The sequence below is a fragment of the Hibiscus syriacus genome, unplaced genomic scaffold (genome assembly GCF_006381635.1).
Source record: "Hibiscus syriacus cultivar Baekdansim isolate YM2019G1 unplaced genomic scaffold, ASM638163v2 tig00111366_pilon, whole genome shotgun sequence".
Classification (NCBI taxonomy): domain Eukaryota; kingdom Viridiplantae; phylum Streptophyta; class Magnoliopsida; order Malvales; family Malvaceae; genus Hibiscus; species Hibiscus syriacus.
Genome location: NW_024063071.1, coordinates 1,858,415 through 1,930,503, shown reverse-complemented (window position 1 = coordinate 1,930,503; position 72,089 = coordinate 1,858,415). Strand labels below are relative to the sequence as shown.

The 72,089-nt window shown below is 34.8% G+C and overlaps 5 protein-coding genes across 7 annotated transcripts; 4 read left to right on the top strand and 1 right to left on the bottom strand.

The window, feature by feature from the left end:
• Nucleotides 1-6,355: 6,355 nt before the first annotated feature.
• LOC120159485 (monodehydroascorbate reductase 4, peroxisomal-like) lies at nt 6,356-11,034 on the bottom strand. Its single transcript, XM_039170082.1, has 7 exons — nt 10,819-11,034; nt 9,290-9,341; nt 8,634-8,714; nt 8,114-8,232; nt 7,605-7,824; nt 7,381-7,499; nt 6,356-7,243 (listed from the first exon to the last, which is right to left on the bottom strand). Exons 1-7 carry the CDS (start codon nt 10,936-10,938, stop codon nt 6,509-6,511), a joined length of 1,446 nt encoding a protein of 481 aa, XP_039026013.1. The 5' UTR covers nt 10,939-11,034; the 3' UTR covers nt 6,356-6,508.
• Nucleotides 11,035-19,016: 7,982 nt separating this feature from the next.
• Nucleotides 19,017-22,602, top strand: LOC120159487 (peptide deformylase 1B, chloroplastic/mitochondrial-like). Of its 3 annotated transcripts, none has more exons than XM_039170085.1 (7): nt 19,017-19,274; nt 19,351-19,489; nt 19,702-19,894; nt 20,517-20,627; nt 21,749-21,811; nt 22,101-22,221; nt 22,504-22,572. In XM_039170085.1, exons 1-6 carry the CDS (start codon nt 19,046-19,048, stop codon nt 22,200-22,202), a joined length of 837 nt encoding a protein of 278 aa, XP_039026016.1. In that variant the 5' UTR covers nt 19,017-19,045; the 3' UTR covers nt 22,203-22,221; nt 22,504-22,572. The 3 variants fall into 3 exon arrangements, with proteins under 3 accessions (XP_039026016.1, XP_039026014.1, XP_039026015.1); XM_039170083.1 differs by having other exon boundaries at nt 19,018-19,274; nt 22,488-22,602; XM_039170084.1 differs by lacking the exon at nt 22,504-22,572 and having other exon boundaries at nt 19,018-19,274; nt 22,101-22,229.
• A 9,014-nt stretch (nt 22,603-31,616) lies between these two features.
• LOC120159410 (cysteine-rich receptor-like protein kinase 42) lies at nt 31,617-35,924 on the top strand. The gene is made up of 6 exons (XM_039169996.1): nt 31,617-32,543; nt 33,872-33,982; nt 34,103-34,453; nt 34,930-35,167; nt 35,297-35,438; nt 35,546-35,924. The coding sequence occupies exons 1-6, from the start codon at nt 31,766-31,768 to the stop codon at nt 35,840-35,842; spliced, it is 1,917 nt and encodes a 638-aa protein (XP_039025927.1). The 5' UTR covers nt 31,617-31,765; the 3' UTR covers nt 35,843-35,924.
• A 13,758-nt stretch (nt 35,925-49,682) lies between these two features.
• On the top strand, nt 49,683-53,921 carry LOC120159478 (cysteine-rich receptor-like protein kinase 42). The gene is made up of 6 exons (XM_039170072.1): nt 49,683-50,466; nt 51,814-51,924; nt 52,046-52,396; nt 52,875-53,112; nt 53,242-53,383; nt 53,493-53,921. The coding sequence occupies exons 1-6, from the start codon at nt 49,689-49,691 to the stop codon at nt 53,787-53,789; spliced, it is 1,917 nt and encodes a 638-aa protein (XP_039026003.1). The 5' UTR covers nt 49,683-49,688; the 3' UTR covers nt 53,790-53,921.
• A 5,456-nt stretch (nt 53,922-59,377) lies between these two features.
• Nucleotides 59,378-63,390, top strand: LOC120159477 (cysteine-rich receptor-like protein kinase 42). The gene is made up of 6 exons (XM_039170071.1): nt 59,378-60,294; nt 60,958-61,068; nt 61,184-61,534; nt 62,002-62,239; nt 62,365-62,506; nt 62,762-63,390. Exons 1-6 carry the CDS (start codon nt 59,517-59,519, stop codon nt 63,095-63,097), a joined length of 1,956 nt encoding a protein of 651 aa, XP_039026002.1. The 5' UTR covers nt 59,378-59,516; the 3' UTR covers nt 63,098-63,390.
• The last annotated feature ends 8,699 nt before the right edge of the window (nt 63,391-72,089 follow it).

The following is a 72,089-nucleotide window of genomic DNA, read 5'->3' as shown; positions in this document are numbered from 1 at the left end:
AACTGTGCTTTGACCTAACCACATGGCTGTCTACTATTTATTTTTATTTCTTTTGCAAGTGTCGTAATCTATAATTATCACCTGCCTGGCTCCCTAATTTGTTATTATATCGCCAAGCTGAATTAATAGTTTTTTCTTTATAACAAAAGCAACAGTTCTTGATGATGGCTTCGCTTAAAATTTAATAAATTAGATTCATCTTATAGAATATTTTAAGCTTTAATAGATATCGGTTTCTAGCATTAAATTAACGATCATGAACATTTGGAAAAATAATCCTAGTCCCTCCGGTACGGCAAATATGACCGCCGTTTATGTCCTTCCTTTAACGCCTTATTTCTCAGGTTAAAATCTTCGTGCGCCGACGCTTTCTCAACTCTCTTCATCTTCGTCGCCGTTACTTCTCTATCGCATTGCTTCTTCGCCGCCGTCGCGGTTGTTTTCTCATTTGCCTTTTCTTCTTGCCTTTTCTCTATCGTACTCTTATTATGATCAAAATTCAAAAACAAAGACGATGAAACAGAGAATTTGCTGTCGATGTTGATTCTCTTAAGCAAATCTTTTATTAATCGCCACCGTCTCGAAGATGATGATCCCGTGGATTTGCTCTTAGTACACCTGTTCGGAGATTACATCGGTGATTGTTTGGGTTTCCAAACACAGTACGTTTCAGCTGGAAGTCCTTCGAGTTCGTCCGCCTCTGACGACGACGATGAAGACGGAAGATCTCCATCACCGATGAACAGGTTCCTCAACGGAATCGGAACAACCTCTTTCACCTCATCATCTTTACCTTCCTCCCCGCCGTTCGACAAGAGATCGCGATTGAAGATCGGAAACGACGACGTTTCGGGACTCTCCTCGAGGCACTCGAATTCTTCACCATCCAAAGCGCCGGCGCTTTCTCGGCTAACCGTGGCGGCGATATTGAACGAGTTTGTTACCGGAGGAATAGCTGTTAAAGCTAGGACAAAACGACAAATCGGAGCTATCGTTCTGCATTTTAATTCGCCGAAAAATAAAGGAAACCAAATTGAGAATTCAAGATTTGAAGTGTTTGTGAGCAGCTTGTGAATATATTTACACTCTCCAATAACAAGCAAAGGTAACTTCATTTTTTTTATTTTTAAAGTAGAAAAGTAGAAAAACATTTTTGACCCTTAACTTTATCAGTTTGACCATTTTAACCCTTAAATTTTTATTATATTTTTTACCTTCAAACTTTTTCTTTTTATCAAATTGATCCCAACCATTTGAAATCACTATTGCAGTCATTGATACTCGAACTCATAACCTCTAATAACTATAACATTTCTTTTAATTACTAAACTAAGTGAATTCGTGCAATACATTAAGCACTAAACCTTTTAAAATTTACACCTTTAAACTTAAGTATTTTCTATTTTATTCATGAGATCGGATATTAATAGAGTCTTTATTCAGAATATTGTCAAATGAAAATTGTAATTCACCAATCATTGTAAAATAATCAGATTGAAGAGTTTATAAATAACTTTTTAAATAATTAATGTCAACCAAAGTCCAGCTTCTCAAATCTTAAGAAAAATATATATTATTTCAAATATGATTAGCAGTCGTTAAAAAAACAGGAAATCAGGTTTTTGTCAATTATAGAAGGAAAATATTAAAATTTTCTTAATTAATTGATGACACATAAATTTTACTGGCACAATTACTTCAACTCAAGACCTATAGGAAGAACAATATTTCTTTTACTGAAGTTGCTTAATAGGTTTCAAATAAATGCTCTTTAAATTATAACAATAAGTGAATGAATCAGGAAGAAACTATGGTTGACTGTATAATATTTGTGAATAAATTCCATCCTATTATCCTATTGTAGACCCTAAAAGCTATACTAGTAATAAAAGTTCGTTGATATTAGATTACTCAAGCGTAGGCCTGTAAACGAACCGAACGCACTCGAACTGAGGTATGTTTATGTTCGTTCATTAAGGAATATAGCTTGTTCATGTTCGTTCATTTAAATGATAAACGAACATAAATGAACGTAAACGAACACAAACGAACGAACATAAACAAACATAATAAATGAACATAAACGAACACAATAAACAAATATAAACGAACAACACAAACACAAAAAACAAACTTATTCAAACACAACGAATGAATGTAAAAAAAAGTAAACAACAAGAATAACAACTTAAAATTCATTAATATAACCTGCAACTTTAGAGTTAATTTGTTTGAATACGACAAAAACATACATAAATCATAAATAAGCTATATGAACATAATATAATCTTAAAGTTAATTTGTTCAACAAAACAATCTTCTTGAAATCCTAACAACTTCAATAATCTTCGTAACATATTCAACTTGCCCTCTGTTTGAACATAAATGAACATAAATGAACGGACATAAATGAACGAACATATAATCGAACGTTCACGAACGTAAATGAACGAACAAGATCTTTGTTCGTGTTCGTTCATTTAATTAAACGAACACAAAATCTTGTTCATGTTCGTTCATTTAATAAATAAACGAACATAAACGAACTTCCCGCAGCACGGTTCATGAACGGTTCGCTGAACATTCAGTTCATTTACAGGCCTACTCAAGCGGGTTTAGAAGTCAATTAAGTTATCGATATTGCTAATCGGATGAAACCCCAATGATCAAAACACCTTACTTATGCCATCAACGCCGCCAAGGATAATGGAATTGGGGGCAGGGTTTCAAATATCAGACCGAAAATGTTATAGTGGTCGCTATTTCGTGGTAGCGTTGTCGTCCGAAACCGGTATTGATGATTTTAGCGGTGGGTAACGGATTCACATCAATAGTGGTCTATCACGCCCGCAATTTAACAAGTACCGGTGGGAAGCGCAGATAACGGACGCTATAAGCGTTATTCCAAAACAAAAATAAAAATCAATCAAAAAGGCCAGAAATTTCTACGGTTGAAAGAAACTAGATTTAGGTTTAGAAATTAGAAGAAAAAAATTTGAGTTCTTCTCTTCCCATGACGGCCTGAAATTTCTACGATTGAAAGAGGAAGAAGAAAGTAAAAGGAATAAAGGGGTTATACTCGGGGAAATGAAGCAGTATCAAGAGGAATCTTCGTGGTCATCTGACTAGAACTTGCAGGAAATGAAAGCAGGGGAGCAGGGAAGCTTAGTTATGGGTTTGTGAGTGAATGTGAAACAGTGAAAACGTTTGGTTTGTGAAACCGTAAAAAAAGTTTGATGAGAATATGAAGATGAAGGCTGAGACTTGGGTATTTTTTAAGGCCACTCGGCTGGCTCACTCCCACCTCATTTTTTTAAAATAAATTTTATAATATCCTAATTATAATTTTAACATCTCTCACCTTTTAAAATTCTATAATTTAATTCTTAATTTAGATTGTAAAGTTTAATTTTCATTTAATTTAGCCATATTTTGAGTAATCAAAATTTCTAATATTTAAATTTTACACTTTTATTTTAATTATATTTGATTTAATCATTTTATGTTCTTTAAATATATGTCACTTTCGCTTAGAAAACATTCTAAACATCATTAAAAATGATTTTTTATAATCATAATTATTTTTATTATGTTTTAAGATAAGTTGTGCGAAATTTAAAAAAATTCACGATCGCGACACCCGCAGTGACCGCGATGGCATCCGTAATATCCGCAACCGCGATAAATGCGACGTGATCGAAAACGTGACCACTAACGCTATTTAAATCCCTAATTGAGAGTGTGATGATTTCTCCCACCCATGTGTGTCAAGGGTGCAATGGAATCGAGTTCGATGAAATGGCCAATGACAAGGGCAATGATGATAACGATGACAAAAACAATGACCTACGATGACAAATGGATTTGGAATTAGGAATCTCTAGAGTTTTTGGAGTGTTTTTAGGTTTAAGAAAAATTTCAAGTTTTTTTTTTAAATTTTAATTTTAATTTTTTAAAAATAAAATTTTAAAATTTTATAAATGTGACATGCCTCATGATTTTAGTGGTTGATATTTTTTTAATTGTCGTGACACACCATCCACCTAAAATGGTAGCACTAAAAATGTTACACCTACCTTAAGTGAAAAATACTTTAGATATCTAAAATGAACAAAGACGGTAGTTTGAACACTTATTTTTTTTAATTAAACTAAAATATTTTTTTGAAAAAAAATATGAAAATAATTATTCAAAAACTGTTTTTTACATTATATTTTATTTAAATTACAAATTAAATTGAACGAGGGACGCTATGGGACTGGCAGGGCGTGGTCTCTTTCAAATACTAAAATTCTTAGTTTAGTCAATTTAAATTTCAATTTAATCATTTTAAAATTTAAAAACCATAAACTAAAGTAGTAATAAAAGTATCTTTCAACCCTTGAAAAAATTATAATTTTCTTTTGGCTCCCTCAAAATATTTTATGACTTTTCCCATGCTCACATTTTACTTTTTCTAAGGTATTTTACAAGATAATTTATTAACTTTATCCGGGCTTAAAACTTGTACTTATTTAAGAAATTACTTCTCTTATATTTAATAATAATAATTAAAGAAAACTAATATCGTCAACCTTGTAGGAGAAGCAAAATAAAAGACAATGTCCTTGAAAATCATATGCAAAATTTTCTTTTAAAAAATTAAAACATATTTTATTAAAGAGAAAACAAGATAACTACTCTTTGTATGCATGTTTTGGTATGATTCCTCGTTTCTTGTCATTTTCATGCTTCTTAATAATTTCTTTCAGGAAAAATAAATAATAAATAATTCCTTAATCGAATTAAGATCTTACATAATCATAAAAAATTGACATTACATTAAATATAAAAAAAAATTGAATTAGTGTCACGAGTCAATAAAATAAAGTTATTCAAAAAATAAAAATTAACTTTATTTTCTATTCGAGAATTGAACTCGGGACCTCTCACACCCAAAACAAGAATCCTACCACTAGACCAGATGCACAAATATCATTATATGTTTTTTTTGTAAAGATAGATTATAAATTTACTTATTGAACTTTAATTTTTTAAAATTTAATCAGTAAAATTTATACACTTTAGGTTTTTTTTTATCATTCAGCTGTTAACTTTTCTAACGGTGTTATGATGTAACAATCAATACCAAAACGACGTAGTTTTAGATCTCGTAGAAAATCAAATTTACACCAAAATGATGTCGTTTTAGTCTAAATAAAACCCTTCATTTTTTGCTCTTTCCTTCTCTCTTCTTCTCCCCCTTCTATCTCCATTTCTCTCCTAAACCTCAATGAACCCATATTACGACCACCACGCTGGCCACTATTCTGACCATCACGTCAGACACTATTCTGACCATTATCGCCCACTTTCGTCGGAGACCAATGACAAAGTATGGACTTCACCTCGATATCAACCATTATAGATGAGTGATAACAAAAGGAGAATCTTAAATTTCCTGATTTTTTTTCTTGTTTCTTGCTCTACTTCAATTTACTTCTCCCGTGACTTTCTCTTCAAAACAACTTTCATGGTCTATTGAATGATTAGGTTTCCACTCGTAAGATATCTTTCTTTATTTTTCCAGGGAACTGATTTTCTTGGAATCAATTAAGAGTTAATAATTTTAAGATATTGTCATGGTCCATGCCTTCCATGGCAGATGCTGAAATCAAGCCTGAAGTGCACAAACTTTTTCATGAGTTAGTTTTGCACATTTACAAAAATGAGCCCTATATTGAAAAGAGCATTTTGGTTTATCTTTCCACGTACTATGCCCTTGAGCAGCAATGGTACCTTTTGAAGCCATTTAGTTCATCCTTTAACGTTCACATTTTATATCGTAGTGTTGACACTGAACAGGCTCTCATGACTGAAAATCTGAAAATCTCATCGTAGGGTATACCTTTTAACCCTCATTATGAGCTGAGCCCACAAGACATTGATTATGCATATGCATCTTTTAGCATGCAAAATGTATCCTTCAATTGCTTTTTCAATAAACTGGGAAGATTGTCCAAAAGATATGATCATTTACAGTTATTCATTAAAGTTAATTTGATGGTTTGATGTTGCTTGTTCGTGAAGTTTAGATTTTTGCTTCCATCAATAGCATCTACCTTGGTGACTTTCGTCAAGTTTAGATTTGTTGGTTGTGTTGTTTTGGTGATTTACCCTTTTTGTATTAGAAATTTATTTTAGAAAGTAAATGCTTATGATTATATATCTTCCAATGATATTCATGAAAGTCCAAGTCCACAGATCAGGCCATGATAACGGTGTTTGTCCTTTGGCTTCCCTCAGCCGGTAAAGATTAGATAAATGAAAACATAAGAGTTCTTTTCTCGAGATTTATATGAATAGATGGTGTTTCGATGAGGAAATTATTCAAGCATTTCGAGGAAAAATATGATGTTGTATTGAGTAATAATTTTGAGCTATCGACTAAGCAGCCTTTATTGAGTATTTCAACAGCAGCCTTTATGTATCAGTACTACAACAATGGTGTTACAAGGAAGATGATTTCTCACCACCTTCTACGTCTCCTCCCATACCAATACGCGAATCCAGCTATCGATGCTGCCAGAACAACTCCGATGGTCGCATGCCAAGCGTAGGCGGGCTTTTCCAGGACGCCAAGGCTGGAAGTTGAACGGCCGACTTCAACAGGCGGTGCCGGCTGTGGTTTCGTGCTAACTGTGAGTGCGAAGTTTAGACCCTGCCTTTCCAACTCAGCTAGATCCTCAACCTGCGGTTTGAGCTTTGTGGCAGCGGCTATGGCTTCGTATTCCTCTTTGGTTCCCCCTTCAAGGAAAGACCCCACGAGATGACCCTTGCTTATCCAGTAAGCTCCGAAGGTAGTACCCGATAAATCCCCAAAATGCACTGCCTCTCCTGCATTGTCCCCGTAAAACTGCCAAGACAATCCAAAGACTCTGGAATAGAAGAATGGCAGGTAGTCAAACTCGCCTGATTTCTCGGGTTCCATGATTGCAGCAACAGCATGTTTCGCAGATTTTCGGGCTGAATCAACATGCTCGAGTCTGCGAGTTTCACCGCATAGTTTGACTGGAAATGTTGCAACATCTCCAACTGCGTAAACCGAATCCATGCTCGTTTGCAACTTCCCATTCACCTTGATCCCACCTTTTTCAAGTGTTAGTTGGCCTTCAAAAAGGCTTGTGTTTGGGCGTATTCCAATTCCCACCACGACCAAATCTGCAGGTAGTTGATTTCCATCTCTAAGATTAACGGCGGTAACCTGAAGAGCAATAAATATCAGGCTCCGGCTCCGGCTCCACTCCAAAATGTAATGCAATTTTTATTCATTATCCAGCTACTAAGATATTCTATGGAAAAATATATTTGACTCTAAAACAGCATATTAAAATAATTTACCTTCCCATTGGGATCAAATTCGAACGATGATAACACAGTTCCTTTAACGAACTTAATTCCTTTAGATTGATAATATTCCTCATAATAGCTTGCAATCTTTGGAGTAAACAAGCGTGCCACTGCCACATAGGAAATAATTTCATTTACTTAAATCTACTCCTTACAGTCAAGAAGCTTGAAATCGAGAAAGAGATCAATAAATAAAGAACACTATGGATACTCACTACAATGTACTTCGGGGAAAACCATGGTTACGTTGATTTTATTGATCGCCAAAGATGCTGCACACTCCATTCCAATGTACCCACCACCAATTACTACCGCGTTTCCACCAGCACAAGATTGCATCACATTAACAAGACCATTTGCATCTGCTAAATCTCGTAAATAGCATACATTTTCAGCTTCAGATCCATTCAGTCCAAATTCTTCAAGCTTCAAAGCCTACATTTAACAGGCAAAAACAAAATTAAGCCAGAAAAGCAGACATATTATCCATGAGAAAAATATCAGCACTCTACCACTCAGAGTCGTAGATTGTGCCAATAACAAGATAAGCTCTGATTTTGGCCATTGTATTAACTCCTCCAGTTGAGTCTGATGCAAATATCATCCTTGATAGAAACATATTTTTCTTGTTTCAAGTGAAGTTCTCATTTTTCCAAGAGATGTAACAAACTGATTATACAATGAGAGAGGAAGTCGTAGATGCTTAAAAAGATAATTTCAATACCCTAGCTCCTGTGGCAATGAGAAGGATCTTGTAACTTATAGTCTCCCCAGTTGCTGTCAATAGCTTCTTACGTCTCACATCAACAGATTTAACTCGAGTTCCAAGGACTAATTCAATCCCTAAAATTGTAAAATTGATTACTTTAGAAGAGAGAAAGTTCTAGTAGAATTTAAAAGGTTTGCTTTTCTTTCTTTGACTGTATATACGAACAGAAGGAATCTGTGCTACTAATAAGTTCATATGCACTTTCAATCGATGTTACTCAAACTCAGGGGGTGAATGCCAGAGATGATTTTCTACAGATTTCTAAATATTTGGAGAACTGTACCTCCCATACATATATCCAAATATGTATTGGAGCAATAGCTTTCAATGATAATTTATATGTAAAACCAGAAAGTTAGTGACCGACAAACTTGTAATGAAGCATCTAATTATCATTGGAGGTAAATATTTTAGAAGTGTGTTTTTTTCTACAATCTCAGTAAGGCAAAGGATTATTTTATGACAAGATATTTACCATGTTCCTTGTACCATTTTGGAGTTAATCTTTCCTCGTTAGCACCAACACAGGTGTGAAATGATGGAAGGCGTGCCGGAGCTGCATATTAATGCAAAATGTATCAACAAAACCATAGAATATCAGGATAAATGAAGACTGAAAACATGTCTTTCTGCTAGGATTCAACTTATCAAATCAATTTGGCAAAAATGGGTTAGAAAATATAAGGGCAAGAAACCAATGCCCACCCAAACTAAGACCCTTCAGCCTTTCACACTATATCTATATATATATATATATATGTGAGTGTGAGTGTGAGTGTGAGTGTGAGTGTGTGCATATATATTGAATCTCTCTTAATACCGGAAAGCTACAAGTTGTTTATCAGCCATTTTATAAGGTATTTTAATGCTATCATTTATAAACATTTTATAATTACAACTAGAACTCCATGTACATGACAAAGAGATACAGAACAGCTCTAAGGTATAAACAAGATATCGCGTACAATTATCAGCGGTTACCAAACAAATGGGCAGTTCAACCAACATGTCGTATTACATTCCCTTTACTACTTTTCTTGTTTCTTCAGAAAAAGAATGGAGGAAAAAAATCAAACAAAAAGGAAGTAAGAAACAACATAGATCGATTATACAATTGAAAATGTTTCTTACATTCGGGAAGTAAAAAGCCTTTGCTTAAAGCAGGCCTCTCATATGGGGCAACCTGAAAACAAAAAGATGTCTGTAATCCGTTGCTGAAATTGGCATATAAAGGAATAAAATATGAAGTAGTATGAATATCAGATAACCACAAATCTGAGAGATAATTAGGTATTTGTAGTGAAACATGAATGAAGAAAGAAAATCAAAACAAGAAGAAAATTTATTGCATATTGTACACAGAGGGTCGATACTTCTAGGACATGATCTGGTATTGAGCCCTGATATCTTGGCTCTTTCAATAAATATATTTTTCCAGACATGAAATGCATACCCTTAAGATTTCCCAAATTTACACATAAGTTCATTAAATGTGTTACCACCAGAGTCGTGAAGTATTGGAAAACTTCGGATGTGAAACATATACCAGAAAAATGCTTGGACAGGAAAGTGAACTTTCAATCCATCTATCAACTAATCTAACATTTGAAAAAAATGAAAAGATACTCTTTTTCTTAATTTACGTTCCTTTTTATTTTCGCTTTCCTTGTTTCCTCTCATTTACTGATTCCCCACTCTCACCATGTTTTATGGTGGTTATAAGGGTTGAGCTAGCATAATAAACTGACAGAAAGTTCAGATGCTTGATTAAACATTTCTGTAGCATAGACCATATTGCTCGGACCATTCATTTTCCTTAATGTCTAGGTTTGACATCCATATTCGACATACACCCCGACATACATACAGGGGTTCAGATGCATGATTGCACATTTCCGTAGAACAGACCATGTCGCTTGGACTCTTCATTTTCCCTATCGTATCCAGGTTTGACATCCACATTCGACATATACCCCAACATACATATAGGGGTTCAATCCTCCAAATATATGAGAAGATTCTTTAAAAAAGTTGAGCATGCCCATCTCGGACACATATCAGTATGATATCTAATACTCAACCACAAGTCGGAGTAACATACAGTAAAAGGCAGCACATTATGATACTATCCGTAGTATGCGCTAAAAATAATTTGGAGCATAAACCTCTCTTAACTACACAATTGACTGCCAAAATTCCATACATGTTCCAACTTCCAATACATCAATCTAATGTGATTTGGTAAAAATAACAGCCTCCTAATTCAATTCAACACTATATTCTCCAAAATTTGAAACATATACAATATTCAAACAATACAAGCTCTTTCCGTTTTCACCAAATCATAAAAATTAAAAAAAATACAGCAAGAAATTGTGTTTTAAAGCAAATAAAAAAAAACCCAAATCAGAAAAGAAGAAGAAGAAGCAAGCAAGCAAGCAGCTCTTATAGTATCCCAAAAACAATTTTGAATCAGAGCTCAATACAAAACCAGAAAGACTTAAAGAAAAGAGAAGAACATAGATAAAAAAAAGAGGCACAGAATTCAAAAACCAGAAAATACCCATTACAGATAAAAAGGAAATGAGGTGAAATCAATAAACTTGAAAAAGAAAAACAAGTTACCAAAATTAGATTGAATCATTGATTAAAAAACTCACAGGTTCTTCAGAAATAATGCAAAGTTCGCCAGGAGAGACCCCTATTCTCGTAAATTCAAGAGCTGCATAGCCAGCTGCTACACCTCCTCCAAGAATTACATATACAAACGCTCTTCCCATTTATTTTCCGGAGAAAATACGCCTTCTTTTTCCTACTCTATCAAATAAAATTTTCAATTTCCTCGAAGGTGTTCGGCTTTTCCTGGCAAAACTCCAACGAGAAAACTGAAAAAAAAAAGGAAATTCTATTAAAAAAGCGAATTAAATAATAAAATAAAATGGTACGATTTTACGGTTCTGTCCTTATCGAACCTTGTGGGGCATGTAAAGATTTGTCATTAGTGACCTCACGAAACAAGATCAGGACCGTTGACAGACGTCAGCATGTGGGACCCTTTTAGTTTGATGAAACGCGGACCATTCGGTACTCGTGCCCTTAAGGATTTGTTGTGGGACCTTGCTAATGGGTTGTTGCCACGTGTGTGGGTTATGAATGGTAGTTGCGTGGGAAATTGTGAAAAGATAATTAAAATAAATAAAAAAGTTGGTTCTTTTTTAATAATGTTAGAAGATAAATAAGCAAATTGTGGGACGTGGACGAGGCTATTCCTATCCTCTCAACCGCAAAAGGATTACTTCCAAGATGAATAATAAATAATTTTAAATGTTCCTCACAATAATAATAATAATAATAATAACAATAAAATGTTTACTGGATTCAAATATGTCAAGATAATGTAACAATTGGATTGTACTTTTATAATATATTTTGTGATAATTTAATTCATATAATTGTTGTATGTTGCATCTCTCGTAAATTGCACTTACTTTTTTGTACGACAAGTTTTAATACTTTTGAAGCTGTCTGTAAAATATATCACTACTCATTTCAAAGTACGTCTCTAGTTATAATTTGTCTATATAAATATTATTAACTTTATCCTAAGTTAAATTTATTATCCAATAATTAAATCTATTCATCTATCAACTTATTAATAATTATCAATTTCAGAATTAATACTAATTATCATACTTGTTTTGTGTTAAATATATATATACCCGCACAATTAAAATCGAAAGAAGGATGATTTTGACGTTGGATTAAAATTTATAATTATGAGTATATATTTTTAATGTATATTGTTATCATAAAATATGATATAAATTAAGTTATCATTTATGTTATAAAGTCATCATAAGGGATTAGAAGTATCATGAAAATAAAAGTATATATACTATTAAAGTTTTATTTATAATTTAATGAGAGATGTGGTTATAAATACAAACAATAAATAATTCTTAAATCAGCTATATAATGGGATTATGGCCCCAAAAAATAGATCACCTTGTATTATTCTTATCTCGTCAAAGGATTTATACTTAAGATAATTATGTCTTCTTGGAAGATCACAACTAAATAAAGATTCAAGGATTTTAATTTATCGATTAATTCAGGTATGCTTCCACAAATTTAATTCATTTTATTCTTGATGGTTTTGCATGAGTAGATCCTGGTTAGTTTTTATATTTTTATTATGATTTGATTCTAACGCTTGAACCTCACATTGACTGTTCATCATATTTTTCTCTATTTTATTCCGATAATCATTCATTACGATTTTTATCCAATCTAACAAAAATCGTTTAAAACTACTCAAATCATTAATAATGATAGACGTAGAATTAAAATATTTATGATAAAATTTGAATAGAACCTTGGTAAATAGATATATTATACTCTCACTTGAACGATTTTGTTGACCATTAATGTTTTTATTATTTTGTAGATCATGAATGAAGAAAATCTTTGATAAGATGTGTTTTGTTTTTAATTTTTTAGATAAATTGTGAAAATTACCCAAAGAAGGCTATAGATCACAAACAAAACAACCGACTAAAATGGATCCTCGCCAGGGAAGATAAAGTGAATCCTAAATTAATAAGCAACAAAAGAATTTAAAAAATATTCAAATACAAACATATATTTTGTTTTTTTTAATTGAATAAATTATTTAAAACACTATTTTAAAAAGGTCATTTGATGGACATTTTATCTTGTGAAAAAAAATAGACCTTAAGAAATAAGAAATATATTGGTTTAGAAGAACAATATGATCTGAAATATTTTTCTTGGGTGCCCCACCGATTACTTCTCTTGTCTGTTGTATTGTTATTGGGAAATAAAATAAAAAATTGCAAAAGTAGATTTCTGCTACTAAATCATAAAATATATAAAATAATTATTTAAATTACCTCTACCCATTTTGTAAGGAGGAGGAGTATTGAGTTACTACTTCTTAACATAATACAAGTATATTCATTACTGGAAGTCATATGTCAAGTTGTACATTTGCAGGCTCTTTATACAAGGTTTAACAATCAGTTACTGCTAACGTATACATGCTAACAACCTAACTAACAGCTAACAAACTCCTAACAGCTGCTGACTCAACTAACTGTTGTTAACTAAGCTTGCATGCACACGTGAGTTGCATATACCTCTAATATTCCCCTACATCTTCACATTTCTTCCTTCATCGCAGCACAACACACACTTTATCGCGAAATTCCTTAAATGCTTCTTTTGACAATGGTTTGGTGAATCCATCAGCCACTTGATGTGGAGTTGGAACATAATTAACACAAATATGCCCAGCAGCCACCATTTCCCTTACAAAATGTACATCCAATTCAACATGATTAGATTGTGCATGATATATCGAATTGGCACTCATAGCCACCACACTCGTATTGTCACTCCAACTCATTGATTTCCCTTGCTGCTGAACACCAAGATCAGTTAACAATGTGCTAATCCACGTGACTTAAGCTGCAGCATCAACAACGCTTTTGTATTCAGTTTCCATGGTTAACCTGGACACCGACCGTTGCTTCTTCGAACTCCATGCAAAAAGGCATTTTCCTATGAATACTCCATAGTCTGATATTGACCTTCGATCATCCAGGTTGGCGCCCTAGTTTGCATCTGCAAAGGCTGAGACCAACGTTCTGTTATCAGTTGGTGAGAATAGCAGCCCATAGTTTACAGTACCTGATAGGTACCTAAGAATTCTTTTCAAAGCAGCAAAGTGTGTCACTCAGGGTGCATGCATGACCTGAGAAACTTTGCCTACACTCAATGATAAATCAGGTCGAGTGTGACAAAGGTAAATGAGTTAACCAATAATGCTCCTATATTCACTTGCATCCTCCAACATTTCTCCTTCCTCGCGAGACAGCTTGCAAGCCAATGTCATAGGCATGGAACATACAACAGTTGTTTTCATACCAGTCTTTTCTAGTAATTATAATGCAAACTTCTTTTGACTAAGCACAAGTGACATGCTACTCCTTAACACTTCAATCCCTATGAAATAACTCAATGCTCCCAAATCCTTGAGAGAAAATTTCCCTTGTAGAATATCAACCACTGCTTTAATCTCATGCGAGGACCCTTCCGTGATCATTATGGCATCCACATATACTAATAAGTATACTCGACCACTGCCACTATCTTTAAAGAATAAGGATGAGTATGCTCGTGAAACTTGAAACCCTATTTCCAATAAGACTTCCTTTAGCTTGGAGTGCTTGTTTTAATCCATATAGTGCATTCTATAACTTGCACACCAAGGGAGAGCCATCATCAGACACCTACTCGAAACCTGGTGGTTGTTGCATGAATACATCATCTTTAAGGTCACCATTGAGGAAGGCATTGTTTATGTCTATATGTCTCAACTCTCATGCATTAGAAACTGCCAAGGTAAGTATAACATTTACTGTGGAGAATTTAGCCACTGGACTTGAGTGAACCCCTTAGCCACTAATCGGGCCTTGTACCAATGAATGAAGCCATCATATTTATGTTTTAGTTTAAACAGCCATTTGCAGCCAACTGCCGTTTGTCCAGGTGGAAGTTTAACCAACGACCATGTCTCATTCCTCTTTAAACCATCAATTTCAGCCTGAACTGCATTCTTTCATTTTGAAGACATCATTGCTTCTTGTATACTCGTAGGGAATGTATTATCAAAGTGACTTAAGAATGCTTTTGGTTTAAAAATATCGCATTTACTCATCGTCAACATTGGATGGATATTTTGTAGCTGTCGTGTTCCAGTGTGTTCACTAAGCTCTTGTATTATTACTTGACCACAACTATTGGTATCACCATGTACTTCCAGGGTTTCAGCAGTGTCTGTCTCATCAGAATGCTCTTCCTCATTGTTTGGTTGTCCCGACTGCTGATCAATGTGGCTATTGCTACTACCCTACAAATCAAGATATTTTTCCATGTGTAAGGCAAGCCCTTTATGTATATTGATATTCCCTTCATAGGTTTGTGACTCACCCCTCAAAGATTCATGCATGTCCTGATTACTGCCACCTTGCATGTTTATAAGCTGTTTGATATTTGAGATGATTTCAAGCTCATGAGGGCAGTACATGTTTTTTTCAGGACAAGCTGAGATGATGCATCTCTTTTTAAAAGAAAACTCCCATTCATTGGATACCACGTGCCTCGACACATAGACTCGACCATCACGAGCTAAGCATTAATATCTTTTGTGTTGTGGGCTAACACCCAAATATGTGTAGGACTGAGATCGAAAATCTAGCTTGTGCTTCTGAAATGGTCGAAGATGGGGAAAACAAAGGCATCCAAAAACTTTAAGCATTTTGTAGTCTGGTTGCTTTCCATACAACTTCTCAAAATGAGAGATTCCTTGTAACACCTTTGTTGGTAGTTTGTTAATAAGGCTTACTGCAGTAATAATATCATAAGACCAAAATTTTATGGGCATCGAAGCTTGAGACAATAAAACCAGTGCTAATTCAACTAGATGATGATGTCTTCTCTCGACCTTACCACTTTGCTCAGACGTATGTGGATATGTCAACCTATGCACAATGTCAGCCTTGGCTAAAACATTAGTGAAGGATTGAAACTCCCCACCCTAGTCACTTTGGACTGATGGATATTCCAAATTGTGTGTGTATCATTTTCTGAAATAGCTGAAAAGCTACAACAACTTGAGACTTTGTGCGAAGCAAGTAAAGGCATGTATGTCTAGTGAAAGCATCAACAAACGATATATAATACTAAAATCTGTTTGAAGAAACATGAGGAGGCCCCCATAAATCAATGTGAACAAACTTAAAGAGAGAATTATATTCAATAATGGATTGATCAAATGGCAGTTTGTGACTCTTGCTTACATGACAGACAGAACAAACTTTGTTTACATCAAAGGAAAGCTTTACAACAACAAGTTTTGCTATTTTATTCGGAGTGTCAAAAGAGGGGTGACCTAATCGCCTATGTCATAACTCATTAATTGGCAAAGACTTTGAAGCTATATTGATATATCCCTTCACTGCTACACAGACTTTCTAAAATGAGTATAAGCCATATGTTTCTTCACCACTCAACAAGACTTGTCCAGTTGCTTCATCACGAACATAACATTTCTTGGCATGGAACTCAAGGAAGACATTGTTATTCCTAGCAAGATTAGAGACCGAGAGAAGGTTTTTGGTTATTTGAGGGACATGTAACAAGTCATTTAGCAAAAACACACGAAAAGCAGAAGACATAACAACTTTACCAACCCTATCAATATCAAGTGCTACTCTATTACCTACAGTAAGCTTACCTGGTCCAAGAAATTCGGACTGATTTATCATATTAGACGCATCAGGGGTAACGTGGTGTGTGGCCCCCAAGTCTACCACACATCGATCAGCAGCTGCAGTATCTACATTTGCATGTGGTTGCATGCTAGGGGAAGAAGCATCCAAACATTCTTTAGAATAATATTTACAATTCTGACTACTTTTCCCAGAAGCATAATGTGTGTTCCCTGAACCTTCTTTGGTTGAACCATAACTGTCAGTTGTTACACAGGTGAATTCTTCATCATATCGATGCCAGCATCGATTAACTAAATGATCAAGTTTACCATATAGTTAACATTGTAACCTGGTTCACCCACGCCCCCTGCCATGGTTTCTCATAACAGCTCCATTAGCAGAACGATTTGGCCTGAAATCTTGATGATTAAAAGCATTAAAAGACCCACGACCTATACTGCCCTGAGATAGGTTTGCACTAACAGGAAGTAGATCAGCTTGTTCATCAAACCCAACCAACTGTGACTCAACATCCATTAGAATTGTGTAAATGTTATCTAATGACAATGTTTATTTCATAGTTGTTATAATTGCCATGAATGACTAGTATTCACGTGGCAAACCTTTTAAGATTGTAACAATATGCTCAACATGAGAGATAACACTCCCACAAGAAGCAAGTGCATAACACACCTCTTTCACTCATGTAAGATAAGTGTGCATGTTGTCCCCACCTTTCTTCAATGAGTTAAGTTTGTAATTAAGATTTATTAACATTGTTGTGGACCTGTTTGCAAAGAACTGCAACATTGTTCGCCAAACTGCTACAACAGTTTTTGCTCCCACGAACTGAGAAAGAAGATAAGGGCTAATGGTCGATAGCAGCCAAGAAGCAACATCACTATCTTGTGCAACAAATTCTTCATAGCTTTCATTAAGGCGTTCCTCGCCATCATCATCTAACACAGTTTCTGGTGGATGCATCATGTCTCTGGTTAAGAGTCGTTCCAAGCGGTGTCTCTGAATTATCAACAGAATCTACTGCTTCCACAACAAGAAATTTGTCTCATCGAGGACGATGTTGACCTTTTTGTTTGAGAAATTCTTCGCACATCCAAGCGTAAGATCCATAGTAAGAGCAAGACAACAAGAACGTCATGAGCAGCAGAAAGAAACTCCTTAAAGTCACCCAGAACCACTGACGATTGATACCATATTGAGTTACTGCTTCTTAACAGAATACAAGTATATTCATTAATGGAAGTTATATGTCAAGCTGTACATTTGCAGGCTTTTTATACAAGGTTTAGCAATCAGTTACTGCTAATGTATACATGCTAACAACCTAACTAATAGCTAACAAACTCCTAATAGTTGTTGACTCAGCTAACTGCTATTAACTAAGCTTGCATATACTCGTGAGTTGCATATACCTCTAATAAGGAGGATGTTTATCATAGGTTGGGAAGATGTCATGTTATGCGCTGGGTTTGGAAGCATCTTATTGAACATGATAAATGAGGAGAGTTCTTGTCCAATGCATGGGAGAAATGGTTGGACGTTAACCTAAGCAACCATGGGTTGTTTAGTATTGTTGACAACAATTGGGATTCGTTGTTCGCCATTGTATGCTGCAAACTATGGAAGAGGAGGAATTTTTGCATTTTTTGAAGAAAGTTATGTATAGCATTATAGCAATGAGAATGCGACTTCAAAAGGAGATTGAAAGGGACTCTGTGTCATGACCTAATGCTTGCTTGAACCGTGCTACTCGAGATGTAATTCATTGAGAGAGATCTCAACGTAATTGAATAAAGGCAAACACTGGTGATGCAGGGCGTGCGTCCGATGGAGTAATTGTTGCGGTTGGTGTTTCATGTAATGATAGATATGTTAGATTTATGACTTCTCTAACAGCGTGGGATCTAGCTCAGTGCTTGATGTTGAACTATGGACTATCCATGACATTCTATGGTATGTTAGACGCTCGAGATTTCAAAAAGTTGAAATTGAGACGAATAATTGAGAGGTTGTATTTATATTAAATGGATAAATACCAACAACCAGTTGGTCTAGTAGGATGAGGCTCTAGGTCCCTTAAACAATGTCAGGAGATCAAATCATGACGTTTGTGAATGAAGCAAATTGGGTTGGGAGGATCGCCCTCGCCTCTGTAGTACACGATCTAGATTAGTCGGTCAATAAATCATATATCAATGATTAATTAAAAAATTGATAAATAAGGTCCTACAAAATTTCTACTCTAGTGAGTTCAATATTAACTATATAAAAAATTTGTTAGGTGGGCACAAAATAAAAATATCTGAATGTTCAACATTAATAAAATAAATAATAAACTAAAACAATTCAAATTTTAAGATAAACACTTATCTACTCTTAATTATACTTACATCCGCCTAATCCAATTGTTATTTTCGTTAAAAGATACAAACGAATGGCTAAGATCAAAATTCAGGTGAAATAGAATTCAGAGGGACTAAAACGCAAAATAATAATAATCCAGAAAATTCCGGCACTCAAAGCAGATGTTTTAGTTGCCCGAAATTAACGCTTGTCCCTATGATCTTCAATGGCTTGTGCTAGTTGGCTCCACCTCCACTCTCCGTCTTTAACGCGCGTTATCCTTCCCGTTCTGCACCACCCCACTGCTCCCTCCACCGCCTTCCTTCACCAGCTCAACCGTTTTTCTTCACCCGTGCGCCTCACTTTCTCGGTAAACCAAACCAATCCCCTGCTAACTCCGGTCCATGCTCAAGCTAAACGAGGTTTGTCATTCAAAGACAACAAAATCGCTTCCCGTAAGTAAAGCGTCGATAAAAATGGTTTTTTTCAGTTATGGTTCTGAAGTTACATTTTTTTGGTTTTGTTTTGAAGCGGAGGATCTTCGGTTCGAGTCGCCGCTGGAAATCGTGGTGTACCCGGACCCTATATTGCGGAAGAGAAATAAACGAATTGACACATTCGATGAGAATTTGAAGAAACTTGTCGATGAAATGTTCGACGTTATGTACAAGTAAGTTGCTTTTTTTTGGGGGGGAGGGGGGTGGGGGTGGGGGCGGGGCGGGGGTGTTAATTATAATTTTTTAGCAAAAATAATGGCTGCAAGTCTAAATATGTTTTAAATCAAATTGATACACACACTCAGGAAATATGTAAAACGTAGGTGTTTGAGGAATTCATTCAATCGTAGTGTGAAAAACTGTTGGCTTTCATTTGTGGTAGCAGAACTGATGGCATTGGTCTCTCAGCTCCGCAAGTAGGAATTAATGTTCAACTGATGGTGTTTAATCCCGTCGGCAACCGAGGTGAAGGGCAAGAAATCGTTCTTATAAACCCGAAAGTTACAAAATATTCGAAGAAGATGGTGCTGTTTAATGAAGGTTGCTTATCTTTTCCAAGAATATATGCTGATGTTGAGGTACTTGCAGGAACTGGTTGTATTCACTCTGTTGTTTCGTTTCACTCGTTTCATTTCACCTTAGTGTCAACTGTCAAACTGAAGAATGGGGCTCAAACCCTTTTAGCCTTTTAGGTGAGGGTTTTTTTTAATCAGGTGAGCTTAAGTCTGTTTTTTGGTAAAGGCAATGAGCAATAGCCTATTGAAGTTTTCTATAAAGAAATAGGGTAATATCAAAACTCTTTCAAATATTTGAGTATTAAGCAATCAACATGAGATCATAAGGAAGACATTTTTATTAATAAAAAAAAGCAAAAAGAAAAACATTTGCATGTTTGGTAAGTATTTTAGACGCACTCTTTAGTGTTTGTTATCATTATTATATACCATAAACTTATTCTATGTATATAGTGATATATATATTACACATAGACACATTGCAAAAATATGAACATATACATATTGCTCCGTATTTCATTTAGTTGAGCGGTTTTTTGGCACTTTGCATTTGGCAATATAAAAAGTTCTAGCATTTAGAGTGCGCCATGCATTTGAAAACAACCTTCGTGTGTACATCTATATAATGTATTGTCTCTTTGGCTCACTAGCTTATCCTTTGCTCGTTTTGGTGATTTGATTTCAGAGGCTGGAATCTGTAAAGATTGATGCACAAGATATTAATGGTGCGAAGTTTACAGTGGATTTATCAGAGCTTCCTGCACGGGTTTTCCAACATGAATTTGACCATCTTCAGGTTCTTTTTGTATAATTGTGATTATATTGTTCCCAATTTACCAATTGCTAGAGTAAGGAGATCGATTTTGTGTACTTTTAGCTAATTTATATATATATTGAAAGTTGATTATTGAACTCTATGCTGCATGGGAGTAGGGTTAAAGTATCTAAGCGGTCTTTATACCAATGTTACTTCAAGTCGGGTTTGATTTTCTAATTTTTTTTTCATGTATTTCGAGGCCATATTTCCTTACACGTGTTGAACACAAATGTCTTATATGGGTACTCAAGAAAAATGAAGAGTTAGACCTTCATAGTTACAATGATTAAATTATCTAGGTATATTTATATATGTATGTATAGAGTGAATGTTGATTGTTGAGTATGTTGCATGGGAGTAGAGAGTTAAAGTATCTAGGCAGCTTTCGTACAACAGTGAAAAGTCAATTTAGTCTCTGTACTATAAAATTGCATAATCTAATCATTGTACATATCATATTGGTAAGTAAAGTTGCCATATGTACTTATAAATTTCGACAAAGCATATTTGTTTTTTAATAGAACAAAATCTTTTGCTTCTTTAATTCTATCTATAGGTCTGCATTGTCGGGTTTCAAAAGTCCGATAATGGTTTTCTGTTAATATTGTTATTAATTTTACTTATTTTGCCTGATATTAAACTTTCAAAGGTTGATTACTCTGTTCTATGGTACACAGATTAAATTGTGCTTTTTACTTAATTCTACACAATGTAGGAATGTGGATACTAAGACGAGGCTGTTAATTACATTCTAGCGATCTCGTGTTTCTTCTGCCTTTTGGGTACATCAGCCTTTGCCCCAAAACTCTTTATTAGCCAACCCTTGTCTCAAAATCCTATAGAGTGAAAGGGCCGACAAACGTAGATCTGGCAATTATTGTATTAATATGTTCTTGTATTTTACCCTCTCATAATCGTGATTAAGGTGTAATACACACAGAGACACGTTTGTACATTAATATAACATTATATAGATTTTGAGACACTGCACACGGGTGAATTAATGTTGTGCTCGATTTATAAGCACAGGGACCATTTTGTAATAGTTCGATAAGCACGTGATGATATTCCTTTTACAACTATGGCTCTTGCATTTGCAGGGGATTTTGTTTTTTGACAGAATGACTGATGAAGTTCTCGACAGCATTCGCGGACAGCTAGAGGTTAGTACAACCTTCTGAATGATCAAAATCTCTGTTACATGGACTCAATTGCAAGTATATGTCCACGTGATGATCTTCATTTCTTTCCAAGTTTTTCGATGTATCTGGAGGGGTCCTCTGAGAGTAATATCCCTATACTATTATGTCTTGATATATGTCAGATGTGTCGGTACTTCAAGAAAAATGAGGAATCGGAATAAAATAGATCATAATATTATCTAACAAATAAGATGACCGTAAAGATTAACCTTCTTTTAGACTTGTTGGATGATACTGATCTAAATTGCAGGCATTAGAAAGGAAATATGAAGATAATACCGGACTCCCGAGCCCTGAAAAGGTAGAAACTCGGAAAAGGAAGAAAGCCGGTGTTGGTTTTGGGAAATCATGAATCTGCTTCCACCAGTCATGTAAGTTTTCATTAAACAGAAAATAACCAAACCTTTGATCAGATTTTGTTGTTATGGTACTCATACTTGGAAATAAGCATTTGTCCAACACAAACATGTTAATCACCCCACCCCCAATATTTGCATGTAGTTGGAGGATCATATCTCCATATCCATGTCCGGATATGTACCGGACAAAGGTATTTAACACACCTCAAAAGGACAAAGAAAAATATGATAAATTGAACTATTATAGTTTCGTTTTCATCGGATCCGATTCTTTAAGATATGTTGCATGTTTAGGTGCTTAATAGAGCATCAAGATGGTTGGCGTGAAGCTGAAAGTGCAATGGAGATTGTCACCTTAAATATCAATGGTTTTGATAAACATCAATCTTTTGTTATTAGGATAACGAATGTTAGCGGTCAAGTGACCAATTTGTTATTAAATGAGAATATTAGTAATCAGTTTGTTATTTTTATAACTTTAGTGCTGAAAGATAAATTTACTCATACTTTACTAACCATTTATATAGTTTACTTCTCTCTCTTTTTTTTCATTCTTCTCCCCTCCTCCAACACCAATTGTTTCATGGATTTTAACTTTGAAGTCAGGGTCGGGTAGATGAAACCCGCCCCGCCCCTTTGTCATACCTAACTAAATTAAAGGATCTGTTGTTTGACTCTTCATTTTTCTTAAAAATAACTCATATTCAACATATTTTGAAAGGATTGAAAACATACAATCCAATATCCAGATATTAGTCCCTACAAAAACATACAAACCCTACGGATGTAAAATGTACCAGCCTCATCACAATGTACATATATATAATGATTTATCTTATAGATGCAGTTGTTCGAATTTAAGATTTCTAAAGAGAATAATAATTCCTTTTACTGTTAAATTCACTTCATGGTTCTACTTGGTATTTCTAAATCACAAAATAAAAGCATAGAGAGCACTGTCGAATAAAAAATAAAGAAATCTTCGAACATCTGAATATACCTGAATGACAATATAAGTGTAACATCTGAATATACTTGAATGACTGTCTAGTAGGGTTATAAATGAAATGAGATAGATTGTGAGTTACTCGAGTTTGATTCGATCAAAACTCAGATGGATTCGATCAAAACTCAGATGGATTCTATCTTAACGTCTTTTATTGATGATCGAATAAGTTTTCGATGAAAACCCTAAATTATGACTTACTTAGGAAAAAATTGAATTGATTTTGAGTCGTCATAGACCTTTGGGTTAAGTAGGTCAAATACAAAAAAATGTCATTTAAAACAATTTTAAGAAAAATCGTTTTTAAGACAAAAATTGGACTACGTTTGTATATTCATTTTGAAGGATTCGAGAGTCGATTACGCATGTAGAAGGTTAAGCACCTCTACAACGCCCAAAAATTGGTACTTAATTGCTTGCATATTGTCGTGGTAGATATTAAAAAATTCGAATCAATATTTAAAGTGTGATTCTTTTATTTAACATTAATTAATTTATTTTAAATTAATTATTAGGGAACACTAAAAATCACGAGATTTGCATATCCCAAATGAGAAGTGTATTGTGTCTATTTCTCTTTTATATGAGAAATGTCCACTCCTCAATGTTATCAGAAGCACAAATCGAATGTAAATTGAATATTAGTAATTGCATAAAGTAACTTACTATTTAAAGAATCATACATTACATTATTTGAATTAAAATAAAAACGAATTAATTATCATTTTTATAAAAAAACTCGACTTATTTCAAATTCACTTTTCATTCGAATGTCGTATCGATTCACATTACTTCGATCAAGCAATGCTTTTCATGTCCATTCTACGATGGAATATTCTTGAAAATATTTGAATAAAATATTTAAAAAATATTAGTATCAAGTATAAGGTATTTTAATTTTCAAAAGAATATTAATTCCTAAAAGATTAGCAAAGTATACGTACATAAACATACAAGGGAAAAATATATTTAATTTAATATAAAATATACATATTTGAAATAATTTGAATATTGCATATATATATATATATACACACTAAAAATAGGATTATAATGAATGAATGAGAAATATAGTGGTGAAATAGAAAAAATAGTAAACATTATTAAGGACTAAATTATAATAGTGGAAAATAATAGGGTTTACACATGCACTAAGTCCATATTGTAGATGCTCGATTTGTCCGGGGTGTCATTTGGGTTTTATTTGGTTTTTTTTATTTTAGTAATTATACTTAAATTAGTTAGATTTATTAATTAATATTGTTTAGTTAAATAAATTGTTAGGGTATTTATATGTTATACGTATTATAATTATATATAGTAGAAATAAATTAATGTTGAATATATACATATATTAATTGAGCTTTACGAAATGCTATCTAAATATTTTATCTCAAGGTGCTCAATTGGTGGGAGATCAAAGCCACACTGGCAGCTCAACAACTAAGAATCGAGCTCAGCTTCCAGCAACAGTGGTCCCCAGCTCCTGCATGAACGGTTTGCCAACTGAAAATGAAAGGAGATTTGCAAACAAATATAATAACCAAGGCAGCACCAAAACGTGGGGGAAACCGTTAGCAATAGAGAGAGATATGTTGAGCAGTCAAGAAAACCATAAAATATCAGTTTATATTAGTAATTAACTACCAGAAACGTGGGGCACATACATGAAACAAAAGGGAGAAAAAAGAAGCAATTCCTTGGGGGGTGAGAGAGGACAACCGTTTTTGAGTGAAAAGACAAACACACAAGTTTCAAAAAAGCATTTAGTCATCATTGAGAAACATTTTTTTTTGGGGTTTTCGGATTGTAAACAAAAGAGAAATTAAAAGAGAGAGGTATTTCTCTAGATTTTTAAAAGAGAAGTGTAAACAAACAAAGGAGAAAAATCATCAACAACGAAAAGGGAGGACAAATTGAAGTCAGTGAAATCAAAGGATCTTATTTTCCCTTCATTTTTTACACGCATGGCAACACAACAAATTCCTATTTCATTTTCCTTTGTAACAGAAGAAAGGTAAGTGTTAAAACTCATTTTCGTATTTGAGATGTTTTTCTATATCTATAAAAATCAATGGAATTTTCTTAAGAATATTCGATTCTATTTTAGTTTGTAGTGTACGGTGTTTGTGTGTGGGTATGTGAGTACTTTGAAATGGAAATATAAAGATAGAGGGAAGAGGGTAGTCTTACCTTAAGTGTATGGTCTCTTTGTTTATGTAATATTCCGCCTTTGGTTTCCATGGTCGAGCGTCGGAGAGGTAAATCTGAGAAGTCGGTTGAGTGAAGACAGTGAGTTTCTAAGGCCCTCGTCGAGAGAGTGAGAAGATAAAAACGAGATTCTCGGTTTATATGGCTTAGCTTGGGTTTTCCTCTTTGTTGAGTGGTTGTCGTTGAGTAAAGTGGCCACCAAGGTGGTGGTCGATGCGACCGCTGCGAGGAGTAGATAGGAAAAGGCGGTCGTTGTTTCCAGGAGGGTTGGGGTGGCCAACCGTGTATGGTGGTGCTTGGAGAGCAGCGCCGTTTGAGAACAATGAAGAGAAGTTGAGAGAACGGCGTGGGGGGGGGAAGAAAATGATCTGTTAGACTAAGGAGAGAAAAAAGAAATTAGGTTAAAACTAAACCTAAGATATTTTGATATATTCAGTCTTCAAAACGGTGCCGTGTAAAACCCGTGTCTAGGAGAGGTTTAAACACGCCGCGGCCCCTTGCAGTTCTCAGTCATTTTGTTTTAGTCCCAGTTTCCATGTTGTGTAATCTTCGAATTTGGTTCTTAATTGTTATGTCTGTTACATCTTAGTACGGGCCATATTATTTTAAGTTTTTCACAACTTTATGTATTCGACTTTTAAATTTCAGAATATCAATTTTAGTCCATTCTCGTTAGTTAATTTACATTTTGTGTTGTTTATATTTCTGGCCTGTAGTTTCGAGCGCTTTTCATTTTAGTCTTGAAATGTTTTTATGTTTTATTTTTGAAATGTAATTTGTAATTTTGGTTGTTTGAAAATTTAGTCACTTAACATGCTTGTTTAATTTAATGGTTAATTCCTACTTTGCATGCTTAGTTTAATTTTATTTTATTCTGGTCCTTCATGGTAATTTTGAATATGAAATCGAGTTATTAATAGTATGTTTTATTGTATATATTATTTTATTCTAATGTATGTCAATGTCGTTGTATGCATGTATGTACCATATCACCGTACTTTATTTTAGGCCATGTAAATATAAGATAAATATTAATTTGGGTATTAATTGATTTAGGATAAAAGTCTTTGTCATACATTTATATGAATAGGATATGTTTAATAATTTAAATGTAAAGAATTTAAAAATTCCTTTGTAAAATAGATAACCATAAGTGCATGTGTATGTATTATTTTAGACCTAGGTGTTCATTTGAATATGTGACGTTATTTAATTAGTTTTTGCATGACATCATTTTGCATAATATGCATGATAGCCTCATTTGCATAACTCGACATATTACATAATTGGATTAAGGATAATATATTTTTAATTTAAAATTGTTTTAAGTGGGTAGTCATAACTGATTTGAGGTCTGCTTTTAATGATTTTAAATTAAAAGTGTATCCCGAAAGTGAAACCAAAAATTGATTCGTCACCTAAAATTTGGAAACGAAAGAAAATGAAATGTTCGTTTATTTAAATTTATCGAGAAAAGGTTGTTATAACTTTTAAGATCTAGTCTCGATATTTGTAAATAATCGAACATTCTTTATCTTTTTAAAACGACTCGGTAATTTTAATTTAATTTATTTGAGTGCTTTTAAATGTTTTTTAAATTTACATTTTTGTTTTATGGGATCAAAAATCAAATTAAATTCGAAGTTGTAAAGTTCATTGCAAAGACATTAATTAATCGACTAGGTACCGATTTAGGTCGCTGTGAGGGTGTTAATCCTTCCCCACACGTAACCGACTCCCGAACTCGATTTTGGTAACGCAGACCTTAACTTGTTGTTTTAATTAAAATTAATTTTTTTAATTAAAATAGCAAACATTTTTGGGTGCCCAATCACACCCTAATCAAAGATTAGTGACGACTCTTCGAACCGTATTTTTTGATCGTAAAGGAAATCCAATATTTTTCGAAACGAGAGGTCTTTTAAATCACATTTGTTTTTAAATTAAAAAGAGATAATTAAGAATTAATGTGGTTTTTAAAATCTCACCCATAAGGAAAAATCGTTTCGACACATACAATCTCACATATTAGACTAAAAGGAGGTGGCCAAAATGAGTAAAAGCGAGATTTAAGACCCCAAACATAAACACCATATTTTCATACAAAGGCATATATGAGGGACTTAAATACGATAATCCAAGAAGAGGGATCAAATCTTTTCTTTTCTTTTTCCGCCTAGGGATTTTTTCGTACGAATTTATTTGCAAAGATTATTTTTCATTTTAGACGCGCTTATAAAGACATGTTTAACTATGTATTTATTTATTTATATATATATATTTGATTTTATATTTATTTTTAATTTTCTGATTGTCGGAGATCTTTTACGGAAACATTACATATGGGAGAAAAAAAACTTAAAGAAGCCATTTTTCATTTAGCTTCAAAAGGATAGAGAGAGCACCACAATATTTCAACAGGAGGTGAGGACGACCATTTTTCATCGTGGCACACCACCGCTCGCCGCTTGCTTGGACCCAGCACCTGCATTTGAACAAACGCCGGCGATGGTGGAGGTGTGAAGAAGAAGAAAGGCTCCACTTTTTACCTCTCAAACACTAAAAAATAAGGTAAAAATCAACCCTTTCTCTATTTTTCTTTTTGAGCTTCCTTGTAACTGTTCTTTTTTTTTTCTGGTTTTTTTTTGGTTTGATGATGATTTTTCGAATGGTTTTTGTTTGGGATTCACAATGGATTATTTTTGGTATGGTGGTTGTAGGTTTGAAAGTTGATGGGCAAAGATGGTTCGCGGTGGAGGTTGGGGGCTGTTTAGGAGAAGTGGAGATGAATAGGGGTTTTGGGTTGTGGGTGGTCGGTTTGGTATTATAGTGGCCGGAGGAGGGAGCTGTGAGGGTGACGGTGGTGTAGATTTTGGTCGAGGGGTCTCTTTCTCTCTTCTCCTTCTGTTTTTCTTTTCTTTTTCGTCCTCCTCTCTTTCTTTGCAGGTGTTATATGGAGGCTGGTGTGAAGCTTGGTGACAGGGCATGGTGAGTAGCAACAGTTGGTGAGCTCAGGATGGCAGGGCTGCTGGGAGGCATGGTTGCACGGGATGGCTTAGGGTAGAAGTAGTTGGTGGCAATGGCTGATAATGAACTGTTTTGCGGCATGGGATTTGGTGCAACAACTGTTAGAGTGGAAGATGGGAGGGCATGGTGTGATGGCAGGGCATGGCCAAAAAATGAAAATTATAGATTCGATTGAAGGTAAAACGAGTTATTTTATATTTAACTTGAAAATTTTACGAGTAATTCAAAAAAATAATATTTTAAAATTTTATTTTTTTAAAATTAGATTATTATTAATATTAATATGTATATGTTGATTTAAAAAAATATCGTACTATATTTTTTTGTAATTAAAGTTTAGTTTTGAGTTCGAGTTTTAACTGAGTTATGTTTAATTTTTTTTATTTCAATTTTTTCGAGCTTCAATTCAAGGTTTTAAGTTCGATACGAATTTAAAAATTTTAGGCTTATGAGTTTTTGAACTGAGTCGAATTTCATTTTAAAGTTTTCGAATCGAGTTGAGCTCAATAATACTTAAGCTCGACTCGATTTGTTTACGGTCTCTAGTTGCTTAAAGCTGATTTCTGAAGCTTGGACTCAAGGTTTACTGCAACAGCATCAATGAATTCTTGTGTGTTAAAGTAATACTCTCATGTTACCCTGAATTCATAAAACGTACCCAAGTTTAACGATACAGTTTATATGTGGGTTACTACATGTTAGTTGAGACGACATAAACAAAGTGGTAGGTCGAAATAAGAACAATACATGAAATACCGCATCTCTCGGGTAAAGTTCACCTGTATTCAAGGTTATACAAAAAAAAATTATGTTATGAGGATAATTTATAAAGTTTTAGATAAAAGTTTAACGAAATAAATTTATAAAATTTTAAAGATCGACAAAAACAAATTATCAATAGAAAATACAATAATATACTAAAATTAGGTGTGTAATCACATATATAAGTTTGGATTCTTTTAATAACTAATTTAACTAATCTTTGTGTGATTGTTCAGTCAATTTGTTCTTTTGCCAACAATTCAACAATTACCCCTGAAATGAGAAGTACAAACAGAGATTATTGAATGAAAGACGAACCATTTAAAATGTTTCTAATTGTTCCATCAGGACTCATCCACAGAGATTTCAGCCCAAATTCCTTTATTTTAGCCTCATCTACATGATACACATAACCTAACTTTAGTGCTATAGAAAGCTAACTTTTAAGTTACAAAATAAAAGTCGTTAACTTGGAGTAACCTAACTTTTTTTAATTCGACTCGATCAAACACTCACATTTAGTTTTTATCGTACGAAAACAGCAAAATAGTACTCATAAAAATGACAGATGGGTGCATTGTATATCCTTTCTGTTGAAGTTTTTTTTTTATATTCTACAGATAGTGTATAACATAATTATTCATATATATTTTATGTATATTTATATTAATTTTAATTTTAGGTATTAAATTATCATATTTAATGTAATCGGGTGTTAATAAAACTTATTATTATTTATAGGGGGGAAGGTTGATTATTCTAGAGGGGATTTAAAAGTCAAAGCAATAAGGAGTAATTGAAATAAATTTAAAAAATAGAGGATAATTGATTGACACGTCATTTTCTAAGGGTGGCTAAGGAAAGTCAAATTTGAGCTTAAATAAAAAAATAAATCAATGAGATGAAGATGGGCTGATACTGTCTTTTTTTAGCTAAATAATCCATATGGAATTAAAACAATTAATTGAATGTAGTTGTGAGGAAAAATTTAATGTAACTTAAGATGATTGTTATAACGAGAGGTGAATACATTATTTTAGTGCGATGAATTTAAAAAAAATATTGTTTAAAGAAATTTGTTGTTCTAATAAGACGAGTTCTCTAAAAATTTTCACTGAAACTCGTCTTGATAGAACAATAAATTCTTTTAAACGATACTTTTTTAGAATTTGTCGTATTGTATCTTCAACTGTAACCGTTGCTCTAGATTATATATTTTTCTCCTAAACTACATTTTCCTTGTGTTTTTTCTTGTGTGAATTATTCCTCTACAAAGGCAGTTGATACTTTACTTTTTATTATTTTTAAATTAATTTTTTGAATCAAATTTATTTTTAAAATAAAAAGAAATTATTAGTTTTTGGTCAAATACTTTTCAATTTAGGTTCAAAAGAGTTTTTTAAGTTAAAATAGATTTAAATTTTATCAGAAGTATGTTTGAGGAAAAATATTATTTGTTCTGGTTGACAACATCAATTTTTTAAATAATATTCAAAATAAATATTTTATTTGTTTAAAAGCACATTTTGACCATAACATTAAACACTTATTTTAGCTTACTTTATTAAAAGTGAGTACCTAAGTATGCCATATTTTTTTAAATAAGTATTTAAAATATATTTTGTCAAGATAGATATTTACAGTATAGTACTTTTTCATATATATATAAAAGTAAATACCTTTGACAGTGGTGAGGGGTTACAGCTACGATAGACTTTGGTCAAATTCAGAAGTTAAATTGATATTTTGTTTAAAATTTAGGAGTAAAAATGACGTTTCATCTATAGTTCAAAGTCTAACTAGTATTATGTCTAAAGTTCATAGGTTAAAATAGAAATTAACCCCTTTTGACTAACATGTTACATCATCAAGCCAATGAGATTTAACAACTCAATGATCAAAATATAACAATCGATAATATAAATAATCAAAATTTAATAAATTAATAACATAAGTGATCAAAACTTTATATTTTTAAATTTAATAAATAAAAGTGTATACCTTTAGTTTAAGTGATAAATAAAATCTAAAATTTGTTATATTATTATTATTATTGTTGTTGTTGTTGTTATTATTTAATTAAATATTTTATTATTTTGAATTATTTGTAATATGCGTGAATGCTGGTTCATCTCCTTTAATTTATTCCAATTCCAAGTCTTCTCTGTTCCTCAGTCTATTCATTTTGAATGAGCATTCATCCTCTTTCATTGTTTTCAATTCCAAGTCTTCGTTTCAGTTCAACATTAAACCATTTTGAGCTTGGTCTCAATTAGACTACATTTTCTACTGCTTAAAAGAGACGACACAAGCGAAGGAAATTTCATTTCATCAGTGCACAATTTTCATCTATGATCTTCTTTTCAGCGCACTGATCTCAGCCAAAAATGGTTAAATTTAGCCTCCCTGAGGTTAACACCAACTTTACCGAGGGAGTCCAAGCCAGCCGTAAACCCCACAATCTTCCTTGTTCTTCGTCTCTTTCAGTTCCGTTCAACAAAAACTAAGTTCAAAACACGGGGAAAAAAGAAGGAAAATTGAAGGCTAAACATGAAATCTATGGATTTTTCAGCATTCAAACAATCACACAGGAGATGGGTTTCCTTGTTTATCCTTTCTTTGTTCGTTTCCACCTCTTTCTCTGATCCAAGAATCACAAACGCAGGGCTTTTCTGCGACGATTCCCAGGCGCCAAACGGGACGAGCTACGTTCTGGATTTCACTGAAGTGATGAAGCAGTTGTCAGATCAGATCAACAATACTCTCTTTGCTTCATATCATCTCAACTCTACGCCTCCAATGTATGGATTGGCTCAATGCCATGGAGATTTGGATCAAACGGATTGCGCCCTTTGCTATGCCGAGGCAAGGACTCGAATCCCGCGTTGCCTCCCTTGGCCGGGTCGAATCTTCCTCGACGGCTGCTTCTTGCGTTACGATTATTACCGGGATTTCTTTCACGAATCCGTTTCGTCAACTTTCGATACCGTTAATTGCAGTTCCAATAATGTAACAATGGTCGGTCAAGATAACAACAGCAGGATGATTTTGTTTGGTAGAAACGTTGATCATGCGGTCGGGAATGTAACGAGTATTGCTTTGAGAAGAAATGGATTTGGGGCGGTCGGGGTGGATGGGGTGTATGCATTGGCGCAGTGTTGGGAGAGTCTTACGCCGGCGGAGTGTCGGCAGTGCCTGCAGAAGGCGGCAGAGACGGTGAGAGGATGCGTGCCCAAGGAGGAAGGGAGAGCTTTGAATGCTGGGTGCTATTTGAGGTACTCCACAAGTAGGTTCTATAATGAAGGGGCCGATTCTGATGGTCACAATGGTAAGTCTTTTGCCTTCTGTTTTTCTTTTTTAAAGACGCTGAGCTTGATTTTAATGTAGAAATGGACTGAATTTATGTAGAAATGATCATGCTTGAGTGTTGGATATGTGCTTGATACGAGTATCTGCAACATTTTTTCCTGGATTTCTATGTAATTTTTAGACTTTTTTTTGGCTGGTCTAGAGTAGATTCTGCAATTCATTTTAGCTTATTTTGTTGGATTTAGCCTTTTAATGTATTCTGTTGATATCTGGTTGGTTGCTGGATTTTCTGCTGGAACCACTGGGATTGTTGGGTGGTTTTGTTTGAGTTTGTAATAGAGACATTGCTATCGTTTTCTAACAACCATCGATGAAGGAATTTCAGAGTAAAACTTATTATACGTTTACTAAATTTGAAAATTTAATTTTTTTAATTTTGAGTTATTTGAGTCAACCGGAATCATCGATTCAGTTTTCGAGTTCGAGTTATGTTGAAATTTGAAAATTTCAAGTCACTCGAAAAATAAAAATTTTACTCGCGTATTTTGACATTTTGCAATTTGATCCTTTATTTCTTCAATTTATCCTTCATTTTAAGTCTATTTTTATCAAATTTGAATCACATGTTCATAAACCATCATAGAACACCTATGTGTTTTCAATTACTCTTTTTTTTTATAACAAATTTTCTATTTTTTGTCAATTTAGTCACTCAACTTTGCATAATTTCCTTATTTTTTTCAATTCATCCTTCATTTTAATATGTTTTTTACCAAATTCAATCCACATGCTCTCCTACTATTATAGAATACCCATGTAACTTCAATTATTAAGTTTGAGTTATAAAATACGACTCATCAATTTGAATTTTTTGACTCGACTCGATCTAATACTCACACCTATAAGAAAGTTCATATAATTTTGTCATTAAAAAATATGTTGCGGTAGGGGAAGTGTGGTTCTTATCTATGAGGGGCTAGTTTTGAGGGGGAAAACAATTTTACTTCAACTAGTGTCTTTTTGTTATTATTATTATTATTAGTCTAGGTGAATACAAAGAGTATTATATGTTGAAAGACTCTCAATCATTTGACATTCAACTCGTAATAATGCTCGAACCCGAAACCTTAAGAGATAACAACATTTCCTTAACTGCTGAGGTCACTTGATTCCTTTCCCTTTCCCTAGGGGGCACATTTTCTTAAAGAAGGAAACCGTAAAAATTGTCTTTACCTCCAAAGCAAATAATAGCTCATAGCAGCTGCAGTTCGGCAGTCGAGACGACTAATATGAAATTTCTTTTCACTTACTCGTTGAATTACAATGTATTCTTTTTCTATTTTCCAGGGCTCTCAGTTGGGGTCATTATAGCAATTGTCTCAGCATCATCTGCACTCCTAACACTCGCTGTTGTAGCAGCTTATGCTATAAATGCAAGATTATCAAAGAGGAAAAGAGGTACAAAATCCCTAAGTTAACCTTCAAAAATTGCACTGAAAATTATATATCAATGATGTTCATATCCAATCTTATGCATTAGTCCTCTGTTCTATATTAACCATCAAATTCTTTTCCCAGAGCTCGAAAATCTTCGCCGGATTTCGAAAAGGTTCGACAAATCGGGTTTGATGTTCAAGTATGAAACTCTTGAGAAAGCAACAGATTGTTTCAGTCCTTCAAGGAAATTAGGACAAGGAGGAGCTGGTTCAGTGTTCATGGGGGTTCTTCCTGATGGAAAAACTGTAGCTGTAAAGAGATTGATATATAATACGAGGCAATGGGTCGACGACTTCTTTAATGAAGTAAATTTGATCAGCAGAATTGAACACAAGAATCTGGTGAAGCTTCTTGGTGCTAGCATTGAGGGCCCTGAGAGTCTCCTGGTTTATGAATATGTGCCCAACAAGAGCCTTGATCAGTTCATTTATGGTAATGTTTTTGTCTTTAATCAATCCGCCTTCATTTTTTTTCTCCTTTTTTGACAGATTTAGATTGATTTTTAAAACTTTGAAGCTGTTGTTGGCGGCAACATTGTGAAGTTCTCCATTCCCAGAGCTTAAATTACAGTCATAGATGTGTTTTCGATCATCGTGTTGTGACCACTGTTTAAATCTCCCTGCCTCATTCTAAGATTCGAGGGATTTAGAGCTTTGTCAAATTAACATAAACATAATCTTGCAGCTCAAGTAATCCTTCTATGTGTTACTTATATGGATATGGGTATATGATATGACCCTCCTAATACATGGATGAACTTCAAAAGATTGAACATGCCTATGTCAAACACATCGTATTCCACACTCAAATTCACACTCATGTCTAATTATATGAGAAAAAAATGAAAAATCGGAGCAACACTAGATGATTTTAGTTTCAAATGTAGATGATTTAGTTTCCAAATGCAGATGAGGAGAAAGCAAAACTTCTAAACTGGAAGCAGAGATTCGATATCATCGGAGGAACAGCGGAGGGTCTAGCTCATCTTCATGGAGAAGGTTCTCACGTAAGGATAATCCACAGGGATATTAAGTGCAGCAATGTTCTTTTAGATGAGAATCTCGATCCAAAAATTGCAGATTTTGGGCTTGTTCGAAGTCTAGCTACCGAGAAGAGTCATCTTAGTACCGGGATAGCTGGAACACTGTAAGTTTACAAAAGATTTATCTAGTATTACATAGGACACTGGTTGAAAGCTTGATCATGAGAAACACATTTAGTAATGGATCCAATAGATTGTTAGACATTTAGTCATGGTTTGAGATTTTCGTGCAGAGGATACATGGCTCCCGAGTACCTTGTTCGAGGACAACTTTCTGAGAAAGCTGATGTTTATAGCTTCGGAGTACTTGTTCTTGAGATTGTATGTGGTAAAAAGAATAGCTACTTCACAAAGTCTGGTTCCCTTCTACAAAAAGTAAGCTCCCAATGTTTTCTACTCTCAAATCTGAACTTTTCAATAAAATGTTTTGTATTATTACTTTTTTCTGTTCTTAGATCATTAACTTAGGTTTTCAACCTCAGGTTTGGACACTTTACAAATCAAATGCCTTGGCTGAAGCTGTTGACCCTTGCATTAGGGATGAAATGTCGGCAAAAGAGGCCCCCGGTGTGCTCCAAGTTGGGCTATTATGCACACAAGCTTCAGTTCTCCTAAGACCATCAATGGCGCAAGTGGTTCAGATGCTAACCGTTAAAGATTACGAAATTCCGATGCCGAACCAGCCTCCTTTTTTAAATGCTAATGTGCTTGGAACTGCAACTTTTGCCATGAACTTACAGGGTTCTGGTACTTCCTCCGAATCTTCCAGGTCTCGGTAATTAAGATTGTTCAACAAGAGCACAATTATCATTCCACGGAAGCGAGATTATAATGACCGATATTCGAGTCTCTTTCGCATCACTGCACGTAACCGTAAGTTTTGGGAGATCTATGAATGTCCAAAGATGACAATACCTTTGATGTAAGTACGCTAGAAGACAACCATATCCCAATGAATGCGGCGATTTGAGCAAAAATTTTGGAAGGTCAGAGGCCAATATGTACTTGGTCTAAATATGATCTAATAAAATGTACTTAGTCGATTATTTTAGTTTTTGTTTAAATTTAATTGTAAATATTTATAATATTATAATACTATTTGATTCCAATTTAAATGATTTTTTATAATCATATTTTTCATATATTTTTTTCATGTGATATACATATGCATACAAAGTTGAGGAACTCGACTCAATCTTAAAAGTCAATCTACTAATTATTAAAAAATTCGAGTTATTTGAGTTACTATTCAAGTTATTCGAGATGTATTTTATATTTCGATTTGAATTTAAATTTTTTTTCGAATTGAGTCTATGAAATTATAACTCGAACTCAATTCAAGTAGTATTTATCAAGTCAAGTCAAATCGAAAAAAATCAATTTTTTTGAGTCGAGTTGAATTTTACACACCCTTACCTTTTGGAGATAATCCATGGCGTTATGCAAGTCATGCCATAGATAACCATTCCTCGAAGATCTCGTTCGAGTTATTTTTTAAAGTCATCCACCCTATCTTCTCCAATGTCATTGTTGGACCATCTTGTTTGAACCCAATGCTCGATTATGAAAAACATATACAATTGAGAAGCAAAGGCCAATAGAAAGGGGGTTAAGGAGTCAGTATTTTTGCTTTGGAGGTTCAGTGCTGACTGTTAAAACCTTAACCTGTAGGTAAAGGTAAATCCAGCCATGGTCTCAATGGCTTGAGTGGTCCACTCTGACTTTGGGTCTTGAAATGATCTGATGACCAACCATCACCTGCCCTTTTGTCGGAAGGTGGAGCCGTGATCAACATTTAGGGGTGAGTTATCGAGTCAATTTTTTTTTAAATTATTCGAGTTGACGAGCAATCTTTTATAATTTAAACTTTATTTAATATTTTTTCGAGTAGAGTTTATAAAATTTGAGTCGAATCGAGTTGTTCGAGTTTCTGTTTAAATCTAACTACAAATATTTATAATATTATGATACTGTTTGATTATAATTTAAACGGTTTCCTATAACCATATGCAATACAAATATATTTCTTCTTATTTTTCATATATAATATACATATATCATATAGGGTTAAGAGACTTGATTTAAACTTGAAAATTAATACACTAATTGCTAAAAATTGCGAGTTATTATTTGAATTCTACTTTATAACTCGGCTCGAATTTAAAATTTATTCAAATCGAGTTAATTTAAGTTGAATTCTTTCAAGTCGAGTCGAGTTTGAATCACTCCATCAACATCTCCAACACGTTGTTTCCATGGTTTTCAAAACCGGACCGGTTAGCGAACATGCCATGCTATCGGTTCACTGGTTGAACCGGTCCGACCGGTCGAATCGGATTCGACCGGTCGGAAGAACCGGACGACGTCATAATTATTTAAAAAAATTAAATAAAAATACCAAAAATATTTAATAAAAAATAATTTTTTATATCACAAGTCATATTCAAAGCAAGTCATAACATATATAAGTTAAAAACCATAAAATCAAGCGAAACAAAATGATTCAAATTAACTACAACATAATAATTAAGGTAAAACATATTAAATAATAAATATAATTATGTAACTATAATTAAAAAATAAATTTGGGGCTAAAAAAATCATAACAAAATAATATTGTTTGGTTTAATTTTTTTTAAAACAATCCCACATGGCTAAGAAACATAGAAGATCATCCCAAAAGTCTAAAGAGTAAAAATATGAGAACAAAACAATCCCACATAACTAAGAAACATAGAAGAGCATCCTAACTAACTTCTATAAATAATAGAGGTAATTTGGCATTCAAAATCATGGAGCCTTTTGGTGAGCATTGAGTGAACTATTCTTTCACTTCAATCAAGCTCGAATTTTAGGCTTCAATCGAGCTTCTAAATTTTTTTTGAGTTCAAGCTTTTTCGAGTTCAAGTTTCAATATTATATTTCGAGTTCGAGTTGAACTTGATAATTTTTAGCTCGTGAGTTTGAGTCGAGTTGAGCTTACTTTTAAAGTTTTCAAGTTTTAGTTGAGCTCAGCAATACTCGAGTTCGACTTGGCTCGTTTAACAAACAACATTGTTTGGTTTAATTTTTTTTTTAAATGGTGGTTTTTCTCGTTTTTTTCGGTTTTCAGTCGGTCCGGTTTGAACGGTTCTGTAATACCCCAATTTAGGGGCTAAATTTAAGAAATTATAAAAGATGAATTTAATTGGTATTTTTGGAAGAAATTAAGGATTTAATTGTAAAATTGTAAAGTTGTAAGACTATTTTAGAAAGTACATGAAATTCAGTGGCTAAAAACATGATTTAACCATTTTCCTTTTTGAGAGAATTATAAGTTCTCTCCCCCGTGCGCAGGTTCAACAGAAAACAATTTTCAGTTTTCCCTCTCCAACAATCCTCCTTTCAACTCTGATATACTCGCCGTCCGACCTCCGATCGATGAACCGAAACCACCATTGTGTTCGTTGTTGACCGAGAAACAAAACCCCTCAAACCTTTCATCGTGAATCGTCGTCGTTCGTCATTAATTTCAGTCGGAAGTATCGTCGGTAATAACTCAATTTCAGTTGGTTTTTCGTCGATTCACGACGATCGGGTCATCCGTTTACGACACCTCCCACACCATCATATTCCTTGCATCATTCCGAGTCCACCGGTGTTGTCCGTTTCTCCGTCGTCGCCAATGCGTGGACGGGTGAAACCATCAAAGTTTCCGACGTTTCAGAATCGAGCTCTCCGTCGTTCAAAATTATGAATCGATCTTTGTAAGTGCCTCAAAATCGCTTAAAATAATTTTTAGGAATTTTTTCAGGAATTTTCCGACACCGTAGAACTGTTCACACACGCCACCCCCGAGAGTGGGCATCGTTTGGGTGATAATTTAGTAATTAATTTATGTTTGGGTGCTATTTGTGTAAAATTCGGGTGTTAGATTGGTAAATATTTGTAGAATGGCTAATTTGGTAATTAATTTATGTTATGGTGATATTTGAGTAAAATGATCGAATGTTGACTGTTCATGCGTTGACCGTTGACCGGCATTGACCACAGTTCACCAAAACTTTGACCGGAGTTGACCGAACATTAAACGACCTTTGACTTTGACTGAGTATACTTATCCTGACATTTTTCGACGTTCCAAATCCGATTCCGCAGTCTATTTTTTGAAATTAAGACCCGAAGGCCTCGAAATTACCAGTCAAACCCGTTGACTTTGATTTTGACCAAAAATTCCAAATCTTTGAATAGTAATATTTTATGCTTTCGACGTCCTGAATCCGAATACAAAGTTCGTTTCGCCAAATTCGAACTCGGTAAGCTATTTTTTACTGATTTATCATCCGATTCGATCCGTTTTTCAGAATAAGCTCCATTTTTGATATAATTTATGTTCATATGTATCTGAGGAATTATTGGAAGTTGAATTAAAGATCAAAGGCGTTCGAATGGAATTTTTATGGTCGATCAATATTGCATAAAAATCGAGGTAATACTTTACTACTTCTTTATGCTTTATTGAACATGTTGATATTGGTAAATGCGTGAATAAGATAATGTTGGTCACTTTTGTGGAGTTGAATAATTTCTACACTCGATCTGAATACGGTAAAAAGGTTCAGTAATTGATTATGGTTCGGATGACTTTATAATTACAAGTTATGTGCTTAGTGATAAAGAAATCAACCTGGATCTGTAACTTATAATTTATTTCATCAAATGTTAAATGTTAAAGGTACTTGGATGGGAGAATACTCCGATAGGGTAAAATTATGAAAATACCCTTATGTTGTAGGATGACAAGAATTGTCCCTGGAAGTTGTTTAATAACTCTGAAATGACATATTGATCTGATATAATTACAGATGTGCATAAGAAATGATAGTTTTGTTTAGAAAATTTGGATAACTGATTTTTAACGCCAAAAAGGGTTTGTGCAAGATGCTAGAAGTTTGTTAAGGAATAATTTCATGATCAGAGAATGTTCGGGAAAGCAATTGACCATAGGATCTTTAAATTATAATTATTTTCGTTAAGAGCTAATATCGAAATTATCTGGTTAAGAAATTACAAAAATGCCCTTGAGAGGTAAAATAGTTCGAGTTGACCCTGAGAAAGTACTTTGAGGATTCGTACTTAACTCGATTAAGTACGTATTTGATTGTTAAGATCCTGTCTTAGTGTAGGAAAATTCCTGATATTCTGTTGGTAAAAATCTGAGAAGGCACTTGACCCGAAAATATATGAGTTACGAGTAAATACCTGAAGAACAATTTATCAGGGTGCTATTTTATCAGAATTGTTCAAAGGGACTGAAATAGATGATAAATTGGAATTAAATAATAAGACAGGATGAAATGAAATGATTGAAATACATTGGATCTGTAGAATGACCATAATACCCCTCTAATGGAAATAACCCAAGAATATCACCAAGCTCAGGAATGATTGGATATCCTCGAGCTCTGTAATGAATGGAATAAAATTGAAAACCAAAATAACCAAAATACCCTTATGGTCTATACTAAGTAAATGTCTTGGATTAATTAAGGAATCCAAATAAGCATAGGTATTGGACTACCTTTAGAAGTTATGGAATAACTTAAGTGAGCCGATCAACCGTAATGATATGTCAGTACCTGAATGACATAGGTATCAGTTGAATGTATGTTCGTCTTCTCAAGTGTGGTTCGATGATAATTTTGAAAGTACTCAGCTCAACTCAACTCTAGATCGCATTCAATACTAAGAATTGGACGTTTGTTCGACATATCAACCACGAAGACCAAATTGAATGGAACAGAAGTACAACATGTATCTAAAATTCAGGAACGTTTGAATTACTCTAAAAAAATCCCGAAGTAACTGTAATGGACTTGAATGCTAAATGAACTAAGTAACCTCCAGGACTAAGGATTAAGTAAGTGATTTAGATGAGTCTGGAAACGTAAGTGAACATACATGATGTAATGTTCTTATGGATCTTGAACTACAAATCAAGCACGTCAGTATTTTATGATATAGTGGAAGCGTGAACATGAAATAAAGACATTGGAAGATTTATTCAGCGATGATTCTGAAGATTATATATGTACTAGAATTTGTGGTATTAAAGTGTAAATACCCTGTAAGGACAATGAATTGACCAATCGATAAGCATTAATTCTGGGACATATTCATATGAAGTTGTTTGATAATGAAATCAATCGACATAGATTGTAAATGTTCTGAGTCTTCATTTCTTTCTTATCAACTCAAGTCTCATTCTGAATAATTGATAATTCCGTCAGTTATTGAACTCTTCAAATAATGATTCTAAATTACGATATTCTATCGGTATACTGAAAATCCGTATTTCTCTACCTGCTAAGATTATACAGTACCTCTGAATAATATCTGTAAACTCTGGTGTGTTCCCTAATCACATGAATATTTTATATGATTTATGATTTGAATTCTATTATGATACCTGAGATGGATTCTGATCTGATACTTGACCTGAACTATGATTTGATTTTTGATATATCCGTTTACGGATGGAACATGTTTTATTGGGGGTATAGTTGGAGGAAGAATACTTGCAGGTTCCTCGACTTTGTGCTGAGAGCCTTACTGTTCGTGACGGGGAAGAATACTTGCAGGTTCCTCGGCTTTGTACTGATAGCCTTACTGTTCGTGACGGGGAAGAATACTTGCAGGTTCCTCGGCTTTGTGCTGAGAGCCTTACTGTTTGTGACGGGGTTGATTACTTGCAGGTTCATTGGCTTTGTGCTCAGGGCCTTACTGTTCGTGACGGGGTTGTATGGTTATGGAGAACCTACACATTTTGTTCGTGACAGATGGGGAAATTACTATGGTTTTTGAATAAAAAAAATATGTTTTAAAAGATCGATATCTTTTCACTGGTTTTGAGGGAACACACTAGATAACCTATTCTGATCTCCTGAACTCAATCATCCGAAATATTTCTCTGAAATGAAAGCTCATTGTCCGTTACCCTGAAATATCTGTAGGATCTTCGCTCAGCAAAAAGATCTGTAGATGTCTGAACCGACAAGGAAATATATGTTTATTTGTATCTGCATGTTCTTCAGCATCATTTGGTAGTTCTGTATTACTGAGCTTTCCGAAGCTCACTCTATTACTCACCATTACAGGTTAAAAAGATTAAACCAGTGCATCTATCGTCAGCAGTAAGGGAGTTCTTCCTCTGCTGTTTGCAGAGTCGGTACATACGATTAGGGGGCATGTAATTGTATTTTGTTTTATATATAAGTCTAAAAATGTGTTTTATTTTTGCATGCTGATAAATGATTTTATAAGTTACATGTTTTAATAAAAATTTAAAATTTTCTGCCATTTTTACAGTGGGTCACTCCGGTGGCCCTAATGTGACACTCCAGATCGGATCGGGTTACCCGTATCAGTCTGGGGGTTACATTTAGTGGTAACAGAGCTAAGGTTTGAGTCAAAAATTTTCAAGATAGACCGACCGGTCGAATTTCAAAGTATGTCTGATTAATACTTGTCCCTAGACTGCAATCGTACCTCTCTGAGCCGAAACTCAAGGGTTGAATCCCTATCTGTAACGAGTAAACCGAAGTTTCTATCCGTTAAGGCTATACTTGTACAAAAAGGAATACCAGTAACATCTGTTTAAATGTTGTAAAGTACCTCACGAGCCATATGAGAGTTAATTATCCAAGAAATGTTAACCCGACTCCGGAAATGAAATTGGGGATGTTATTGCTCTATGAGCCTATTCTCATGACAAAGATTGAATTGATTACTCAAGGGAATTTTCGTTCGGATTCTTTTATTGAAATGAGAGATAGTTCTGATAAGAATGTATACTCAATTAGCTAAGGATTAGTGGAGGATCCGTATTTCTATAAGAGCTACATGAAAGATATGAAAGAACTGATGGAAGTTTCATTTATGTAATTATTTTACATGAATGAATTTCGAGGACGAAATTCTTTTAAGGAGGAGAGAATTGTAACACCCCAATTTAGGGGCTAAATTTAAGAAATTATAAAAGATGAATTTAATTGGTATTTTTGGAAGAAATTGAGGATTTAATTGTAAAATCGTAAAGTTGGAAGACCATTTTAGAAAGTACATGAAATTCAGTGGCTAAACTCATGATTAACCATTTTCCTTTTTGAGAGAATTATAAGTTCTCTCCCCTGTGCACAGGTTCAGCAGAAAAAAATTTCCAGTTTTCCCTCTCCAACAACCATCCTTTCAACTCCGATCTACTTGCCGTCTAACCTCCGATCGATGAACCGAAACCACCATCGTGTTCGTTATTGACCGAGGAACAAAACCCCTCAAACCTTTCATCGTGAATCGTCACCGTTCGTCATTAATTTCAGTCGGAAGTATCGTCGATAATAACTCGATTTCAGTTGTTTTTCGTCGATTCACGACGATCGGGTCATCCGTTTACGACACCTCCCGCACCATCGTATTCCTTGCATCGTTCCGAGTCCACCGGTGTTCTCCGTTTCTCCGTCGTCGCCGGCGCGTGGATGGGTAAAACCGTCAAAGTTTCTGACGTTTTGGAATCGAGCTCTCCGTTGTTCAAAATTATGAATCGAGCTTTGTAAGTGCCTCAAAATCGCTTAAAATAATTTTTAGGAATTTTTCCGGGAATTTTCCGACACCGTAGAACTGTTCACGCACCACACGCGCCACCCCCCGAGAGTGGGCATCGTTTGGGTGATAATTTAGTAATTAATTTATGTTTGGGTATTATTTGTGTAAAATTCAGGTGTTATATTGGTAAATATTTGCAGAATGTGGCTAATTTGGTAATTAATTTCTTTTAGGGTGATATTTGTGTAAAATGGTCGAATGTTGACTGTTCATGCGTTGACCGGCGTTGACCGGACATTAAACGACCTTTGACTTTGACTGAGTATACCTATCCTGACATTTTTCGACGTTCTAAATCCGATTCCGCAGTCTGTTTTTTGAAATTCAGACCCGAAGGCCTCAAAATTGCCAGTCAAACCCGTTGACATTGATTTTGACCAAAAATTCCAAATATTCGAATAGTCATATTTTATGCTTTCAACGTCCTGAATCCGAATACGAAGTCCGTTTCACCAAATTCGAACTCGGTAAGCTATTTTTCACTGATTTATCATCCGATTCGATCCGTTTTTCATAATTAAGCTCCATTTTTGATATAATTTATGTTGATATGTATCTGAGGAATTATTGGAAGTTGAATTAAAGATCAAAGGCGTTCGAATGGAATTTTTATGGTCGATCAATATTGCACAAAAATCGAGGTAATACTTTACTACTTCTTTATGCTTTATGGAACATGTTGATATTGGTAAATGCATGAATAAGATAATGTTGGTCACTTTTGTGGAGTTGAATAATTTCTCACTCGATCTGAATACGGTAAAAAGGTTCAGTAATTGATTATGGTTCAGATGACTTTTATAAGAATTTGAGGGATTATTAGAATATAATTACAAGTTATGTGCTTAGTGATAAAGAAATCAACCTGGATCTGTAACTTATAATTTATTTCATCAAAGGTTAAATGTTAAAGGTACTTGGATGGGAGAATACTCCGATAGGGTAAAATTACAAAAATACCCTTATGTTGTAGGATGACAAGAATTGTCCCTGGAAGTTGTTTAATAACTCTGAAAGGACATGTTGATCTGATATAATTACAGATGTGCATAAGAAATGATAGTTTTGTTTAGAAAATTTGGATAACTGGTTTTTAACGCCAAAAAGGGTTTGTGCAAGATGCTAGAAGTTTGTTAAGGAATAATTTCAAGATCAGAGAATGTTCGGGAAAGCAATTGACCATAGGATCTTTAAATTATAATTATTTTCGTTAAGAGCTAATATCGAAATTATTTGGTTAAGAAATTACTAAAATGCCCTTGAGAGGTAAAATAGTTCGAGTTAACCCTGAACGAGAAAGTACTTTGAGGATTTGTACTTAACTCTATTAAGTACGTATTTGATTGTTAAGATCCTAACTTAGTGTAGGAAAATTCCTGATATTCCGTTGGTAAAAATCTAAGAAGGCACTTGACCCAAAAATATCTTAGTTATGAGTAAATACCTTAAGAACAATTTATCAGGGTGCTATTTTATCAGAATTGTTCAAAGGGACTGAAATAGATGATAAATTGGAATTAAATAATAAGACAGGATGGAAGGAAATAATTGAAATACATCGGATCTGTAGAATGACCAGAATACCCCTGTAATGGAAATAACCCAAGAATATCACCAAGCTCAGGAATGATTGGATATCCTCGAGTTCTGTAATGAATGGAATAAAACTAAACACCAAAATGACCAAAATACCCTTATGGTCTATACTAAGTAAATGTCTTGGATTAATTAAGGAATCCAAATAAGCATAGGTATTGGACTACCTTTAGAAGTTATGGAATAACTTAAGTGAGCTGATCAACCGTAATGATATGTCAGTACCTGAACGACATAGGTATCAGTTGAATGTGTGTTCGTCTTCTCAAGTGTGGTTCGATGATAATTTTGAAAGTACTCAACTCAACTCCAGATCACATTCAATACTAAGAATTGGACATTTGTTCGACAAATCAACCACAAAGACCAAATTGAATGGATCGGAAGTACAACATGTATCTAAAATTCAGGAACGTTTGAATTACTCTAGAAAATCCCGAAGTAACTGTTATGGACTTGAATGCTAAATGAACTAAGTAACCTCTAGGACTAAGGATTAAGTAAGTGATTTGGATGAGTCTGGAAACGTAAGTGAACATACATGATGTAATGTTCTTATGGATCTTGAACTACAAATCAAGTACGTCAACATTTCATGATATAGTGGAAGCGTGAACATAAAATAAAGACATTGGAATATTTATTCAACGATGATTCCGAAGATTATATATGTACTAGAATTTGTGGTATTAAAGTGTAAATACCCTGTAAGGACAATGAATTGACCAGTCGATAAACATTAATTCTGGGAGATATTCATCTGAAGTTGTTTGATAATGAAATCAATCGACATAGATTGTAAATGTCCTGAGTCTTCATTTCTTTCTTATCAACTCAAGTCTCATTCTGAATAATTGATAATTCCGTTAGTTATTGAACTCTTCAAATAATGATTCTAAATTCCGATATTCTATCGGTATACTGAAGATCCGTATTTATCTAAGATTATACAGTACCTCTGAATAATATCTGTAAACTCTGGTGTGTTCCCTAATCACACGAATATTTTATATGATTTATGATTTGAATTCTGTTATGATACCTGACATGGATTCTGATCTGATACTTGACCTGAACTATGATTTGATTTTTGATATATCCGTTTACGGATGGAACATGTTTTATTGGGGGTATAGTTGGAGGAAGAATACTTGCAGGTTCCTCGGCTTTGTGCTGAGAGCCTTACTGTTCGTGACGGGGAAGAATACTTGCAGGTTCCTCGGCTTTGTGCTGAGAGCCTTACTGTTCGTAACGGGGTTGATTACTTGCAGGTTCCTTGGCTTTGTGCTCAGGGCCTTACTGTTCGTGACAAGGTTGTATGGTTATGGAGAACCTACATATTTTGTTCGTGACAGATGGGGAAATTACTATGGTTTTTGAATAGAAAAAATATGTTTTAAAAGATCGATATCTTTTCACTGGTTTTGAGGGAACACACTAGATAACCTATTCTGATCTCCTGAACTCAGTTATCCGAAATATTTCTCTTAAATGAAAGCTCATTGTCCGTTACCCTGAAATATCTGTGGGATCTTCGCTCAGCATAAAGATCTGTAGATGTCTGAACCGACAAGGAAATATATGTTTACTTGTATCTGCATGTTCTTCAGCATCATTTGGTAGTTTTGTATTACTGAGCTTTCTGAAGCTCACTCTATTACTCACCATTGCAGGTTAAAATGATTAAACCAGTGCATCTATCGTCATCAGTAAGGGAGTTCTTCGTGTGCTGTTTGCAGAGTACGGTATAAACGATTAGGGGGCATGTAATTGTATTTTGTTTTATATATGAGTATGAAAATGTGTTTTATTTCTGCATACTGATAAATGATTTTATAAGTTACATGTTTTAATAAAAGTTTTAAATTTTCTGCCATTTTTGCAGTGGGTCGCTCCGGTAGCCCTAATGTGACACTCCAGATCGGATCGGGTTACCCGCATCGGTCTGGGGGGTTACATTTAGAGCGGTTTCGGCCGGTTCACTAATAGCGGTTCAACTGGTGTAGATTGAACCGGACTAGGCAGCAGTTCCCGGTTGAACCGGCCGGTCCGGTCCGATTTTCAAAACAATGGATGTTTCTTTCTCCCCACATATCGAGGAGAGAAAGAAAATGAGAGAAAAAAAGAAGAAGCTTTTTATAAAGGATTAAAATGACATCGTTTTAGTCTAAGTTTAATTTTTTTTAAAGATTTAAAATGACTTCATTTTAACGTTGACTGTAATGTCATAACATCGTTAATTATTTAACGGTGGAGTAACATAAACAGGAGCAATTCCAAAGTTGAGTAGTAAATTAAAAATCTTTAAACTTCAATGACCAAAATAGAACCAAGTAGTAGTTGAGTGATGAGTGGTGTAGTTTACCCATTGTTTAATTTCTGTTGTTTGTAAATAACGGCAGTTTGAATCTACGCTAGACCATAACTTTGATTTATAGCTTATTTATTTTATTTCTTTTCACACTATTGTTGGACAATTACAAAAGTAATTGAAGTTGGGGCAGTTGCTTTCTTGCTTTAGGACCCCATTTTCTTTTTCTTTAATTCAAAATTTAGACTTCTTATTTTATTTTAATTACTTCAAACAAAATCATCTTAATTTTTAACTTTTTTTCGTCTCTTTTAATATTTACAATTTTTTTTATTTTTTTTCAAATACATTAATTAACGAAAAAATAACAAACATGTTAAGTTGATATTAATTATTTAATATTTTCTTTACATTTTATATTTTAAAATATTTACATAAAATGACAAGATAATTAACAGCAGTATTAACCCCAAAAAAAACGTGAGTTTAAAAGACTTGTTATTTTTACTTGTTCTATCAACTGATTCAATCAACAAATAAAAATAATAATAAAAAACTAAAAATAAATAAAATTTTAAAAATGAATCTAACATTTTCAAAGTTGAAAATATCTTTAAAAGAAAAAGAAATGTGGCGCCCTCAAAATATGTTTCACCGACTATTGAATTTAGATAGACGGGGTGGACCGATATTAAAGTAATGGATAAACTACATATTTAGTATCTAAATTATTACTTTTGTTTCTTTTTAATACTTAAAGTTTATTTTTTTTCAAAATCATACATAGAGTTTAGTGTAAATTTTAATTTGGTACCATATTTTTAAAACTTAACGACACCAATGATGGGGAATTTACATTACAAGACTCATGAAATATCGAAAAAGGGAAAATAATTCCATGTCATTGTTGCCGCTAAGTTTTTAACGGCGGATTGTAAATTGAAACTTAAATTAAACATTACATATAATTTTTAAAAATAAAATTTAGGTATTAAAAAGAAATAAAAGTGATAGTTTAGATACTAAAATTATAGTTTACTCTAAAATACTAGAGTGTCACATTTTGTTATACCTGCGGAATTTCGCCGTCTTTTTTTTGTGGTGTACACATTATGAGGAGGTATTCCGAGCCCCAACAAAAACTATATTTATATTTTTTACATTTAAAAATATTTTATTTTATTAAAACTTTATTCCACGTTAAATCAATTTAAATTTAAAATTTATTTAATTTTAATTAATCGAACTCAAGTCAATATTGTATTTTTATAATTATCTCATACATTCGAAATTGAAAAATATCTTTTGTTATACATTCCAATGCAAGCAACAAAATTATAAGAAGGAAAGCAAGAAAATGGATATATTAACGATATGGAGGGCAAAGAGTTCTTCAAATGGATTGTAAGTAACCAAAAAATAGAAAAGAATGCATTCGATAAATAATAATTTTTGAGTCGAATCTAAAATAAGTTGAATTATCAAGTGAGTTGAATTTGATTATCAAGTGAGTTGAATTTGATTATCTGAATGCTTCACTCAAAAATAGTGACCAAAATAGAAATAACAGAATATATGAATGACTAAATAGGTAGTTAACCTTAGAAGTTAATACGGAAAAAAATCAAAGTCATGGATAAGTTTAAAATAATCATCAAACTCAGATACTAAAATATTACTTTATCCTCTTTCTTAAAAAAAATCAAATTCATTTTGAATGAGCATTCATCCTCTTTCATTGTTTTCAATTCCAAGTCTTCGTTTCAGTTCAACATTAAACCATTTTGAGCTTGGTCTCAATTAGACTACATTTTCTACTGCTTAAAAGAGACGACACAAGCGAAGGAAATTTCATTTCATTAGTGCACAATTTTCATCTATGATCTTCTTTTCAGCGCACTGATCTCAGCCAAAAATGGTGAAATTTAGCCTCCCTGAGGTTAACACCAACTTTACCGAGGGAGTCCAAGCCAGCTTTAAACCCCACAATCTTCCTTGTTCTTCGTCTCTTTCAGTCCCATTCAACAAAAACTAAGTTCAAAACTAGGGGGAAAAAGAAGGAAAATTGAAGGCTAAACATGAAATCTATGGATTTTTCAGCATTCAAACAATCACACAGGAGATCGGTTTCCTTGTTTATCCTTTCTTTGTTCGTTTCCACCTCTTTCTCTGATCCAAGAATCACAAACGCAGGGCTTTTCTGCGACGATTCCCAGGCGCCAAACGGGACGAGCTACGTTCCGGATTTCGCTGAAGTGATGAAGCAGTTGTCAGATCAGATCAACAATACTCTCTTTGCTTCATATCATCTCAACTCTACGCCTCCAATGTATGGATTGGCTCAATGCCATGGAGATTTGGATCAAACGGATTGCGCCCTTTGCTATGCCGAGGCAAGGACTCGAATCCCGCGTTGCCTCCCTCGCCCGGCTCGAATCTTCCTCGACGGCTGCTTCTTGCGTTACGATTATTACCGGGATTTTTTTCACGAATCCGTTTCGTCAACTTTCGATACCGTTAATTGCAGTTCCAATAATGTAACAATGGTCGGTCAAGATAACAACAGCAGGATGATTTTGTTTGGTAGAAACGTTGATCATGCGGTCGGGAATGTAACGAGTATTGCTTTGAGAAGAAATGGATTTGGGGCGGTCGGGGTGGATGGAGTGTATGCATTGGCGCAGTGTTGGGAGAGTCTTACGCCGGCGGAGTGTCGGCAGTGCCTGCAGAAGGCGGCAGAGACGGTGAGAGGATGCGTGCCCAAGGAGGAAGGGAGAGCTTTGAATGCTGGGTGCTATTTGAGGTACTCCACAGGTAGGTTCTATAATGAAGGGGCCGATTCTGATGGTCACAATGGTAAGTCTTTTGCCTTATGTTTTTCTTTTTTCAAGACGCTGAGCTTGAGTTTAATGTAGAAATGGACTGAATTTATGTAGAAATTATCATGCTTGAGTGTTGGATATGTGCTTGATACGAGTATCTGCAACATTTTTTCCTGGATTTCTATGTAATTTTTAGACTTTTTTTTGGCTGGTCTAGAGTAGATTCTGCAATTCATTTTAGCTTATTTTGTTGGATTTAGCTTTTTAATGTATTCTGTTGATATCTGGTTGGTTGCTGGATTTTCTGCTGGAACCACTGGGATTGTTGGGTGGTTTTGTTTGAGTTTGTAATAGAGACATAGCTATCGTTTTCTAACAACCATCGATGAAGGAATTTCAGAGTAAAACTTATTATACGTTTCCGATATAAGAAAATAGGGGAGAGTAAAACTCGACTAGATTTGAAAATTTGATTTTTTTAATTTTGAGTTATTTGAGTCAACCGGAATCATCGAGTCAGTTTTCGAGTTCGAGTCAAGTTGAAATTTAAAAATTTCAAGTCACTCGAAAAATAAAAATTTTACTCGCGTATTTTGACATTTTGCAATTTGATCATTTATTTCTTCAATTTATCCTTCATTTTAAGTCTATTTTTATCAAATTTGAATCACATGTGCATAAACCATCATAGAACACCTATGTGTTTTCAATTACTTTTTTTTATAACAAATTTTTTTTTGTCAATTTAGTCACTCAACTTTGCATAATTTCCTTATTTTTTTCAATTCATCCTTCATTTTAAGTATGTTTTTTACCAAATTCAAACCACATGCTCTCCTACTATTATAGAATACCCATGTAACTTCAATTATTAATTTGAGTTATAAATATGATTCATCAACTCGAACTTTTTGACTCGACTCGATCTAATGCTCACACCTATAAGAAAATCGTATGATTTTGTCATTCAAAAATGTGCTGCGGTAGGGGAAGCGTGGTCCTTATCTACGAGGGGCTAGTTTTGAGGGGAAAAACAATTTTACTTCAACTAGTGTCTTTTTGTTATTATTATTATTATTAGTCTAGGTGAATACAAAGGGTATTATATATTGAAATACTCTCAACCATTTGACATTTAGTTTTTAATGATGCTCGAACTCGAAACGAAATAACAATATTTCCTTAACCGCTGAGGTCACTTGATTCCTTTCCTTTCCCTAGTGGGGCACATTTTCTTAAAGAAGGAAACCGTAAAAATTGTCTTTACCTCCAAAGCAAATAATAGCTCATAGCAGGTGCAGTTCGGCAGTCGAGACGACTAATATGAAATTTCTTTTCACTTACTCGTTGAATTACAATGTATTCTTTTTCTATTTTCCAGGGCTCTCAGTTGGGGTCATTATAGCAATTGTCTCAGCATCATCTGCACTCCTAACACTCGCTGTTGTAGCAGCTTATGCTATAAATGCAAGATTATCAAAGAGGAAAAGAGGTACAAAATCCCAAAGTTAACCTTCAAAAAATTGCACTGAAAATTATATATCAATGATGTTCATATCCAATCTTATGCATTAGTCCTCTGTTCTATATTAACCATCAAATTCTTTTCCCAGAGCTCGAAAATCTTCGCCGGATTTCGAAAAGGTTCGACAAATCGGGTTTGATGTTCAAGTATGAAACTCTTGAGAAAGCAACAGATTGTTTCAGTCCTTCAAGGAAATTAGGACAAGGAGGAGCTGGTTCAGTGTTCATGGGGGTTCTTCCTGATGGAAAAACTGTAGCTGTAAAGAGATTGATATATAATACGAGGCAATGGGTCGACGACTTCTTTAATGAAGTAAATTTGATCAGCAGAATTGAACACAAGAATCTGGTGAAGCTTCTTGGTGCTAGCATTGAGGGCCCTGAGAGTCTCCTGGTTTATGAATATGTGCCCAACAAGAGCCTTGATCAGTTCATTTATGGTAATGTTTTTGTCTTTAATCAATCCGCCTTCATTTTTTTTCTCCTTTTTTGACAGATTTAGATTGATTTTTAAAACTTTGAAGCTGTTGTTGGTGGCAACATTGTGAAGTTCTCCATTCCCAGAGCTTAAATTACAGTCATAGATGTGTTTTCGATCATCGTGTTGTGACCACTGTTTAAATCTCCCTGCCTCATTCTAAGATTCGAGGGATTTAGAGCTTTGTCAAATTAACATAAACATAATCTTGCAGCTCAAGTAATCCTTCTATGTGTTACTTATATGGACATGGGTATATGATATGACCCTCCTAATACATGGATGAACTTCAAAAGATTGAACATGCCTATGTCAAACACATATCGTATTCCACACTCAAATTCACACTCATGTCTAATTATATGAGAAAAAAATGAAAAATCAGAGCAACACTAGATTATTTTAGTTTCAAATGTAGATGATTTAGTTTCCAAATGCAGATGAGGAGAAAGCAAAACTTCTAAACTGGAAGCAGAGATTCGATATCATCGGAGGAACAGCGGAGGGTCTAGCTCATCTTCATGGAGAAGGTTCTCACGTAAGGATAATCCACAGGGATATTAAGTGCAGCAATGTTCTTTTAGATGAGAATCTCGATCCAAAAATTGCAGATTTTGGGCTTGTTCGAAGTCTAGATACCGAGAAGAGTCATCTTAGTACCGGGATAGCTGGAACACTGTAAGTTTACAAAAGATTTATCTAGTATTACATAGGACACTGGTTGAAAGCTTGATCATGAGAAACACATTTAGTAATGGATCCAATAGATTGTTAGACATTTAGTCATGGTTTGAGATTTTCGTGCAGAGGATACATGGCTCCCGAGTACCTTGTTCGAGGACAACTTTCTGAGAAAGCTGATGTTTATAGCTTCGGAGTACTTGTTCTTGAGATTGTATGTGGTAAAAAGAATAGCTGCTTCACAAAGTCTGGTTCCCTTCTACAAAAAGTAAGCTCCCAATGTTTTCTACACTCAAATCTGAACTTTTCAATAAAATGTTTTGTATTATTACTTTTTGCTGTTCTTAGATCATTAACTTTGAGGTTTTCAACCTCAGGTTTGGACACTTTACAAATCAAATGCCTTGGCTGAAGCTGTTGACCCTTGCATTAGGGATGAAATGTCGGCAAAAGAGGCCCCCGGTGTGCTCCAAGTTGGGCTATTATGCACACAAGCTTCAGTTCTCCTAAGACCATCAATGGCACAAGTGGTTCAGATGTTAACCGTTAAAGATTACGAAATTCCGATGCCGAACCAGCCGCCTTTTTTAAATGCTAATGTGCTTGGAACAGCAACTTTTTCCATGAACTTGCAGGGTTCTGGTACTTCCTCCGAATCTTCCAGGTCTCAGTAATTAAGATTGTTCAACAAGAGCACAATTATCATTCCACGGAAGCGAGATTATAACGACCGATATTCGAGTCTCTTACGCATCACTGCACGTAACCGTAAGTTTTGGGAGATCTATGAATGTCCAAAGATGACAATACCTTTGATGTAAGTACGCTAGAAGACAACCATATCCCGATGAATGCGGCGATTTGAGCAAAAATTTTGGAAGGTCAGAGGCCAATATGTACTTGGTCTAAATATGATCTAAAAAAATGTACTTAGTCGATTATTTTAGTTTTTGTTTAAATTTAATTATAAATATTTATAATATTGTAATACTATTTGATTCCAATTTAAATAATTTTTTATAATCATATTTTTCATATATTTTTTTCATGTGATATACATATACATACAAAGTTATTTGAGTCACTATTCAAGTTATTCGAGATGTATTTTATAACTAGATCTAAACTTGAATTTTTTTTGATTGAGTCTATTAAATTATAACTCGAAGTCAATTCAAATCGAATTTTTCAAGTCAAGTTGAAAAAAAATAATTTTTTGAGTCGAGTTGAATTTTTCTAACCCTTACCCTTTAGAGATAATCCATGGCGTTATGCAAGTCATGCCATAGATAACCATTCCTCGAAGATCTCGTTCGAGTTATTTTTTAAAGTCATCCACCCTATCTTCTCCAATGTCATTGTTGGACCATCTTGTTTAAACCCAAGGCTCGATGATGAAAAACATATTGTCACGCCCTCATAACTTCAAGCCCAAAACTATCGGAATATAAGGGTTAAGGTCTGACGGGTCGTGCGACCTTAGACGTTTCTCGGTTTTCTCTCCGACTAAGTAAGCTTTACTCAAGCCTAGTGAGCATACAAACTCACAAAGGTTGGAACCAAGCCCTCAAGGCTTCTATGATTGCAGAAGCTTTAACACCAACGTGGCTACTCCAAGCCACCAAGATCGGACTATCGTGTAGAAGTGCAAACACAAGTGTGACTACTCCTGGCCACCGAGATAGGCAACAACACAAAGAGAACAAAGAACTAAGAACTCTGAAAGTATATAGTAGATGTCTCAGAGCTTTATTACTCTCCAAAGAGAATAATGAATGATTGAGTGATTACAAATGAGGATGAGAGCTCTCTATTTATAGTTGAGCTCCCTCTCAATCAATGGCTAAGATCGTTTTACATCAACAGCTAGGATTGGATCTTACCTAACATCAAATCCCTTAAATCAAGAAAATCCCACAGATTATCATTCTAGAATCTTCCAAGGAACGGGCCAGGTCTGATGGTTCTGGACAAGTCCAACACTCTGTAGTATTCTCTTACAAAAATCTGCGCACACATGTCTCGGTCCGAATCCACGAGCCTTGACAAAATTGCCCCCATCGCACATGTAACACCCTCGTCGCTTCTTTCGGACGCCTCCGAATTTATCCTTTACGGACTTGTAAGCATTCTCCAAGAACTGGGCTAAGTCTGGTGGTTTTGACAAGCCCAATATTCTATTTTGAACCTCATTGTCGGACACTTGCATCAATGTCTCGGACCCAAGTTCATAGCACGTGACAATATACAATTGAGAAGCAAAGGCCAATAGAAAGGGGGTTAAGGAGTCAATATTTTTGCTTTGGAGGTTCAGGCTGACTGTTAAAACCTTAACCAGTAGGTAAAGGAAAATCCAGCCATGGTCTCAATGGCTTGAGTGGTCGACTCTGACTTTGGGTATTGAAATGATCTGAAGACCAACCATCACCTGCCCTTTTGTCGGAAGGTGGAGCCGTGATCAACATTTAGGGGTGAGTTATGAGTGTCAAATTTTTTTAAATTATTCGAGTTGATGAGTCCTCTTTTATAATTTAAATTTTATTTGAAATTTTTTCGAGTCGAGTTTATAAAATTTGAGCCGAATCGAGTTGTTCGAGTTTCTGTTTAAATCAAACTGTAAATATTTATAATATTATGATATTGTTTTATTCTAATTTAAACGGTTTTCTATAACCATATGCAATACAAATATATTTCTTCTTATTTTTCATATATAATGTACATATATCATATATGGTTGAGAGACTTTACTCGAACTTGAAAATCAATACACTAATTATTAAAAATTTGCGAGTTATTATTTGAATTTTACTTTATAACTCGACTCGAATTTAAAATTTATTCAAGTCGAGTTAATTTAAGTTGAGTTCTTTCAAGTCGAGTCGAATTTGACTCACCTCCATCAACATCCCAACACGATGTTTCTTTCTCCCCACATATAGAGGAGAGAAATAACAAGAAGAAGAAAGAAAATGAGAAAAAAAGAAGAAGCTTTTTATAAAGGATTAAAATGACATCGTTTTAGTTTAAGTTTAATTTTTTTAAAGATTTAAAATGACATCATTTTGACGTTGGTTGTCATGTCATAACATCATTAATTATTTAACGGCGGAATGACCTAAACAAGAGCAATTCTAAAGTTGAGTAGTAAATTGAAAATCTTTAAACTTCAATGACCAAAATAGAAGCAAGAAATAGTTCAGTGATGAGTGGTAGTTTACCCAATTTTTAATTTCTGTTGTTTGTAAATAACGGCAGTTTTAATCTACGCTAGACTATAACTTTGATTTCTAGCTTATTTATTTATTTCTTTTCACACTATTGTTGGACAATTACGAAAGTAGTTTAAGTTGGGGCAGTTGCTTTCTTGCTTTAGGACCCCATTTTCTTTTTCTTAAATTCAAAATTTAGACTTCTTATTTTGTTTTAATTACTTCAAACAATATCATCTTAATTTTTAATTTTTTTTCGTCTCTTTTAATATTTACAATTTTTTTTAATTTTTTTTAAATACATTAATTAACGAAAAAATTTCAAACATGTTAAGTTGATATTAATTATTTAATATTTTCGTTAAATTTTATATTTTTAAAATATTTACAAAATTGACAAGATAATTAACAGCAGTATTAACAAAAAAAACGTGAGTTTAAAAGACTTGTTATTTTTACTTGTTCTATCAACTGATTCAATCAACAAATAAATAAACTAAAAAATAAATTAAATTTAAAAAATGAATCTAACATTTTCAAAGTTTAAAATATCTTTAAAAGAAAAAGTGGCGCCCTGAGAAATATGTTTCACCGACTATTGAATATAGAAAGACGGGGCAAATAAGGTGGTGGACCGATATTAAAGTAATGGATAAACTACATGTTTAGTATCTAAATTATTCCTTTTATTTTGTTTTAATACTTAATATTTATGTTTTTTAAAATCATGCTTAAAGTTTAATTTAAATTTTAATTTGGTACCATATTTTTAAAACTTAACGACACCGATGATGTGGAATTTACATTACAAGACCCATGAAATATCGAAAAAGGGAAAATAATTCCATGTCATTGTTTCTGCTATGTTTTTAATGACTGATACTAAATCGGAACTTAAATTAAACGTTACATATAGTTTTTAAAAAAAATAAAGTTTAAGTACTAAAAAGGAATAAAAATGATAGTTTATATACTAAAATTATAGTTTACCCTAAAATACTAGTGTCACATTTTGTTCTACCTGTGGAATTTCGCCGTCTTTTTTTGTGGTGTACACATTATGAGGAGGTATTCCGAGCCCTAAAAAAAACTATATTATGTTTTTTACATTTAAAAATATTTTAATTTATTAAAAAATTATTCCACATTAAATCAATTTAAATTTAAAAATTATTTAATTTAAATTAATCAATATTTTTATAATTATCTCATACATTCGACATTGAAAAACTAAAAAAGAATACATTCGATAAATAATAATTTTTGAGTCGAATCTAAATATAACTCGATTTATCAAGTGAGTTGAATTTGATTATACGAATGCTTCACTCAAATTAATAAGCCTAATTAAACATTTAGTTCTTCAAAGTAAAGCTCAATCAAGCTTCAAATCTTCAAATTTGGAGTCGAGATCAAATTTAATCACTCTAACTTTTAAACTTATTTTTTTATTATATATTAATAAAAGTAATAATGTCACAAAAATTGTTAATAAAATAAATTAGAGTGATTAAAACATGATCAATTTGAAAGTTGAGTAGTTAATTAAAAACTTTTAAACTTTATTGACCAAAATAAGAGTGAGAAGATAAATAAGTGACGAATGATGTAATTACCCATAAAAATGTCACATGCAACAGTTCCGTTAAGTTTAACGGTAGGATACTAAAATGAAATAAAAAATAAATATTATGCATGATTTTAAAACGAATGAAAGTTTAGGTACCAAAATGAAACAAAATTTATAATTTAAGTACTAAATATATAGTTTATCCTAAAATTAAAATCAAATAATTTCGTAAGGTATTAATCATAGTCAAATATATCGAAATTGTTTTTATGATTACATGTGACTTTCTAGAATAAAATAATTAATGCAAAATTTGTAATAAAAGCAAATGATTTTACAATTTAAATTTTATTTTTGTGTGTGAACGAAAACGTTTCCCACAAGAAACGAGAACATGGTGTTGACTTTTCCTTTCAATAAAATATAGAAATTTGTTGTATTCTTGGAACTTCCGTTAGGCTTACACACACACAAATGTTTGCTGGTGGAGCTGTTATCTGATATAGACGTAAGGATCATTTTAATATTCTATGTAATCGAGTTTCTATTTTTTAATATTACATTTATTAGTTAATTTAATTTTAAATATTATAAAAATTCTTTTTGAGAATTATTCTCTTAACTTAATTTATTTTATTTACAGTATAAGGATTTGAAAATTATTTAAGATATTTATTGTATAATATCGATAGATCAACTGTTAATGGATATTAATAATTCATTTTAAAATGATTAACAGACATAACGACTAAACCTTAAATCTTTTTATCTACGGTTCACATTTATTTTTGAACTTATATTTTTGGTCATTCGGATTATATGGCATAAACTTGAAGTATTATATGTCAAAAGGACTAAAAGTGAAAGAAATTGTCAAGTTTAGAAGTTATATGGGAAAAAGATTTCTATTCAGGGACAAAATTAAAATAATTATCCAATTGAGAGACTAGAAAGTACTTTATTCAGTTGTTCTATTCATTGAGAATACCATCGTTCATGAATTTAATAGCGTTAATGGTCTAAATATTTAAAAGTGTAACGTTATAAATAAGGAGATATTTTTAACAATCTTTTTAATTAAATAATTTAAACAATTATTTTTACTTAAAGCTAAAAAATAGTTTTTGGAAAATCTTTTCTACAGTAGTCCTTTTCAATTCGAAAAAATAGTTTTAGGACCATTTCTTTTTACAGTAGTCCTTTTCAATACGAAGTCTTCTCTGTTCCTCTGACTGTTCATTTTTGAATGCGCGTTCATCCTCTTTCATTGTTTTCAATTCTAAGTCTTCGTTTCAATTCAACATTAAACCCTTTTGTGCTTGGTCTCAATTGGACCATATTTTCATCAGCTTAAAAGAGACGACAAAAGAGAAGGAAAGTTCATTTGTGACTGGTGCACAATTTTTCTTCTATGATCTTTTTTTCAGCGCACTGATCTCAGCGGAAAACGGGGAATTTTAGCTTCCCTGAGGTTAACACCAACTGTACCGAGGGAACCCAAGTCAGCTTTAAAGACGACAATCTTCCTTGTTCTTCGTCTCTTTCAGTTCCGTTTAAAAAAAACTAAGTTCAAAACCCAGAAAAAAGCTAAAAAAAAGAAGGAAAATTGAAGGCTAAACATGAAATCTATGGAGTTTTCAGCCTTCAAACAATCACACTGGAGATGGGCTTTCTTGTTTATCTTTTCTTTGTTCGTTTCCACCTCTTTCTCTGATCCAAGGATCACAATCGCCGGGCTTTTCTGCGGCAATTCTCGGGCGCCAAACGGGACGAACTACGTTCCGGATTTCACTGAAGTGATGAAACAGTTGTCAAATCAGATCAACAATAATATCTTTGCTTCATATCATCTCAACTCTACGCCTCCAATGTATGGTTTGGCTCAGTGCCATGGAGATTTGGACCAAACGGATTGCCTCCTTTGCTATGCCGAGGCAAGGACTCGAATCCCACGTTGCCTTCCTCGCTCGGCTCGAATCTTCCTCGATGGCTGCTTCTTGCGTTACGATTATTACCTGGATTTCTTTCACGAATCCGTTTCGTCAACTTTCGATGCCGTTAATTGCAGTTCCAATAATGTAACAATGGTCGGTCAAGATAACAACAGCAGGATGATTTTGTTTGGTAGAAACGTTGACCATGCGGTCGGGAATGTAACGAGTATTGCTTTGAGAAGAAACGGATTTGGGGCGGTCGGGGTGGATGGGGTGTATGCATTGGCGCAGTGTTGGGAGAGTCTTACGCCGGCGGAGTGTCGGCAGTGCCTGCAGAAGGCGGCAGAGACGGTGAGAGGATGCGTGCCCAAGGAGGAAGGGAGAGCTTTGAATGCTGGGTGCTATTTGAGGTACTCCACAAGTAGGTTCTATAATGAAGGGGCCGATTCTGATGGTCACAATGGTAAGTCTTTTGCCTTCTGTTTTTCTTTTTTAGAGACGCTGAGCTTGATTTTAATGTAGAAATGGACTGAATTTATGTAGAAATGATCATGCTTGAGTGTTGGATATGTGCTTGATACGAGTATCTACAACATTTTTTCCTGGATTTCTATGTATTGTTTAGATTATTTTTTTGGCTGGTCTAGAGTAGATTCTGCAATTCATTTTAGCTTATTTTGTTGGATTTAGCCTTTTAATGTATTCTGTTGATATCTGGTTGGTTGCTGGACTTTCTGCTGGAACCACTGGGATTGTTGGGTGGTTTTGTTTAAGATTGTCATAGATACATAGCTGTATCAATGTAAGGATTTTTGGACTAAAAGTTCTATAAGGTATTATTCGCTTCGGATATAAGCAAGTTCGTACGGTTTTGTCATTCGAAAATGTGCTGCGGTTGCGGTAGGGGAAGCGTGATCCTTATTTATGGGGCTAGTTTTGAGGGAAAAACAATTCTACATGAACTAGTGTGGCACATTTTCATAAAGAAGGAAACTTTAAAAACTGTCTTTACCTCCAAAGCAAATAATAGCTCATAGCAGGTACAGTTTGATAGTCGAGTCGACAAGTTTGAAATTTTATTTCACTTCCTAGTTGAATTACAATGTATTCTTTTTCTATTTTCCAGGGCTCTCAATTGGAGTCATTATAGCAATTGTCTCAGCATCATCTGCATTCCTAACACTTGCTGTTGCAGCAGCTTATGCTACATATGCAAGATTATCAAAAAGGAAAAGAGGTACAAAATCTTAATCTTCAAAAAATTGCGCTGAAAAGTATATATCAATGGTGTTCATATCCAATCTTATGCATTAGTCCTCTGTTCTATATTAACCATCAAATTCTTTTCCCAGAGCTAAAAAATCTGGGCCGGATTTCGAAAAGGTTCAACAATTCAGGTTTGAAGTTCAAGTATGAAACTCTTGAGAAAGCAACAGATTATTTCAGCCCTTCGAGGAAATTAGGACAAGGAGGAGCTGGTTCAGTGTTCATGGGGATTCTTCCTGATGGAAAAACCGTAGCTGTAAAGAGATTGATATATAATACGAGGCAATGGGTCGACGACTTCTTTAATGAAGTAAATTTGATCAGCAGAATTGAACACAAGAATCTGGTAAAGCTTCTTGGTGCTAGCATTGAGGGCCCAGAAAGTCTCCTGATTTATGAATATGTGCCCAACAAGAGCCTTGATCAGTTCATTTTTGGTAATGTCTCTTTAATAAATTTGCCTTCATTTTTGTCTCCTTCCTTGATATATTTAGATTGATTTTAGAACTTTGAATCTGCTGTTGGTGGCAACATTGTGAAGTTCTCCATTTCCAGGGCTTAAGTTACAGTCATAGATGTGTTTTCGATCATCGTGTTGTGACCACTGTTTAAATCTCCCTGCCCCATTCTTAGACTCGAGGGTTTTAAAGCATTGTCAAATTAACATAAACATAATCTTGCAGCTCTAGTAATTCTACTCTGGGTTTTAAAGATTGAACATGCCTATGTCAAACACACATCGTATTCCACACTCAAATTCACACTCATGTCTAATTATATGTCTGAAACAGATAATGAGAAAAAACGAAAAACTAGAAAATGGCGGGGAACAATTTTCTGTTCCTATCTCATATGTGTAGATGATTTTAGTTTCAAATGTAGATGATTTAGTTTTCAAATGCAGATGAGGAGAAATCAAAACTTCTAAACTGGAAGCAAAGATTCGATATCATTGCCGGAACAGCTGAGGGTCTAGCGCATCTTCATGGAGAAGGTTCTCCCGTAAGGATAATCCACAGAGATATTAAGTGCAGCAATATTCTTTTAGACGAGAATCTTAATCCAAAAATTGCGGATTTTGGGCTTGTTCGATGTCTAGCTACCGAGAAGAGTCATCTTAGCACTGGGATTGCTGGAACACTGTAAGTTTACGAAAGATTTATCTGGTATTTCATACAACATTGGTTGAAATGGATCTGATAGATTGTAAGACATTACGGTTTCCATTGAAGTGTTCTTAATAACTTCGTTTGAGATTTTCGTGCAGAGGATACATGGCTCCCGAGTACCTTATTCGAGGGCAACTTTCTGAGAAAGCTGATGTTTATAGTTTTGGAGTACTTGTTCTTGAGATTGTATGTGGTAAAAAGAATAGCAGCTTCACAAAGTCCGGTTCCCTTCTACAGACAGTAAGCTCCCAATGTAACAACCCGGTTTGAGTTATCTCTCCTGTGTCACTGCACGTATCAGGATTCGTTTTTTACCCTCTCATACCTTCAATGTAAATGAATGTGGAGGTGATGAACTAATCCCTGTATGTGCGGAGATGCAAGGAAGACAACCAAAATACAATCATTACACCCAAATCTAAACTTCTCAATAAATTGTTTAGATTATTACTTTTTGGTGTTCTTAGATCATTAATTTGAGATTTTCAACCCCAGGTTTGGACACTTCACAAATCATATGCCTTGGCTGAAGCTGTTGACCCTTGCATTAGAGATGAAATGTCGGCAAAAGAGGCCCCCGGTGTGCTCCAAGTTGGGCTATTATGCACACAAGCTTCAGTTCTCTTAAGACCATCGATGGCAGAAGTGGTTCAGATGTTAACGGATAAAGATTACGAAATTCCGATGCCTAACCAGCCGCCATTTCTAAATGCTAATGTGCTTGGAACAGCAACTTCATCAGGATCTTACAGCACAGACAGTTTCATATCAAATGCTTTGAGGAAAATTCAGGGTTCCGGTACTTCCTCCGAATCTTCCAGGACTCAGTAATTCGGATGGTTCAACGAAAACACAATTATCATTCCATGGAAGCGAGATTATAATGACCGATATTCGAGTGTCTCTTTTGCATCACTGCACGTAACCGTAAGTTTCGAGAGACCTATGAATGTCCAAAGATGACAATACCTTTGAAGTAAGTACGCTAGAAGACATCCATATCCCAGTGCATCCGGTGATTTGAGCATCACATCGGATTGCCGGATATGACAGAGTTCGTATGAAGGTATAAGCTTGAATCCCAAGGATTATGTTGCAAAAATTTTGGAAGGTCAGATGCTTAAGTAATAAATATGTTAAGTTGATGTTAGTTGTTTTGTTTTTCTACTAAACTTTATATGTATTTTTTTGAATATTTCTATATGGTAAATATTTTTATTATTTTTAAATGTTTACATAAAATAATAAGATAATTGACATTAATACCAACAACACAGTACAATAAACAACACGAGTTTAAAAGATTGTTATTTTTACTTTTTATATCAACTGATTCAATCAACAAATAAATAAAAATTTAGAAACCAAAAAATAAATAAAAATTTAAAAACAAATTTAATAAGTTCAAGAGTCGAAAACATCTTTGAAAGAAAAGAAAGGTGATGCCGTGAGAAATACGTTTCACCGACTATCCAATTAAATTAATGGGGCAAATAAGCCAGATGGTGGACCGATATTAAAATAATTAAATGTCACATTTTGTTGTACCTGTGTAATTTCGCTGACCTTTTTTTTTTAACAGTTGGTAGAACATAAGGTTCTTAATCTTAAGGTCGTGGGATCGAATTTCATGGAAGACATTTCATAATTTGGAGGTCTCCTACGTAAGTTACTCTCAACCTAGTGTTGGGGACAGCCTACTATCTTACCTCCTCTTACCCCATTACATATGAGAACAAGGGACAACCATTTATTGCAGACTTGCAGTGTACACATTATTATAGGTATTCCGTGTTGATCGCTACCCAAAAAATTATTTATATACCTTTTTTATAATTAAAATTAAATAAAAATATTTAATTTAAATTAACTGAACTCGATAATTTAATTTTTTATCTTAAATCAAACTCGTATTTCTTACTATTAGTGTCTGACTCAACTTGAATCGACTCGAATATACTCCTAAAACAAATGCACTCTTATCTCTCGACTAGGAGTTGGCAAACACGAGGGGGGAAAGTTAAGTATTCTGGCAATTACTATTTTTCATAAAAACACAACAATTGACAGTAAACGGGAAACGACAGTCCTATGGTTGCGGGTTACAGGAAGTGATATCCGGCATCATCAGGACAGGAGGGTCGGGGGAAGCTGTTGTTTTCCGGGGATAGATTTTCGACTCGAACAAGCATTTCTGTCATGGAGCTTTTGATGATCGTTTGCACCCTCTTCCAGTCTCCTCAATCTACTTTCTTCAATAATAATGGAGCCATGTTTTGCAGTCCTCGTTCTTCCTTTGAAAAAGAACCACCGTCTTCCGGACTCCGGTATAAGATCTGATGAGGAAGAACACAAGCCATATATTCAACATTATCGTATCTTTTTGTTATATATTCCAATGCAAACAACGGGTTTTTAAGTAAGTGAAGACACTCAGCCTCAAAATCAAATATAATGGCCCAACAGTAGCCCCAAACAAGTTGGCCCGTTCCAAGCCAAACCCTAGCAGTTTCTCTCTCACCAGCGCCGCATCTCCAAGTAACCCAGGTTCCTCACGCTGCACGCCACCAATCCCGACTCTTTCGGCGCAAGGAGGGCACGAAGATCCTTCAATAACAACCCACAACCAATTATCCCGGTTCAACAGCAAACCAATAGCAAATATCAGTTTTTAACTAGGAATCAAACTCCCAAAAATAGGATGGCTTGAATATTATAAATAGCATGTAATCCTTAATGTAATTTTACAGAGGGTGGATAGGCAATAAAGAGCAGAAATTACAAGCAAATCATATCCATTTCCGAAGCACTTATATTTCGAAAAAAGGTAAAAAAATCGTACCTTTGCATGTTATTTTCGTGCCTTTTTTGTGTTTTGATTCAAGAGTAACTCCAAAAAAAACGTCTTGAGCCAATGACCAAGAGGGAGATTTCGAAGTTTTTGACTTCAGATCAATGTTCCCCAGAGGTTTTCTTTCGCAAAAACAAAACATTTTGTAAACTGAGGGTACGAAGAGCTCTTTGAAAATCAATTTTTTTTTCGAGTATTGCCGCAGATGAATGGCGGCCGGCGCCGTTGGCCGTGTTCTGGGTTTTCATGAACCCAGGCGGTGGCCGGTTCTTCATAATGAAGAACAGAAGAGAGCATTTGCTTTGACGAGAAGAGATGAGTCGGTTTTTTTGAGATGGAAAATGAAAGAATTAGAAAAAATTTTGGCTTGTATATTAAGCCCATTCGACCCGCTTGGATCGTGACCCGACCCGCGTGTTCCCTCAGACCCGCGTGTTTTTAAAACGCAAATGGAGCAATCTCGTTTTTGGTCCCTCGCAGATTTAATTCATTTATTTTGGCCCTAAATCCTAATTTAAGCCCTGATTCTCTCTTAATTTGGTCATGTAATTCGATTTTCCTTTCAATTCAATCCCCCACATTTGACTGTAAATCTCAAACTCTCTTTAAATTGGCCCACAATTTTCTTTCTGTTTACATTTTAGTCCTTGTTATGTGTATTTAACTATACCGCTTATTATTTATTATTTTGTTTCCTTTTTATCCTTTCCGTTTTTGTATTTATTATACTTTTTTAGTATCTTATTATTATTTTTATATATATAAACATATTGTTTATTTTTTATTTATTGTCACTAACGTGTGTATATATATCTTATTTAGTTTCCTCTTTATTATTATTGTCTACGTACATATTTAGTTATCTTTTCCCAATATATATATATTTTTTACTATTACTTAATTATTTTTATTTATTAATCTTATGTATATGTATATTTTTCATTTTATTGATTTTCCTATTATCTTTACCTTTGTTATTATTATTTATATCATATTTTATTATATATTACATGTCATTATTTATACATAGATATGTAAATGTATTATTTTTTATTTACTATGCTTTTTATTATTATATTTTGTTCTATACGTTTATTAACTTTATTTTAATTCCCTACTATTATCTTACTAATATTATATTTTTTATATATATCTATTTATATTTTATGTTCATTTACTATTATTATTTTTATCTAACATTTTTGACCTTTTTAATAAGAGTTACAACCAATCAGAGGTAAGTTCAGGGATCGCTATTTTACCTTTTAAATTAAAGTTACAATTTTTCTTAATTAAGACAACTGGAAATTATATAGTACCGAAAGGGCAGTTCAAGGGTGCTAACCCTTCCTTGACTGTAATCGACTCCCGAATCCGACATATCCTTGGTAAGACGCAGATCAGGTAAGAAATAAGGTATCCGATCAGCCCATTTTTCATAAAATAAATGATCGGTGGCGACTCCAATCCACATTTTCCAAGTCGAAGCCCAATTCCGGGGCCCAACCGAAAGACGGGTACGACAGCTTGGCGACTCCGCTGGGGACACAAGTAAGTGAGTCAGGCTAAGGTAATTTCCAGTTGTCTTTTTAACGAAAAGGGTAAGTTTAAATTTTAAGGTAATATTTCGATCCTTATTACTTATTTTCGATTATATTTTTCGAGTAAATAGTTGAACTGACCGTTTTCTAATGATTTCAGCTTTCCAAACATTTTCATCTAAGGCTCTAAACCCGAGCTCCGAACCCGTTTTAAGTGGGGGTGAAAGCGACGCCTTCGTGTGAATTTATTCACCGTATGGGCCTAGCAAGTAGCCTTCGGGATTCATATACCTTATGCCTTCGTGTGAATTTATTCTCCGTATGGGCATAAGGGAATGTGTCCTCTCGAGTTTAACTTAGTCCACATAAGCCTGTGATGGGTTTCGGACTAAGGGTCTGGTCGGTCCAAGGGGGCGCCAGCAAGGAGAACTCGAGTACCGTTTTTAGAACCCAAAACGGGAGGCTTTGAATAAATAGAGCCTACCCCAAAACCACATTCCAAAACCTAGGACATTTCTTTCCTAACCTTTTTATTTTTTATGTTTTTTTCATTTACCATTTATTTTTATTTATTTTTATCTATTTCTATTTTACTAACGCTTTTGCCTTTGTGTTTGTTTTCTAGCATTTGCATCATTACAAGAGGCTATTGATCCCTAAAAAACGTTTGTTATACACAAAATAATTCGAGTTAATGGACAAAGGTGTTGTAATACAAGAGATTGAAAACGCTGAGGCACGACTATGGTCCGAGAAGGCTCAGAAAGAGAAGGGAGACAGTCTTCAGGGAAACTATGTGTCAGAACTGGTTAGTTATGCCGCTGTCAGCCTGAAACAGAATAATGTCCAGGAGCTGCGAAACATTTGGGACAGTTGGAAGAATGACAGAAAGCAGAAGTTCAGCCAACGATATGGTGATATCGCCCTCTTGCTCCATGTCAAGACTGATGAGCCCTTACTCCGAGCATTAATTCAATTCTGGAATCCGGGATATAGTTGTTTCACCTTTAACCAGAAAGACATGGTGCCTACTATCGAAGAGTATACTACTCTACTACACTGCGAAAGCATCAAGCTTGAGCGAGCCTACATTAAACACATCAAAAGCCAGCCCTTCAAGAATGCACTGGCCAAAGTTGCAGGAGTAGATGAGAAATGGGTAATCGATCGGACTCAGCGTAGAGGCAGTGGAGAAGGAATTGAATGGATACACATAAAGCAACTAATGAAAAACCACCCTGATGAGTGGAAGACTATAGACCTGTTTGCACTGGGTCTGTACGGTTTGATCATATTTCCGAAGGCTTTGGGGTGCATTGACGCTGCCGTGGTGGAACTATTTAAGCAACTTTCTAAACGAGTTAACCCAGCACCAGCCATCTTGGCTGAGACCTTTCGATCGCTCAACTATTGCCGAAGAACTGGCGGAGGAAGATTCACCGGGTGCATTCAGCTCCTTCAGGTCTGGATTCACAGCCACTTCTGGAAGACTGACGGGGTTGCCTACCGCCGTTTCAGCACCACCTATTCACCCCTAGGTGAATTTATTACCTTAAAATGGCATGAAGGCGCTTCAAAAGAAAAATGGATGAAGGTCTTTACGTATCTTCAAGATCGAGATATTGTCTGGAGAGCCCCTTGGTTATTCCTCAGTGATGTTCTTTTTCGATGTGGTGACTCCGACACTGTGACCTTACTTGGACTTTGGGGAGCAGTCGGGTATGCTCCGCTATTAGCACTTAGACAATATGGAGCACGTCAGTTTGTCCCAGCAACATGCGGGTTGACTAGGTCAGAGTTTGAGTATCACGGCGACAGCTATAAAAAGATGATCAAAGAAGCAGCCAATTCGTGGAGGAAAGTATTCCGGATGGATGTTGTAGCTGCCAGAAGCATGCTCACTCCGGATTATGTGGAGTGGCGAAGATTAAGAAAGAATGACAACATCCCTGTGCCAGACTGTGATGACACCCGGACCATGGAAGAACATCTCAGGCATGTCCCTTCTGAACTCGAGATAGCCAAGACCGAGTTTGAAGCAGTGAATAATGAGTTGAAGCAAAGGATAAAGGAACTTGAAGCTGAACGTTATCAGTGGAAGCTTGATGCTGACTCTCAGAAAGATCGGGCAGAAAAATTGGAAAAAGAACAAAAAATAGTCCGTTTTGAGCTTGAAGACTTGAGAAAGGGGTATCAAGATAAGGTCAAGGATAACTCCAAGTTGAAGGTAACCTCAGAATACTGGAAAGACGAAGCTCATAGCCTGAAAAGGAAGTTTGAGGGGCCTGATGAGAAAGCTTGGAAAGAACAAATGAAGACTGCCCAAAGACGCTTGGCAGATAGTCAATATCAGAACCAGCACTTGAGAGTTCGGATAGCTGACTTAGAAAAAAGACATGAGAAAGATGACAAGACAATAGCTGAGTTAGAAGCTATTATAGATGGGTTCAAGAGGCAAGCAAACGAGCTTCAGATAGTGCCTTTCGACGGAGGACTACAATGGCGTTTCCGTTGGGAACAAGCACAACGAAGGGTGAGGGCCCGAGACGCAACCATCCGAGATTTCCTGGATCAAGTGCAAAAAGCAGCCCGTCATCTTCACGGCCTATCAAGGGAAGCTGGTGTGGTTCGACAAGGCATTCAACCAGTGACAGATGAAGGCAGAAGACTTGTCAACCTACTGGAAGCTGTTCGGGGTCTAGAGGATTTAGTCCGAATGTACCTTTAATCTGTTTTTTATGTCTCTTAAAAGATAAGACATTTTTGTCTGAACAAGGGTTATTTATAATAATGAACACTTTTCTGGATCAATGCCTCCAATTGCATACATCATACATTGCATTCCTTGCATTTTATATTTCATGTTTGGTTATTTTATATTTTCCATGTTTTTACATTCGTATTAACTAACAGAACATGTCTCAGACACCGAGCTTACCACCACAAGCATCAGATACACATCACCCGCACAATACTCGAACAAAAAAAGAGACAAATGGAAGTCAGAATGGAGAAGATCGAAGAGCACATGGCAAGACTTCAAAAGGAACTAGAAGATAAGATGGCTCAGAACAGTGAAAGTACTCTTGAGTCCATCAAGAAAAATCAGGAGTCCTTGGTCGACCAAATCGTAGCCAAGTTGTCGGGTCTACAGCAAGCTAGTGCATCAGGGGGCATTTCTTCCGAGGGAGTGGCCATACCACCAACCCCGCAAGTGGTTATCTCACCCGGAATATTACCCGGGGACGCATCTGCTACTAAAGGGAAAGCAGCACTACCCGGGGACTCATTCGTTACCAAAACAAAAGTTACACCTGCTGTAAAGATACAAACTTCTACAATCATCCCTGATGATCATCCGGATGATTATCATGTCCCAGACTTTGACGAGGAAGATAAAGCTAAAAAGATGGAAGAAAAGATAAAAATATTAGAAGATCAAATAAAGATGGTCCAGGGAGACCATGATTATTATGGAGTGGACGCAATGGAGCTGAGCCTAGTTCCAGACTTGGTGCTTCCACCAAAGTTTAAAGTTCCTGAGTTTGAGAAGTTCAACGGGAACAGTTTCCCTTCAGCCCATATTACTATGTTCTGTCGAAAGATGACAGGATATGGCGGGAATGACCAACTCCTGATCCATTGTTTTCAAGAGAGCCTATCCGGTTAAGCTATTCGGTGGTACAATCAGCTTAGCCGGACTCATATCAAGACGTGGAAAGACTTAGCCAAATCTTTCTTGGAACAGTATAAGCATATCAACGATATGAGACCAGACCGGGTCATGTTACAAAGCCTAGAGAAGAAACACAATGAGAGTTTCCGACAGTACGCACAGAGGTGGAGGGATTTATCTGTGCAAGTTCATCCGCCCTTGGATGAAAAGGAAACAAGAAAGCTGTTTGTACAGACCTTGAAGGCACCTTACTTCGGGCACTTGGTAGCAATCACGTCGGGAAGTTTCTCAGATTTGGTCATGGCCGGTGAAATGATCGAGTTGGCCATTAAACAAGGAAAGATTGAGGGAGGAGACTATAGTAAAAAACCTCCCATGAAGAACAAAGAGCGAGAGATCAACAATGTAAACACCTACAGTGTCAGCAAGGGAGTTACGATCTCAAGCTCAAATTCCACAGCAGCTGTACCATCCGGTACTTCTAGACAGAACCAGAGAGAACCGAGAAGAGAAAGGGAAAGGGAGCAGTTTGACCCCATTCCCATGACGTATAAAGAATTATACCAACAGCTCTTCGACACTCATGCAATGTCGCCTTATCCTATGAATCCAATAAATCCCCCTTACCCGAAATGGTATGACGAGAGCGCTCACTGCGAATATCATGGCGGTGTGCAAGGGCATTCGATTGAAAGTTGTCTCGCATTCAAGAGACTTGTGCAACGGATGAGAAACAAGAATTGGATCACTTTCAACTCCGGAGCACCAAATGTCGCCCAGAATCCCTTGCCCAATCATCAAGAGACAGGAATCAATGTCGTTACTACCGAAGGGGGCAGGAAAGTTAAATTGAGTGTTTCAGAGGTTAAATCTCCTTTGGCTTGGGTATGGAGCCAAATGGTAAAGGAAGGATTTCTTGCACCATATTCAGATACGATAGAAAACGAAGATGGTAACCATTGTTGTTACCACAACAAAGAAGGGCATAAAGTGCAAGATTGCCCAGAGTTCAGATTGTTAGTCCAGCTCATGATGGATCGAAAGGAGTTGGAATTTTACGAAGAAATTCAAGATTCTTGGGAAGCAGATGTTTGTGCCACCGGAGAATCATCAGATAGAAAATTTGGTAGGGGTAGTCCTTTGATAATTACCCCTAAGGCAAGTATGACAGTGACAACACCAGCCAAGGTGGTAATCTCCGCACCGCGGCCTTTTCAATATAAGGACAATCGGTAAGTGCCATGGAAGTACGAATGTCAGGTGAGTACTTCCGGAGGAGGTAATAGTAAAGTGGGGCAAAGACCACTGGAGCCATTCAAAGAAGATGTGCTAGTCGTCAATGAACCTATAAAGGAGGAAGAAGCTAAAGAGTTCCTCAAGATCTTGAAGCACAGCGAGTACAACATTGTAGAACAGCTCCACAACTTACCTACACGTACTTCAATGCTAGCACTATTTTTAAGCTCGGAAGCACACCGAGAAGCGTTGTTGAATGTCCTTAATCAAACGTTCGTGCCACAAGACATACCAGTCAGCAAGATGGATCGACTGGTAAACAATATTCAAGCTGATAATCTCATCTCGTTTTCAGATGATGAGATTCCATCAGGAGAAAGAGGCCGAACGAAGGCGTTACACATTACTACCTACTGTAAGGGGCACGCTTTACCAAGTGTCTTAATCGATAATGGTTCAGCCTTGAACGTGATGCCTTTGATTACATTGAAGAGGCTACCAATAGATACCTCTCATATG

Coding starts and splice junctions, on each gene's coding strand:
- LOC120159410 (XM_039169996.1), top strand. CDS start 31,766: ATGAAATCTATGGATTTTTCAGCATTCAAACAATCACACAGGAGATGG. Junction 32,544..33,871: donor CGATTCTGATGGTCACAATG/GTAAGTCTTTTG, acceptor TCTATTTTCCAG/GGCTCTCAGTTGGGGTCATT. Junction 34,454..34,929: donor CCTTGATCAGTTCATTTATG/GTAATGTTTTTG, acceptor TTCCAAATGCAG/ATGAGGAGAAAGCAAAACTT.
- LOC120159477 (XM_039170071.1), top strand. CDS start 59,517: ATGAAATCTATGGAGTTTTCAGCCTTCAAACAATCACACTGGAGATGG. Junction 60,295..60,957: donor CGATTCTGATGGTCACAATG/GTAAGTCTTTTG, acceptor TCTATTTTCCAG/GGCTCTCAATTGGAGTCATT. Junction 61,069..61,183: donor ATTATCAAAAAGGAAAAGAG/GTACAAAATCTT, acceptor TTCTTTTCCCAG/AGCTAAAAAATCTGGGCCGG.
- LOC120159485 (XM_039170082.1), bottom strand. CDS start 10,938: ATGGGAAGAGCGTTTGTATATGTAATTCTTGGAGGAGGTGTAGCAGCT. Junction 8,715..9,289: donor AGGCTTTTTACTTCCCGAAT/GTAAGAAACATT, acceptor ATTAATATGCAG/CTCCGGCACGCCTTCCATCA. Junction 7,825..8,113: donor TCATTGCCACAGGAGCTAGG/GTATTGAAATTA, acceptor TGTTAAATGTAG/GCTTTGAAGCTTGAAGAATT.
- LOC120159487 (XM_039170083.1), top strand. CDS start 19,046: ATGGCTTGTGCTAGTTGGCTCCACCTCCACTCTCCGTCTTTAACGCGC. Junction 19,895..20,516: donor GAATATATGCTGATGTTGAG/GTACTTGCAGGA, acceptor ATTTGATTTCAG/AGGCTGGAATCTGTAAAGAT. Junction 21,812..22,100: donor GCATTCGCGGACAGCTAGAG/GTTAGTACAACC, acceptor TCTAAATTGCAG/GCATTAGAAAGGAAATATGA.
- LOC120159478 (XM_039170072.1), top strand. CDS start 49,689: ATGAAATCTATGGATTTTTCAGCATTCAAACAATCACACAGGAGATCG. Junction 53,113..53,241: donor ACCGGGATAGCTGGAACACT/GTAAGTTTACAA, acceptor ATTTTCGTGCAG/AGGATACATGGCTCCCGAGT. Junction 53,384..53,492: donor CTGGTTCCCTTCTACAAAAA/GTAAGCTCCCAA, acceptor TTTCAACCTCAG/GTTTGGACACTTTACAAATC.